This window comes from Papio anubis, chromosome 12 (genome assembly GCF_008728515.1).
Source record: "Papio anubis isolate 15944 chromosome 12, Panubis1.0, whole genome shotgun sequence".
Lineage (NCBI taxonomy): Eukaryota > Metazoa > Chordata > Mammalia > Primates > Cercopithecidae > Papio > Papio anubis.
Genome location: NC_044987.1, coordinates 119,548,070 through 119,618,852, shown reverse-complemented (window position 1 = coordinate 119,618,852; position 70,783 = coordinate 119,548,070). Strand labels below are relative to the sequence as shown.

At 51.7% G+C, this 70,783-nt stretch overlaps 1 protein-coding gene across 7 annotated transcripts; it reads right to left on the bottom strand.

Moving 5' to 3' along the window:
* Positions 1-28,317: 28,317 nt before the first annotated feature.
* CTTN (cortactin) lies at positions 28,318-67,380 on the bottom strand. Of its 7 annotated transcripts, XM_031653793.1 has the most exons (20): positions 66,513-66,568; positions 65,451-65,625; positions 61,998-62,161; positions 59,668-59,764; positions 57,656-57,742; positions 57,449-57,522; positions 55,112-55,241; positions 50,566-50,676; positions 49,485-49,539; positions 48,126-48,236; positions 45,404-45,514; positions 44,757-44,867; positions 43,580-43,690; positions 42,166-42,221; positions 39,763-39,832; positions 36,339-36,487; positions 33,778-33,867; positions 31,642-31,819; positions 31,200-31,271; positions 28,318-29,895 (listed from the first exon to the last, which is right to left on the bottom strand). In XM_031653793.1, exons 5-20 carry the CDS (start codon positions 57,740-57,742, stop codon positions 29,759-29,761), a joined length of 1,653 nt encoding a protein of 550 aa, XP_031509653.1. In that variant the 5' UTR covers positions 59,668-59,764; positions 61,998-62,161; positions 65,451-65,625; positions 66,513-66,568; the 3' UTR covers positions 28,318-29,758. The 7 variants fall into 7 exon arrangements, with proteins under 7 accessions (XP_031509653.1, XP_031509652.1, XP_031509654.1 ...); XM_031653792.1 differs by lacking the exon at positions 61,998-62,161; XM_031653794.1 differs by lacking the exons at positions 61,998-62,161; positions 65,451-65,625; positions 66,513-66,568 and adding an exon at positions 67,058-67,380.
* Between the last annotated feature and the right edge of the window lie 3,403 nt (positions 67,381-70,783).

The window sequence follows — 70,783 nt, the reverse complement described above, 5'->3', positions numbered from 1 at the left end:
CACCTCATCACCGCCTCCCTGTGGGGTCCCCGTACCTACATGGCTTCCCAGATCACCTGATTTAGAACGGGACTCACTGCAGTCAACCGCTTCCACATCCCCACGGCACTTACTGCCACCTTCGCTGTTATTGCTTTACTTACTTGCTCACTGATTAGTGCCCATTGCCCCGCCCCACCCCACCCACACATGCCTCTGGAAGACAATCCCCGTTGGGGAGGCACGGCCTGTTTCATGCACGGCTGTAGCCCTGGCTCAGGCAATGTCTGCAGGGACAGCCCCTCCTAGAGGCCCCCTCACAGCCTCAGCCCACTGCAGCTGTGCCCATGCTACAGCCACTCCCACTCCTGCAGCTTCCATCTGGTCCTCAGACACCTGGTAAGGAAGAGGGGCTTCCCCAAGGGCTCAGACTCCTCCGGAGCACGGCCTGCCCCTCCACGGGCCCTCCTAGTCCCCTGCCTGGAAAATGCCTGGGAGTCCTCCATCTGCCCTGCTCCCCCAAGCCACCAGACCCACGGACTTCGCCCGTCCTGTCCCAGGGTGCGGAAAGGAACACTTCGCTAGTCCTCTCGGCGGCCGCAGAATCAGACTGTGTCCTGGGCAGACGCTTGGGCTGAAACCCCCAAACCCCACGAGTCTGTTTTCCGGCACACAGGGCTGGGCTCCACAGGGGAACGATGTCTGTGCAGCCTGGGCCCGTTTCAGTGAGTGCAAAGTCCCGCAGCTCCTCGGGGTACCAAGGGGATGCTGGGAGGGTGCGGGACTCCCGTGCCCCGAGACCCACAGTGGAAGGGCTGAGTGCAGCCATTCTCCCCAAATCAGGTGTTTGGGGTCGCGTACCCCAATCCCCAGCTTCCGGAAGGAGACGGTGTCTGCCCTGGGCTCACCTGAGCGGAGCTTCACAGACCGCAAAGGCGCCCCTGAGTGAGGACCAAGATTGCAGCCTTGGCCCGACTCCAGCCGGGCGCCTCAGAGCCCTCACCTGGACCAGGCTTACCCTCGGCCTATGGAAACCACAGCCTCTCAAACCCCACGACTCCGCCCGCCCCTCCCGTTATTAAAAGACTTCAACCAACACTAATGGCTCCAGGCCGCCGCCCCGGGAGGTCCCCAGCCCCTCAAAGGCCCAACCCCGAGGAAGGGCAGGGCTGCCGGGGAACTGCAGCTCCCTCCGGCGCCCTCACGGCGGTGAGCCGGCACCCCAGTGATTCTGGCGTCGTGCACCTGGCGCCTCGCTCCAGGACCCGAGATCCGCCATAGCTCGGAGGGTTTGCAGAACTCAAACCGCCACACCTGCCAGCGCGTCCACACCCACACCCACGGGGCACGCTCCACTTGTGCCCCTACTCACCCTCATTCTCCTCTCAATACGCGACGGGCGCCTCGGCGCAGGCAGCTGAGCTCAGGTGGCGCCGGGCTTGCTCCCGTGTGCGCCGCCGTCCTCACTGAGCGACGCCTCGCCCTCCTCGTGGGCCCGCAGCCCCCGGCTCCCAGGCCAGGGATCTGGGTGAGGAGGGCGAGGGCCACAGGACGGGGCCCAGATTGGTCACGGGGGGCCCCCACTCTGGGAGGAGCCAAAGCCAGGGCCACCTTCCCCCCAACAACTCCCTCGCCACCTCAGCCAGGTCCCGGCCAGGGTGCAGCCGCCCGCGGCCGCCATCCCACCTTCCGGGCCTTGCCTGCACTCAACTTCCGCCTTTAAAAAAGGCGCGCAGAGGACTCTCGGCCTAATGGTCACATGCTTCACATTGACCAATCACTGACAAAGAATGGGGAGCCATGATTGGCTGAGCTGGAGTAGGCGGGGCATCCATCAGCCAATCCCTGGGACCAGGAGGCGGGGCCACAGACGAGGCAGGTGTCCTGTGAGGGAGCCGGGATACTGATGTCCTCTTAGATGCCTGCATCCTCTTGAGGGAGCAGTGAGAAGTCCCTCCTTCCCTGTGGGGGTGCACATGTTTGAGGTTTGTTTTTTTAAGTTACCACTTTGAATTTCAAAGCCATGTAACCACATTAGGCACACACTGGAAAATGGGGAATTGCCACAGCCTTACCACCAGGCTGAGTTCGCATCCAGGCTCCCAAGTCACCTCCAATCCTAATACCCACCTTCTCCCTGCGTTGAATCATGATGCCCCTACACCTCCACTCCTGCTTCTCTGGCTTCCCTTTAGCCCCCAAACTTTGCTTGCCTGGCCATCAGTCCCCAGACCTTCATGGAAATGGTGGTGTGAGATCCCATTGAGTGGTATGGTGTGATTCCTTGACAATGCCCTTTTAGTTGGCATTCGAGATAACGTCCACTTTTTGCTATTACAGTATCATCTTACATCCAGTCCTCTGAAGGTGTGGTGTTCACATCACTATGGTGCTGCTGCATACACTTCAACCCACAAGGCAGACCCTGGGCGGGGTCTGTGCAGAGCGGTAGGACAGATATAAAAAAGACATGTATTGAAACAGAGTCTGGGCTCCAGCCTCAAAGAACTCTTGTCCTCATCCAAGTTCTGGAGCTTGTTAGCTATGTGACCAGGGCATCTTAACAAAGACATGAACATTTTCACTCTGACCCCTGGAAGTAGATCAAACAATGGAAGTAAACAGTTGTGTCTGTTGATACCATGTTTGGCTGCAAATAACAGAAACTTCAATTAAAAGCAATTTAAACAAATAGTGGTTTATTCTTTTCATATTACACAAAATTGTAAGCTCCAGAAGGGCCTGGATTTGTCAGTCTTGTTCACTGCCCTAGTGCCTAGAATAGGATGTTCTTAGTAAGTATGTGCTGGAGAAGAGGTGGGTGGTTCCCGGCTTTGGTCTGACAGCTCAACAGTGTCAAGTCTCAGATTTCTTCAAACTTACCACCTCACAGCACCTAAAGGCTGCTGCCCCTCCACACACCACATTCTCTTCAAAGATAGGAAGAAGAGACAAGACTATGACAGCTGAGTCTGTCTCTTTTAACAGAAAAGGCAATGCTTTCCCAGAAATGTCTACCAACACATCAGCCACAATGGTGTCTGCAGCAAACTAGAAGCAAGGCAGACTGGCAGAGCAAGTGGTTAGCTTGGCACTGTGCTGCCAGGAACAAAATGGGGTGGGTGGGGTGGAGGACAAAATGTTAACAAAGCAGAAGGGGAATGTAGAATGGGTGGGCACGTGGCAGATGCTAGCAAGAATGTGTTCAGGTGGAGTGTCCTCACTGAGCATGTTTAAGTGTACAGTTCATTGGCATTAGATAAATTCAATGTTGTACAGTCATCACCACTACCTAGTTCCATCACCCTAAACAGAAATCCCATACTCAATAAGCAGGCCCTCCATGTTCACACCACCCCATCCCCAGCTGTGGGCAACCATAAATCCACTTAACATCACTATGGATTTTCCTATTCTGAGCATTTTGTATAAATAGAATCAGGAAATATTTGTCCTTGTGTAACTGGCTTATTTTACTTACTGTAAAATGTTTCAAGATTCATCCAAGTTGTGGCAGGTATCAGAACTCTGCTGTTTATTATGGCTGAATATTATTTCACTATGTGAGTAGATCATATTTTGTTTATTTACTTGTCAGTTGACGAATACTTGGGTTTTTTCTACCTTTTGGCTATCGTAGATAGGGCTGCTGTGAACATTTGTGCACGAGTTTTTGAACACCTATTTTCAATTTTGAGGGGGCGTATACTGAAAAGTGGAACTGCTGGGTCCTGTGGTATTTCAATGTTGAACTTGTTGAGGATCTGCCAAGCTGTTTTCTGCAATGGCGGCACCATTTGACATGCCCCCTGGAGTGCATGGGAGCTCCCATTTCTGTCTGCCGCACCTCTCCGGGGGAGTTATGTTTGAGCTGGGGAGGGGCCAAGTCCCAATCATCTCACTCCTGTGTGCAACACAGGCACTGAGGATGGATTTGAGAGTCAGAAACTCTGTCTCTCCCACATGCACCAGGCACTGCTGGCGAGGCCAGGTCTGCATCCCTGCATTCCACTTCCCTGAGCACAGCAGGGGGCATTTGTGAAAAGGGAGATGCCCAGGCCTCCTCTGGGAACTCAGATTCAGTAGGAAGCCTGGGAATCTGTTTTCAACAGCCTCCCAGGGGAGTCTGATGGGACGTTGGAGAAACTGCTCCACATAACCCCATCCTCAGTTGACTGGGGCAAAGGTTGGGTGACAGACACCAATGCTATAGCCACAGGCCCTCAGAGTGCAGGGTGCACGGAGACTTTAGTGGCAGGGCACCTTATATACCTACTGTCTGTGCAGTCCCCTGTGGCTCCATCAGCCCCTAGTTTAGAGTGAAGGAGGCTCTAAGGCAGAGGTTCTCAGGGTGTGGTCCCTGTACTGGCTGCAGCAGATCAGATCACTTGGGAACTGGTTAGAAATGCAAGTTCCCCTGACCCCCAACACACACACACACACACACACACACACACACACACACACAGATGCACATGTGCAATCAGAAACTCTGGGCGCAGCCCAGTGAGCTATGTGTTAGCAAGCCCTCCAGATGATCCCATGCCTGTTTAAGTCTGAGCACATAAAAACCTTCATTCCTGCAGTATAAAACTCCCCTAAACCTCCAGCTGTGGGACATTAGGGGACACGGTGGGACCACTGAAACCACTGTGGTGTCCCATATGGCCATGCAGCACTGAGCACCACCCTACAGTCCCAGAGGCAGTGACCACCTCATGAGGAAGGGGCCGCACAACAGCACTGCCCAAGCTCTGCCTGTGGACACCTGTGCAGCCGCTCATCTGGCCACCAAGAACACCAGAGAGAGCACACTGTGGCCTCCAATGCTGAGGAGCCAGTGGATTGGCCCAGGGTACCCCTCCCACTGAGCTCCTCTGTCCAGGGCAGGAAGAACCTCAGCTGGGAACCAGCCATCTGCGTTCCAAGACTGCATCAACCACTGACCAAGGAAGCAAGGATCGTGTCTGTGCCTCTGCCTTATCATCTGAAAGGCGCTGACAGTCGCTGGAACCCCAGGGCCTTTGTAGGGGCAAATGAGGTCCTGGGTAGGAAATTACCTGGCAAAGCAAAAGGAAATATATGATTAGAGGCTGAATTATTTTGTTTTTTCTCTTTTCTTTTCTTTTCTTTTTTTTTTTTTTTTTTTTTGAGATGAAGTCTCGCTCCATTGTCCAGGCTGGAGTGCAGTGGCACGATCTCGGCTCACTGCAACCTCTGCCTCCCAGGTTCAAGCAATTCTCCTGTCTCAGCCTCCCAAGTAGCTGGGACTACAGGTGCCTGCCACCACACCTGGCTAATTTTTGTATTTTTAGTAGAGATGGGGCTTCACCTTGTTGGTCAGACTGATCTCGAACTCCTGACCTCAGGTGATCCACCCACCTCGGCCTCCCAAAGTGCTGGGATTACAGGTGTGAGCCACTGCGCCCGGCCTGTTTTGCTTTTCCTGAAGAGACAGGGTCTCACTATGTTGCCCAGGCTGGCCACAACCACTTGGGCTCAAGTGATCCTCGTGCCTCAGTCTTCCAAGTAAGTGAGACTATAGGCATGTGCCACCACGCCCGGCTAGTTCAGATTATTTTTAATTAATAAGTAATAATACATGTGGTACAAAATTCAAAAGGCAGCAGGAAAAAGCATGTATCCCCTCTGAATCAGCTCCCCAGCCCCCTGGACCCTTCCCCAAAGTTTGGGCCTACTAAGAATCCCTTGCAATGGTTTCCAAGGCTGGTGCTGACATCTACAAGCATAGATGTAGGAATTATTTAAAAAACCCAAACAGAGCTCATTCTATGCGTTTCTCTGCAGTAGTCTTGTCCTTTTTAAAATTATTATGAAATGTATTAGGCATACCAAAAGGATGGAGAATAACAAACAGCCATGCCCACCACCCAGCTTCAGACATCAAACATGACAGGTGCAATACAAGTCCTTCATACCATCCAGATTCCACCCTCTTTCCTCCCACCGTAGAAGTAACCACTGCCCTGAACTTGGCATTCATCATTTCTGTGCCTGTTTTTATTCGTTTATTGCATATGTATGCTTCTATAAACAATATGTAGTATTATTGTGCTCATTTTAAAACCTTATATAAATGGCCTCTAGCTCATGCATAATAAATTAGCAATCCTTATGAAGAGAACCATGCCCAGCACATAGTCATCACTCAATTAAATGTTGGCCACAATTATCACTGATATTATAGCTATTGGCAATCACGAATCCTTCTGCAGCTGGCTTATTTTGTTCAATAGTATTTTGAGATCCATCCAAGATGACAGATGTAGTCTAAATCATTTATATTCACAGTTGAGCAGTATTTTATTCTGTGAATATATCAAAATTATTTAGCTATTCATCTGTCAATGGATTTTCAGATTATTTCCAATTTTTCACTATTAAAAACAATGCTATTTTGAGGGGGAGGGATGGCTAGGTGGAGCACAGAGGATTTTTAGGGCAGTGAAACTATCTTGCATGATACGTGTCATTATTCATTTGTCCAAACCCATAGAACGCACACCACCAACAGTGCACCTTAACATAAACTATGGGCAGGTGGGTGATGGCGATGTTTCCACGTAGGTTCACTGATTGTAAGAAATGGACCACTCTGGTGGGGAACGTTGACATTGGAGAGGCTGCTGTGTGCCGGGCCAGGAATAAATGGGATATCTATGTACCTTCTACTCAGGTTTACTGTGAACTTAAAACTGCTAAAAAAAAAAATTAGTCTTGGCCAGCGCAGTGGCTCATGCCTGTAATCCCAGCATCTTGGGAAGCCAAGACAGGAGGATCACTTGAGGTCAGGAGTTTGAGACCAGCCTGGCCAACATGACAAAACCCTGTCTCTACTAAAAATACAACAATTAGCTGGGCATGGTGGCGCACGGCTGTAGTCCCAGCTACTTAGGAGGTTGAGGCAAGAGGATGGCTTGAACCTGGGAGGCGGAGCTTGCAGTGAACCGAGATCCTGCCACTGCCCTCCAGCCTGGGTGACAGAGCGAGACTCTGCCTCAAAAAAAAAAAAAAACTCTAATAAAAATTTGAAAACATTTATTTTCTACATTATGCTAAATGAAAGAATCCAGTCACAAACACACACATATTATATGATTCCATTTACATGAAATATCCAGAACAAGCAAATCCACAGAGACAGAAAGTAGACGAGTGGTTGCCAGGAGTTTGGGTGGCGAGAGGAGGATGGGAGGGACTGCTAATGGGTAGGGGATTTCCTCAGGGGTGATGAAAATTTTCTGGAATTAAATAGTGATGATATTTCCACAATTCTGTCAATACGCTAAAAACCATTGGATTGTACAATGTAAATAGGTAAATTATATGGTATGCAAATTATCTCAATAAATCTATTTTTTGAGAAAAAGAAAACCAAAATCAATGCTTTTCTAAATGTAATGTGGGATCCTAGATTGGATCCGGAAACAGAAAAAGGACATTCATGGAAAAATTGATGAAACCCAAATAAAATCTGTCATTTAATTAATAACATTCTACCAGTGTTCATTTCTTGGTTTGCATAAATGTATCACAATTAAGATGTTAACTGTAGGAGAAAACTGAACGGGGCAGTATACAATAATTCTCTGTATCAGATTTGCAACTTCTCTGTAAATCTGGAATTATTCCAAAATTAAAAATTTATTTATTTATTTATTTATTTATTTATTTTAATTTTTTTTTTTTTTTTGAGACGGAGTCTCGCTCTGTCGCCCAGGCTGGAGTGCAGTGGCCGGATCTCAGCTCACTGCAAGCTCCGCCTCCCGGGTTTACGCCATTCTCCTGCCTCAGCCTCCCGAGTAGCTGGGACTACAGGCGCCCGCCACCTCGCCTGGCTAGATTTTTGTATTTATTAAAAATTTATTTTAAAAGCAAACGCTGTGATGAGCGCCCACGTGCACGGCTAACAGGGCAACTCTGAGGTGCTCGCACAGGAGTGGAACTGCTGAGTCATCTCCGACTCTGTGGAAATTACTGAACTGTTCCCTGCAGGGCCTGTGCCTTTGTTAGTCAACGGTGTAGCCTGGCGATGGTTCCCAGGTATCATTGTTCTTTATAGGCTGTCCAGTTCCTTTGTGCGGATGTTCATTAGTGTATGAAACCAGCCCCTGTGGATGGGCAGCTAAGTTGTCTCCTTTATGAACATGCTCCTGTAGCGAAGATAAATCCTTAGAAGCTGAACTGTGAGCTGAAGGACATGTTTAATGAGTGCCCGCCCACCCCCACCGCCCCAGATGATATCAGGGCACACATATCAGCATGGCAACATTTTCCATGCACAAACTCATGCCCATTTTTTGCTGGATCCAAATAAGAAATGCAAACATCTCTGATAGTTACCATTGCTGCTGAAGGAGTGAAGGACACACCATCCCCCAGTATGCCAGATTAGTATATTGATTATGTGAAAGCAAAAGAAAAACTCGGGACCCCAATCCACTCTGCCCAAAGGAAAGAACTAAACTGAGAGCTGAGTCGTGCAAGAAGCTGCTTTTCCTTTTGTTCCCAAGCAGAGAGTGATGGATAAAAGGCGAAACATCGCTCTGTGTTCACTGGACCTTGTGTAACGAATATGTAACTGACGATTCCCCTACTACCCCTTTTCTCTTGCATCACGGGAATTCCACAGGGTGGCCATGCCCTCCCGCCTTCCCCTCCAGCCTGCTTTTCCCTTTAAATACTGAAGCCCTCAAAACTACCTTTGGAGAAAGGCACAGGCCTGTCTCCTGGGCACGCATCCTTAACCTTGGCAAAATCAACTTCTAAATGGATTGAGACCTGTCTTAGACACTTTTTGGTTTACAATTATTTCATGTTGAAAACTGGAGGAACTGAAAACTGGAGAAATGATGCCTGGGAACCATCACCAGTAGTTTCAGAAAGGGTGAGGTGACCTGTCACTTCCTGCATGCCGGGAGCCATAAGGATGCCTCTGGGAGGGGTCCCCTCTCCGAACCAGGGCAAGAAAGCAGCCCTTATCACCAGAGACTGGACATCAGGGGCTGCAATGGGCCTGAATAAACATAGATAACGCAGTCGCCCTCATCTTCCACCTGCTTTACATGCCCCCATACGTCTCCAAGTGACTCCCCGAGAAAACTGATTGCCCCAGCCAGATTTTCTTTGTCCTATCGTTTCTTCTCAAATTTATCACTCTTTGCCAAAAAAACATAAAAGCATCTTTGTATTCTTGAGTGGGTCTGAAAAGAAAAAGAAAGAAAGAAAAAGGAGGCTGGGCACGGTGGCTCAGGCCTGTAATCCCAGCACTTTCAGAGGCTGAGGCGGGTGGAACACCTGAGGTCACGAGTTCGAGACCAGCCTGGCCAACATGGTGAATCCCTGTCTCCACTACAAAAACACACAAAAAAGTAGGCCGGGCGTGGTGGCTCAAGCCTGTAATCCCAGCACTTTGGGAGGCTGAGACGGGCGGATCACGAGGTCAAGAGATTGAGACCATCCTGGGTAACACGGTGAAACCCTGTCTCTACTGAAAAATATAAAAAACCAGCCGGGCGAGGTGGCGGGCACCTGTAGTCCCAGCTACTCGGGAGGCTGAGGCAGGAGAATGGCGTAAACCCGGGAGGCGGAGCTTGCAGTGAGCTGAGATCTGGCCACTGCACTCCAGCCTGGGCAAAAGAGTGAGACTCCGTCTCAAAAAAAAAAAAAAAAAAAAAAAAAGTTAGCCAGATGTGGTGGCACACACCTGTAATCCCAGCTACTCAGGAGGCTGAGGCAAGAGAATCACTTGAACCTGGGAGGTGGAGGTTGCAGGGAGCCAAGATCACACCACTGCACTCCAGCCTGGGTGATAGAGTGAGATTCTGTCTCAAAAATAAATAAAAATTAAAATTAAAATAAAATAAAATAGTAAAAGCATCTCGCTTGGGCTACGTCTCCAGACTCCCCTCCTTGGTAAAGATCCCCACTAGCATGTGAAACTCATAAAGCGTGTGTGCTTTTCTCCTGCTCATCTGCCTGGTGTTGATTTAGTTTCTAGAGCTGGCTGAAGAGCCCACTAACAGCTAAAGGGGGGCAGGAGGTGACCTCTGGCTCCCCTACAGTGCTTTCTAAACTATGCCAAAAGGTAGTAGCCTAAAACAGTCCTAAATGTATATTATTTTCTGCTGTTTCTGAGGGTCAGGAAGTGGGGAGAAGCTTACCTGGGTGGTTTCGGCTTATGGTCTCATGAGGTTTCAGCTGAGATGAGAAACAGAAAGTCACAATTCATGAGAGTGAGCCTGGCTGACTTTCTCGTGAGAGAGGACATGGAGGGGATGGAGGAGATTGCTGGGGATGGAAGATTTGTTTCCAAAGCGGCTTGCTCACCAGGATACTGGCAGGGGGCCTCAGTTCCTCTCCACGCTGACCTCTCCATACGGCTGCTTGAGTGTCCTCATGACAGGTCGCTGGCTTCTCGAGGAGCTAATGATCTAAACCAACAAGGCGGGCCAGGCGCGGTGGTTCAAGCCTGTGATCCCAGCACTTTGGGGGGCCGAGATGGGCAAATCACTTGAGCCCAGGAGTTTGAGACCAGCCGAGGCAACACAGCGAAACCTCATTTCTACAAAAAATACAAAAATTAGCCAGGCATGATGGCACACACCTGTGGTCCCAGCTACTTGGGAGGCTGAGGCAGGAGAATCACTTGAGCTCAGGAGGTGGAGGTTGCACTGAGCTGAGATTATGCCATTGCATTCCATCCGGGGTGACAGAGTGAGAACCTGTCTCAAAAAAAAAAAGAAAGAAAGAAAGAAAAAGAAAAAGAAAAGCATCTACCAAAAAACCCCACAGGTAACATATACGTAAGGGTGAAAGATTGCATGCTTTCTTCCTAAGAATGAGAACAAATGTGTTCACTCTCACCACTCTTATTCAACACAGGGTTAGGGCTCTAGCCACTGGAATAAGGCAAGAAAAGAAATAAAAGATCAGAAAGATACATATCGAAAAGGAAGAACTGAAACCACCTGTCTGCAGATGATATGATTGTCTATGTAGAAAATCCCAAGGAATCTACTAAAAAACTTTCTAGAAAACTTGCTACAGGCCAGGCGCGGTGGCTCAAGCCTGTAATCCCAGCACTTTGGGAGGCCGAGACGGGTGGATCACGAGGTCAGGAGATCGAGACCATCCTGGCTAACACGGTGAAACCCCGTCTCTACTAAAAAATACAAAAAACTAGCCGGGCGATGTGGCGGACGCCTGTAGTCCCAGCTACTCAGGAGGCTGAGGCAGGAGAATGGCGTGAACCCGGGAGGCGGAGCTTGCAGTGAGCTGAGATCCGGCCACTGCACTCCAGCCTGGGCGACAGAGCGAGACTCCGTCTCAAAAAAAAAAAAAAAAAAAAAGAAGAAGAAGGCCAGACCAGGGGGCTCACACCAGTAATCCCAGCACTTTGGGAGACCAAGAAGGGAGGATCACCTGAGTCCAGGAGTTTGAGACCAGCCTGGGCAACATGGGGAGACCCCCATCTCTATACAATTTTATTTTTATTCTATGTTTTTAAATTATTATTATTTTGAGACAGAGTCTTACTCTGTCACCCAGGCTGGAGTACAGTGGTGTGATCTCAGCACACTGCAACCTCTGCCTCCCAGGTTCAAGCAATTCTCCTGCCTCAGCCTCCCAAGTAGCTGGGACTATAGGTGTGCAACACTACACTCAGCTAATTTTTGTATTTTTAGTAGAGATGGGGTTTCACCATGTTGGCCAGGCTGGTCTTAAACTCCTGACCTCAGGTGATCTGCCCACCTTGGCCTCCCAACATGCTGAGATTACAGGCGTGAGCCACTGCACCTGGCCCCCAGATTTTATTTTTTTAATTAGCCAGGTCTGGTGGCTCACACCTGTAGTCCCAGCTACTTGAGAAGTTGAAGTGGGAGGATCATGTCAGCCTAGGAGGTCAAGGCTGCAGCAAGCTGTGATTGTACCACTGCATTTTAGCTTAGGTGACAGAGCAAGACCCTGTCTCAAAAAAAAAAAAAAAAACTAAAAATGACACACACCAAAGGTGTTGAATGAGAAAAAAACAAAAGTAAATATAAATAAATAAATAAATAAATAAAAATGATACTAAAATCTCAGTCCCTAGAAGAGCACAGTGGGCAGACCCTCCATCCTTCCCTCCATCCTTGTGGGCTCTTCGTTGGCACCACACGGGCTTCCCGCACACAGCCCTGCCTCGTCAGTGTTGCACTCCAGATGAGCTGGACTAGTGCAGGGACACGGAGCAGGCAGGAGGCCAGTACTCGCTGCCAGGGTGGGGGTCTCCAAGTGCTGGGAGTCAGGAGCTCGCTGGGCAGTCCTCAGCCCCAGAACCCACAGGGAGTTCCCACAGGACCTCAGTGCTGTACTTCTCGGGAGCAAAGTCCTTAAAGATGAATATCATCAATAAAACTAAATGTTTAGAATTTAATCCTTTGTATTTCAAGGGTTACTACCCATTCACTTTATGTATGCTATAAAAAAAAAAAGGGGGTCCTCATATTTCATTTACTGAAAGCAAAAAAAAGAACAAAAACACCCACAGGCTGGTGCAGTGGCTCATGTCTGTAATCCCAGCACTTTGGGAGGCCGAGGCAGGCAGATCACGAGGTCAGGAGTTCGAGACCATCCCGGTTAACACAGTGAAACCCCGTATCTACTAAAATACAAAAAAACTAGCCGGGTGTGGTGGCAGGCTCCTGTAGTCCCAACTACTTGGGAGGCTGAGGCAGGAGAATGGCATGAACCCAGGGGGCGGAGCTTGTAGTGAGCCAAGATTGTGCCACTGCACCCCAGCCTGGGTGACAGAGCGAGACTCTGTCTCAAAAAAAAAAAAAAAAAGAGGCTGAGGCAGGAGAATCACTTGAACCCAGGAGGCAGCGGTTGCAGTGAGCCAAGTTCGTACCACTGCACACCAGCCTGGGCGACAGAGTGAGACCCTGCCTAAAAAAAAAAAATATATATATATATATATGCATCAGTTTCTTTTTTCTTTTTCTTTTCTTTCTTTCTTTCTTTCTTTCTTTCTTTTTTTTTTTTAAGAAACAGGGTCTCTTAAGTGATCCTCTCCCCTAAGCCTCCCAAATAGCTGGGACTACAGGTGCACCCCACCACACCCAGCTATTTGTTTTATTTTTTGTAGAGACAAGGTCTTGCTATGTTGCCCAGACTGGTCTTGAACTCTAGGCCTCAAGCAATCCTCCTGTGTTGGCCTCCCAAGGTGCTGGGAGAACAGATATGAGCCACTGTGCCCAGCCACTATTTCTAAAAAAGCATTTCTCAGTTGGTGAGAGTGTGGGACGGAAGTGGATGCAGGTCCTGGTCATGGCGAAGTTCTGACCTTTACTTTGTCACAAAGCATATGAATGCTTGGATAGCCACAGCCAGCCACATGTGAAGCAACTCCAAAGGATAATGAAATTATAACAAACAGGACCGCCCAGGGCAAGGGAGAGGGCCCTGGTGCTTTGCCTGCCTGTCAGGTATCTCCCCTCTGCTAAGACTACCTCGGCTTTCCTTTGTGGGAGCCCTCTCCCACACTCAGCCCCCAGTGCTAGGGGTGGCCCACGTGACCTGGCCTGGCTAGTATCTTCCATCCCTGGCTATAGGGATTGGTTCAGGAACGGGTGCATGACCAAAGTCAAATCTGAAGATCTGCACTGGAACAACTGGGCTGGAGAAGGACTCTCGCTGATGGGGTGCTGTGCTACACACCACTAGGCATTTCCCGTCCCTTCATGAGGAGACTCTGCCTTAGAATGAAGTGACACAGGGCAAAACAGGCCCAGGAAATAGAGAGACCAAGGCCCGAGAACACAGCAGAGATCCTGGATCCAACCCTACCTGAAAGTAGATGTACTTCTGGCCTTCCAATACATAAGCCAGCAAATTCCCTTCTTTGCCTCAGCCAGTTTGATTGCAACTTTTATCATTCATTTTCCATCTGATACAGGAAGTTAAGCCTTCTCTGGTATGGGTCAGCCTGAGGCTCCCAAGATGTTCACAGAAAAGGTACAGTGAATTCAACGAGAGACAGAATGCTATCACGGCTGGCCCTCATAACCATGAGGCCTCTGAGAGACCCAGCTTAGCTGCTGCTTGTTTAGATGACACAGACATCCATTTTTAGGGTTGTATTGCAGCACCGGTCTTGGTTATTCCCCTGAATATGCAGATCCCCACTTACCCCTGGAAGGCTAAAAAAGTCACACGTGCTCTTCACCCCCACTCCCTCACCTTGCCGAGTCCTGAGTCCTGGTTAGATCAGAAAAATCACACGGCCATACAAATTAATGCCACTATAAATATATAATCTATTCCTGAAACTAATAAGCAATTATACCAAGGTTGCAGGACACAAAGTTAATGTACGAAAGCCATTTGCTTTCCCAAATACCAGCAATGAACAAGTATAGACTGAAATTTCTGGCTGGGCACGGTGGCTCACGCCTGTAATCCCAGCACTTTGGGAGGCCGAGGCAGGCGGATCACAAGGTCAGGAGATCGAGACCATCCTGGCTAACACAGTGAAACCCCGTCTCTACTAAAAATACAAAAAAATTAGCCAGGTGTGGTGGCAGGCACTGGTAGTCCCAGCTACTCAGGAGGCTGAGGCAGGAGAACGGCATGAACCTGGGAGGCAGAGCTTGCAGTGAGCCGAGATCACACCACTGCACTCCAACCTGGGCAACAGGGTGAGACTCCATCTCAAAAAAAAAAAAAAGAAAAAAGAAAAAAACAAATTACAGTAAGTTTTAACATAACACAGTCTATAGGTTCCTGGAAACTAACTTTAAGTGAAATAATGGTCTGTATAACAAAACCAATTTACCACAGACTAATTCATATAAACAAGAGTTCTTACAGCATACAATAAGTCATTTTGCTTAAAGTCATAGTTTCCAAGAAGCTATCAAGGATATTAAGTGAGGATTTATTTTATAAATGCATCTCAAACAGCAGCGTGGCCCCCACATTTCTAGTATAATATCCCCTCAGATCCTGCAGAAGCCCCTGAATAGGGCTGCTACCAGTTTTTGTGTCCTCTAAATCTTTGTCCACATCAGTACCAGAATGATCCTTCAAAAATACAGATTGGGTCACTTCTGTGCTTAAAATTCAGTAACTCCTCACTGCATTTAAAATGAAATCCAATTGTCTTGCGATGACCTATGAATCTTTCTGATCTGCCCCTGCCTGTGTCTCTATTCTCCACATGCGCCAGATGCTTCAGCTGCTTCAAAGCCCTTGATCACACACACGTCTCAGCCTTGCCTCTCCTGCTACTCAGACTTCCCTGTTTCTCTTGGTTTACTTGAACATGTTCTTTCAGACTCAGCTCACTCCCGACGTCCTCCCAGAATCTTCCCCTGAATCTGCCCTCCTTCCTCTGAGTAACCGTGGTCTCTTTACCTTTCATGTAATATCAAAATTGTCTGTTTTTCACTATATCACAGACTTCAAGACTGAATCATTCTCTATTTGCTTTTAAAAAAATTAACCATTTTAAGTGTACAATTCAGCAGCATTTCATACATTTACAGTGTGTGCAACCACCCCCTCTATTTAGTTTCAGAACATTTATATCACCCTCAAAAGGAAACCCTGTACCCATTAGCAGTCATTCCCCACTCCCTTCTTCTCCCAGCCCCTGACAACCACAAGTTTGATTTCTGTCTCTGGATTTACTGAGATTGTCTCTTTTATGCTCCCATCACCAATTATTAAGCAAAGAGGCGGGAGTGGGAAATCCAGTTTGCACAGAGGGCAACCAAGCTGTCCTGAGTTAATGGCTCCATCTAGTGGCTAGTATAGGAAATGTCACTCAATCTCTTCCCCATCTCTGGTCGCTCCAGCCCCACAGGGGGTCCTGGTTCAGAAAGCCCTCTGTATTTCCTTTCACCAGTCATTAATCTCCTTTAAGCAAAATCTTGGTCAAATATCACACAACTTCTTTTTCTCCAGCCAGATCAGATGACTAGACAAATTATGTCAATATCACTCTTTGACCACAGACAGGTATTTCACTCTCCCACCCTTTCCCTGAGGTCATATCCCTTTCAGGACCAAGCCTTATTCAGGTACTATTTCCAAATGCGCACTCCTGACCCAAACGTCTGTTAAACCCCAAGGCTCAAAGTTCTAGTATACTGTCACTGTTTGATATCCAGAAAAATGCCTGGATGACTTCAGGGCTGGCCTTTCATTCCGTGTTCTTGCTTCGTCTTTTCTTTGTCCCCCTGAAGATTTTCTTGATCTTTTTGCAAGCTCAACTTTACATTTAAAAGATACCTATTACAATTTATCTACCATTTTTGGTGCTGTATGGCAAGAGTTTTCATAATGTCTAGCTAAAAATACTTCCAGAACTGAAAGTCCTTGTTTGAATTGTCACCATGAGCATGTAATGAATCACTTGTGTATTTGTAAGAAAGGAAGTAAACAGAAAATAAAAAGAGAGGAGGAGGGAAAGAGAAGCCCATTTGTTAGAAGGAGAATTAAAGATAAAGTAACAAATATGATACACATTTTGACTTCTTAGATTGGCAGAGGTTTTTCTTTTTTGAGACGGGGTCTTGCTCTGTCACCCAGGCTGGAGTGCAGTGGCACAATCATGGCTGACTGCAGCCTTGACCACCTGGACCCAAGTGAGTCTCCCACCTTCACCTACCAAGTAGCTGGGACCACAGGCACACAACATTATGCCCAGTTAATTTATTACTATTATTATTATTCATAGAGATGGGGTCATACTACATTGCCCAGGCTGGTCTTGAATCCCTGGGCTCAAGCAATCCTCCCATCTTGGTCTCTCAAATACTGGGATTACAGGTGTGAACCAACAGGCTCAGCCTGACATTGTTATCCCTGAATTCTGCAAAAATAAGAAGAAACATGCTCTCGCATGTAAATGAGCGCCAAACATGCTAGAGGGAAATGTACTCATTGACTCAGTTGATCAGTTGGGATTTGTATTTGGACTCATGGTAGAGACTAGAAATAATAATGGTTTAGATAAAATAGAAGTTTACTTCTCCGTCTCATTTTCTAAAAAGGTCCTAAAACAAGTTGGGTGCGATTGCTCACGTCTGTAATCCCAGCACTTTGGGAGGCCAAAGTGGGAGGATCCCTTGAACCCAGTTCAAGACCAGCCTGACCAACATAGCAAGCCCAATCTCTGCAAATAATAATGAAAAAAAAAATTAGCCGGGCATTGTGGCACACACCTGTGGTCCCATCTACTCGAGAAGCTGAGGTGGGAGAATGGCTTGAGCCCTTGCCACTGCATTCCAGGTTTGGTGACAGAATAAGACCGTGTCTCAAAGGAAAAAAAAAGTCCTAAAGCAGGCAAGACTAGTGGGGTAACTCCATGATGCAAACATGGATCCAAAGTCTTTCAGGATGCCTCGTGGTTGAAAATGGCTGGGAGAGCTCAAGGTGCCTCGTGGTTAAAAATGGCTGGCAGAGCTCCAGCCATCAGCCATCACACCCACATTCCAAAGAATAGAAAGGAGAAATGGAAAGAGTGGTGAGATCAAAGGATACTCCAGCTGTCTGTCCTTCTAATGACCAGTCCCAGAAATCCTCCACAATTGAGCTTTGCTTCCAGAACAGTCACAGAGCTAAATCAGATGACAAGTGACAGACATTTGTAGTCTTTCAACTGCATTGTAATGCTGAAGAAACTTGGAAACTTGGCACCATAACAAAGAAGAAAGCAGGGAAGGCATATGGGGTATCAGTGTCACACTGGGCAATCCCACTGCTGAATATTCACCCTCCAGACTCAGATGCACAAGTGTGCATTGAGACTCAGGACAGCACTGCAATAACAGAAAGATGCAGAAAGCCAGTAAATGTCTTTTGATGGGGTTGACCTGACATTCACACACAAATGAAATTCTCTGCAGAGGGTACCAAAAGAATGAGGTAGAGAAAGATGGGCAAGCCAGGCGTGGTGGCTCACGCCCGTAATGCCAGCACTTTGGGAGGCCCAGACAGGTGGATCGCCTGAGGTCAGGAGTTCAAGGCCAGGCTGGCCAACATAGTGAAACCCCGTCTCTACTAAAAATACAAAAAATTAGCTGGGCATGGTGGCAAGCACCTGTAATCCCAGCTACTCAGGAGGCTGAGGCAGGAGAATTGTTTGAACCCGGGAGGCAGAGGTTGCAGTGAGCCGAGATCGCGCCATTGCACTCCAGCCTGGGCAACAAGAGAGAAACTCCATCTATTACATTGAAAAAGCAGGTTGTAGAAGGTAAAGTACAGTATGATCCCTTTGTACATAAAAAGGGATTTCTGTACTATACAGGCATGCTCCTATATGCAGAGAAATTTTCTGTAAAATCACCCATAAATTATTGACAAAGCCACTTCTAGGAAGGGAGAAAAAGGAGAAAAAAGAGGGAGGCTTTATTTTTTCACATTATGCTGATCTGTACTGTCTGGATTGCTTTGGAACTTTTTTTTTTTCTTCTTCGAGATGGAGTTTTGCTCTTGTTCCCCAGGCTGGAGTGCAATGGCGCAATCTCGGCTCACCACAACCTCTGCCTCCCGGGTTCAAGCAACTCTCCAGCCTCAGCCTCCCGAGTAGCTGGGATTACAGGTGTCCACCACCACACCTGGCTAGTTTTGTATTTTTAGTAGAGATGGGGTTTCTCCACGTTGATCAGGCTGGTCTCAAACTCCCAACCTTGGGTGATCCGCCCACCTCGGCCTCCCAAAGTGCTGGGATTACAGGCGCTAGCCACCACGCCGGGCTTGCACTCATATTTTTATATTAAATATGTTCGTTCAGAAAAGTAACAGTAAAATAAATAAAAAGGTCTGACAATTGTTTAGAGGCCTCCCTCAGACTGTGCCACATCCTCCTGCTGCCCCATCCTAGGCTCTGAAGTTACAACACTCAAGAGAAATGCAGCTTCTGAACTACTTTCTTTGGTTGTAATTGTTGGGGCTGGAATGACGGCTTTAAGAAATATTCTTGCATTCCTTTAGGGCTAGTGTGCCTCCCATTTTCCCTGGGGCTTGCTACCACCGGTGTTTCCCTCCCTCTGCTGCTCCAGCCTCCTGCTCAAGGTCCCCGTGACCCCCATGCTGAAGCAGGGGTCAGATCTATCTTCATCTCCCCTGTGTCCACCACAGCCTCTGACACTGTGGCCGCACTTCCTCTTTGGGATGTCCTGGCCACCATCTCCCAGGACCCCATCATCCTATCACTGCCTGTTGTTTCTGGGTCTTCTTTGGGGGTCTATTCTCTTCTCCCTGACCTCTAAATCCTGGGGTGCCCCAGGTTTCACCCTTGGCCATCTTCCCGGTCGGCAAACACCACATCTAGGGGTCTAATCCAATCCACGGTTCTAGTTCTAACTCAAGCTTACAATTCTAACACTTACATTCCCAGTTGGGTCTCATCCCTGAACCCCACACAGAATTCCAGCAGGTGCTTGGATGTCTAACGGGCAGTCAAGGAACCTCCCTCAGTCCTTCCCGTTTCAATAAAAGGCAACTCCATACTTGCTGTTGCAGGCACCAAAAACCTTGGAATCATTCTGACTCCTTTCTTTTCTTTTGCCGTGTCTAATCTGCTAGCAGTTCCCACTGGGTCTGTCGTGAAAGCACAGCCAAACGCTGAGCCCCGCGTCTCCTGCTCCGCTGATGCCGCGCCTGTCTACGCCTCCACACCTCTTGCCTGGGTTACTGAACTGACCTCTTAACTGGGGTTCCTTCCTCCTCCTGTGCCCCCCTAAAGATCTTCTGAACACAAATTCATCTCCCTGCTTGGCTGTGAACCCTGGAGTGGCTCCCATTTCACTCAGGGTCAGACTGAAGCCCACACCGCACAGTGTACAGTGTCTGCATTAGACAATGAATGACATCCATTTCAGTGAGCTGGTCTGGAAACCAAACCATTACTTAGGCTGTTGTTTCTATGGGCAGATGAATTCTGAGCCGTGCACTGCGGATTAATTAAACCACATCAAAATTCTAAAATTCTGCAGGAAAAAAATCCTACTGTAAACAAAGTAAGAGACAAATGGAAAAATAGGGGAGAAAGGTAGGCAAATACTGTAAACAAACAGCACATAGAGAAAAACAAATATTTTCTAAACAAATGTAAAGCTGCTACCCTCTCATAGCGAGAGGTGCATTAAACCCACAGTTGAGACCACCTCAACCTATTGGCAAAGCTTTTTTTTTTTTTTTGAGACAGAATCTCGCTCTATCGCCCAGGCTAGAGTGCAGTGGCCGGATCTCAGCTCACTGCAAGCTCCGCCTCCCGGGTTCACGCCATTCTCCTGCCTCAGCCTCCCGAGTAGCTGGACTACAGGCGCCCGCCACCTCGCCCGGCTAATTTTTTGTATTTTTAGTAGAGATGGGGTTTCACCGTGTTAGCCAGGATGGTCTCGATCTCCTGACCTCGTGATCCGCCCGCCTTGGCCTCCCACAGTGCTGGGATTACAGGTGTCAGCCACCGCGCCCGGCCTATTGGCAAAGCTTTTTTTAACCTGCTAATGAGCAGCGCCCGCCACGGCACAGAAGGCGAGCAAGCTGGTTCTCCCCACGGCAGGCAGCTGTTAGTTTCCACCCAAATGTACAAGAACGAAGAACTGAATCACATGCCCAGGGTGACAAGGAAGGAAGTGTGGGGCCAGGATTTGAACCCAGGCTGACTCCTGGGCTGAGTCTCCTGGTCGTCTTTCCGGAAACCAAACCCTATTCATGGCTCTCTGCTCTGGCAAGCTGTTGGGTACAAGACCCACCACAACGGGGAGAGAAGGGCAGGGATCCCGGCTCTCAGAGTTGCTCAACCGAGGGTCACAGAGCTTTCATTTGAAAAGCAACACGTGGCCGGGCACAGTGGCTCACGCCTGTAATCCCAGCACTTTGGGAGGCCAAGGCCGGTGGATCATGAGATCAGGAGATCGAGACCATCCTGGCTAACCTGGTGAAACCCTGTCTCTACCAAAAACACAAAAAATTAGCCGGGCGTTGTGGCGGGGCAGGAGAATGGAGTGAACCCGGGAGGCGGAGGTTGCAGTGAGTCGAGATCGCACCACTGCATTCCAGCCTGGGGGACAGATATAGGCTCCGTCTCAGAAAAAAAAAAGAAAAGCAACACATATCACACTAATGCCTCCAGCTGACGTGGCTCACTCGTTTTTTTGCTCAATCAGCTGCAGATCACTCATCAAGCACCTTCTGGGCTCCCGGGACTGACCTTGCAGGGGAGGGGAAGAGAAAATAAGGACCCTGTGCAGAATGCCCAGGCAGACGTCACAGCACACGGACCTCGTGGGGGCGGTGGCCTGGGCTCCTGCAGCTGCCGGCACAGACGACCAGGCTCGGTGGCCTCAAACAACACAAACATCTCCCCTTACAGAGCTGCAGGCCGGAAGTCTGACCAGGTCTGCTGGGCTGAAGTTAGGGTGTCCACGGGGCTTCCTTCCTGCTCGAGGCTCACGGGGGATCCACTTCCTTCCCCGGCCGGTTTCCAGAGGCCGTGGTGCTCCTTGGATCCTGGTCACTGCCTCTTCCTCCTGTAGGGACCCTTCAGATCGCACTGGGCTCACTCAGATGATTGAAAGGAATCTGCCTTAAAAAAAAAAAAAGTGGTAAAATATACAAAGCATAAAAATCACCATTTTAACCGTTTCTCCATGAACAGTTCACTGACTTGCAGCACGATCACACTGCTGCGCTGCCGTCGCCGCCATCCAGCTCCAGAACGCCCGCATCTTCCGCGAGGGTTCACGAGGGTTTGTCTGACTCCTCCAAACCTCACGTTGGAATTGATCCCACATATTGAAGGTGAGGCCTAAGGAAAGTGCTTGGGTCATGGGGGCGAATCCCTCATGAATAGATTAATGCCCTCCCCAGCGGCGGGAGGGAGCTGTTGGTTTTTGTGAGAGCTGGTTATTCAAGAACCTGCACCTGCCCCCCTTGCTTCCTCTTCCCCATGTGATCTGAGTGCACATGGGCTCCCCTTCCCCTCCCCCATGAGTGGAAGCAGCTGAGGCCTCCCCAGGAGTGGACACCGGCATCATGCTCCCTGTACAGCCTCGGCCGGGCGCCGAGACTCATGCCTATAATCCCAGCACTTTGGGAGGCCAAGGCGGGTGGATCACCTGAGGTCAGGAGTCCGAGACCAGCCTACATAGTAAGGCCAACATAGTGAAACCCCAGCTCTACAAAAAAATTAGCTGGGCGTGGCAGCAGGCGCCTGTAATCTCAGCTACTCAGGAGGCTGAGGCAGGAGAATCGCTTGAACCCAGGAGACGGAGGTTGCAGTGAGTCGAGATTGCACCACTGCACTCCAGCCTGGGCAACAAGAGCAAAACTCTGTCTCAAAAAAAAAAATGAAAATAAATGTAAAAAGAAAAGAAAAGAAAAGAAAAAAGAAATTACCCAGCCCCAGGTATTCCTTTATGGCAACACAAAGGGACTAAACCATATTCCCAAATGGAAACTCTGTGCCTATTAAACATTAGCTCCACCCCCGCCCCCCAGGCCCTGGCAGCCACCATTCTCCGTCTCTGTGAATTTGACTGCTCTAGGGACCTCACAAGTGGCATCATACTGCATTCGTCTTTTTGTAACTGGCTTCTTTCACTTAGCATAACGTCTTCAAGGTTCATCCGTGTCGTAGCATGTCAGGATTTCCTTTTTAAGAGACAGGGTCTCTCTGTTGCCCAGGCTGGAGTGCAGTGGCGGGACTATATAGCTCATTGTAACCTCAAACTCCTGGGCTCAAGATTTCCTCCAAGCTCAGCCTCCTGAATAGCTAGGACTATCCTTCCTTTCAAAGGCTGAATAATATTCCCCCGTCTGTATTTACCGCATTTGATTTACCCACTCACCCACAGATGGACGGTGAGCTGCTTCTACCTTTTGGCCAGAGAATAATGCTGCTGCTATGAATATGGGTGTAGAAATATCTCTCTGAGACCTTGTTTTCAACTATTTGGGGTATATACCCAGAAGAGGTATTGCTGCATCATATGGTACTTTTTTTTCTTTTTTTAAAGGATTTGCTATACTGTTCACAGCATCTGCCACATTTTACCTTCTCACCAACGGTGCAGGAGGGGCTCAATTTCCCCACATCCTCACCAACTCTTGTGACTGTGTTTCTTCACGGTAGTCACCCTCATGGGTGTGAGATGTTACTGCAATATCTTGGCTCTGTCCCCCATGCTGGAGTGAGGTGATGCAATCATAGCTCACGGCAGCCTTGACCTCCTGGGCTCCAGCAATCCTCCTGCCTCCTGAGTAGCTGGGACTACACGTGGGTCCCACCACACTCAGCTAATTTTTAATTTTTTGTAGAAACAAGGTATCCCTATGTTGCCCAGGCTGGTTTCAAACTTCTGGGCTCAAGTGATCCTCCTGCCTCAGCCTCCCAAACAGCTGGGATTACAGGCATGAGCCGCCGTGCCCAGCCTCCGTGTGGTTTTGATTTGCATTTCCCTAATGATAGGTGATGCTGGGAATCTTTCTCCTGCTCATTTTCCATCTGTGTATCTTCTTTGAGACATCTATTCAAATCCTTTGTCCGTTTTTAAATGATTTGCGTTTGTTGTTTAGCTGTAGTTCCTTACATATTCTGGACATTACCCCCCTTATCAGATGTATGACTTGCAAATATTTTTTCCCACTCTCTAGGTTGCCTTTTCATTGTTATGTCCTTCAATGCCATTTTTTAAATGACATCCAATTTACCTTTTTTTTTTTGAGATGGAGTCCTGCTCTGTCGCCCAGGCTGGAGTGCAGTGGAGTAATCTCGGCTCACTGCAACCTCTGCCTCCCAGGTTCAAGTGATTCTCGTGCCTCAGCCTCCCAAGTAGCTGAGATTACAGGTGCGTGCCACCACACCTGGCTAATTTTTGTATTTTTAGTAGAGACGGGGTTTCACCCTGTTGGCCAGGCTGGTCTCAAACTCCTGACCTCAAGTGATCCAGCCGCCTCGGCCTCCCAAAGTGTTGGGATTACAGGCGTGAACCACCATGCCTGGCCCAACTAAGCTATTTTTCCTTTTGTTGTCTGTGCTTTTGGTTCCATATCTAAGAAATCATTGTCAAATTAGGAATGTCATGAAAGCTTCGATGTCATGAAGCTTTCCCCATTTACTTCTAAGAGTTTTATAGATTTAGGTCTCGCGTTTAGGTCTTTAATCTATTTTCAGTTAATTTTTCTGTCTGGTGAAAGGTAAGGGACCAACATCACTCTTTTGCATGTGAATATTACTTTCCCAGTGTCATGTGCTGAAAAGATAATCTCCCTATTTGAAGGCCAGCTGATTAGTAACCTTAATTCCATCTGCTACCTAATTCTCCTTGGCCATGCGGGGTAACATCATTACAGGTTCTGGGGATTAAGATCTAGACATCTTTGGGAGGCCAGGATTCTGCCCACCAGGGGGTGATCAGGCCTGCAGGGACTCATGTGCATCTCATTCACACACCCTACTCAGGAGAACACAACTGACTTTTGAACAAGGGTGTGAACTGTGAACATCCACTTACACACATATTTTTTTCAACCAAGCACATAAAAAATACAGTATTCAGGCTGGGCATAGTGGCTTACACTTGTAATCTCAGCACTTTCGGAGGCTGAGGCAGGAGGATGGCTTGAGGCCAGGAGTTCAAGACCAGCCTGAGTAACATAGTGAGATACCGTCTCTACAAAGACCTAAAAAAAAAAAAAAAAAAAAAAAAAAATTAGCCAGGCATGGTGGGTGTGCACCTGTGGTCCCAGCTGCTCAGAAGGCTGAGGTTGGAAATTGCTTGAGGGAGGTTGAAGCTGCTGTGAGCTATGGTGGTGTCACTCCACTGCACTCCAGCCTGAGTGACAGAGATCCTGTCTCGAAAACAACAAAAAATAGAGTATTCACAGAAGGCAAAACCTGCACATGCAAGGCCAACTTTTCATAGATGTGGGTTCTGCAGGGCACTGGGGGACTTGATTATGTGCAGATTTGGGTACAGGAGGGAGGTCCTGGGCCCAATCCCCTGCAAATACCAAGGCACGGATCTCTTTCTATGTAATAGCAGGAGGTGTAATTCACAGACAATACTGACAAACATTACGGCGAGAGATGGCGTATGTTAGTGGGAAGTCTGAGAGCTCACAAATGACAATGGAGTGGTCTCAAAACAGTTTTAATAGAAGGAGCACTATTATGACGACAGTAGGTAGAACAAAAGCACCTTATTACACAACGTAGAATTCTTCAACTGAGTTGCGGTCTGTGTGCATTTTCACAATCATCATCGTCAAAAGCAGAGCGCGTCTTCCCAAGGGAGGTCAAACAGGTCAGAAGAAATAACCGGAGGGAAAATGGGGGAAAAGAAACAACAGAATTCAAAACACAGGACTGAGGGGCCGGGCGCCGTGGCTCACACCTGTAATCCCAGCCCTTCGGGAGGCCGAGGCAGGTAGATCACACGAGGTCAGGAGTTCGAGATCAGCCTGGCCAACATGGTGATACCCCATCTCTACTAAAATACAAAAATTAGCCAGGCATGGTGGCGGGCACCTGTAATCCCAGCTACTCGGGAGGCTGAGGCAGGAGAATCGCTTGAACTTGGGAGGTGGAGGCTTCAGTGAGCTGAGATGGTGCCACTGCACCACTGCACCACTGCACCACTGCACCACTGCACTCCAGCCTGGGCAACAGAGCGAGACAACGTCTCAAAAAAAAAAAAAAAAAAAAAAAAAAAAACACACACAAACCAAAAACCAAAAAACATGGGACTGAGATAAGAAAAGGAGAGAATCCTAATGTTTCAGGCAAAATAAGTAAAAATTATTAAAATGTATTGTTACCTTTTGTTGTTAACAAAAATTCAGTGTGTTCCATCAGACTGTGGAGGTGTATCCTGGCAATACATCTCAAATGCAAGCAGGCAAATGAATCTAGCAGCCATCTGACTAGAAAGAGGGGTTCTTTTATCCTCACTTTCAGATGAAGAAATCGGAGCTGAAAGTCAGCAAGGCAGGTATCAAAAACCGTGCCCACTCCATGAGGCCCCGGTGTGGAGGGACACAACAGGGAGAGCTTAAGGGGAGGCCCCTGGCCAGTCCCGAGCTGTGTTCTCAGACCTCCTTGTTCTCCTTTCGGAATTTCCTCTTCTCCTTGGTTAGAATTAAACATAGCGGTGGGGGCCGGGCGCAATGGCTCACGCCTGTAATTCCAACACTTTGGGAGGCTGAGGCGGGCAGATCACCTGAGGTCAGGAGTTTGAGACCAGCCTGGCCAACCTGGCGAAACTGTCTCTACTAAAAATACAAAAATTAGCCAGGCATGGTGGTGCACACCTGTAGTCCCAGCTACTCGGGAGGCTGAGGCAGAACTGCTTGAATCTGGGAGGTGGAGGTTGCAGTGGGTGGAAATTGCGCCATTGCACTCCAGCCTGGGCAACAGAGCAAGACTCCATCTCAGAAAGAATAAATTGATTTAAAAAATAAACATAAACGCAGTGGTGGAATCTCTGATTTCTTGGGTCAGCTTCCCCAGGGCTGAGCCATCTCTCTTATTCAACATTCCCCCGTTTCCCCTCCAAGGCCCAGCACACAGTATGTGCACAGTTAATACCATGTCAGTCGCTCTCTGAGCATCTTGGGTTGAAGCAGCATTTGCCAGCAGATCTTTCAGGAGCACAGTGAGCATTTTCACCGGACAAAGCACTCTCCATGCTGTGCCCACGTCTGAGCGCCCAGAGTGGCCAGCAGTGGCTCCGGTGGTTCTGGGAGGTGCCTGCGTGCCGATGGCTCCCTACATGCCACAAAACATTTTCCATGTCTGGGCCTCAAGAGGGAAAAGCATGTCCACGTCCTGCCCTCCCTCCTCCAGCGGGCTCAGAGCAAGTTGCTGCTGGGCAAGCCGGGCCTGGGCTGCTCCTCAGGCCAGAGGGGACCTGGGGAGTGAATCCAACTTTGAGACAGAAGGTAAAGTGAGCTGACATTAAAATGACCACATCTAGGCTGGGCGCAGTGGCTCATGCCTGTAATCCCAGCATTTTGGGGGGCCGAGATGGGAGGATCACTTGAGGTCAGAAGTTCTAGACCAGCCTGGGCAACATGGTGAAATCACATCCCTACTAAAAATACAAAAAGTAGCCAGGTGTGGTGGTGCACACCTGTAGTCCCAGCTACTTGGGAGGCTGAGGTGGGAGGATCGCTTGAGCCTTCAGTGCACAGGTTGCAGGAGCGGAGATCGCGCCACTGCACTCCAGCCTGGGCAACAAAGCAAGATCCTTTCTCAAAAGACAGAAACAAAAAACCCCAACCACATGTAAAAGGAAAGTGGCTAAGATTCAGGTGGTTGGCTCCAGGTGCACAAGCTGCCAGGCAACGCTTGGCCACCAACAGAACAGAAACACAGACCCGCTCAAGATGTGTCCCGTTCCCGTTGAACCCCTGCCATGCTCATCCGCAGGCGGCACAGGTAGAGCCAGACTGGGCAGACAGTGGGCCAGCAGGGCCGCCTCCCTTCGTCGCACCGTCCTCCAGCCCCCTGACCCCGTCTGCCCACCCGTGCTGGGACTTTGCCCTCGTTCCCAAGCCTCCATGCCTCATTTCTTCAGGACCCAGCTCCCTGCAGGTGGCTGCCATCTCACCCGGCAGACAGGCCCTCTGTGGGACAGGGCTCGCCATTAGGGCTCTGACCCTGTCATGCAGAACGCACGGCAGCCCGGTAGTGGAGGAGGGCGAGGGCACTCTCACGTTTGGCTCCTGTGGGCAGAGCTGGCACAGGCGCTGTTTACTAAGCCAGAGGCAGGTGTAGGACAGTCGAAGGGAGGCAGTGCTCCGTCGCCACCCAGGCTGGAAGGGGTAGCAGGTATGTTGTGCAGCCGAAAGCTCCCTGGGAGCACCTGATGGGCAGGAAGTGTGAGCCGGAACTCAGCTCCCCAGCACCCCCGGCTCCCGAGGGCACACCTGCTCCCTCAGTGCCACTGTTCCCCTTAGCCTTTAACTTCCGGTGCCCCTGAGCAAAACGAGACTGGGAGAAAAATCCCCCTCAGGATTTGAGAATTGTAATTCAGACATGACTTTTAAGCACAGAAAGTTTGACTTTGCTTGGAACCTGTGCAAAAAACTAGATGATCTGCGAGAGTAAACACATTTGAGTTGGTGAGCAGCACCTCTGAAGAACACGGAAAAGGGAACGCGCGCTTCAGTCTAAGGCCAGAACAGAACACGTGAGACGCACAGGACGGCAGGGGGGCCTCCGCCAGCCCAGGTCCGGGGCGCAGGATGCCCAGAGTGTCGACGCAGCTTCCACTGCAGAACGGAGTGACCACAGACCAAAGCGAATCACACAAGTGGATCAAAAAAAGTTTATTCTGAATTCTTTAATTTAAAAAAATCATACCTATGAGGTGTGCTACAGGAATTCAGATACAATAAGTTGCATATAAAACCCGACCTCATTGCTCATTGTGGTAAAGCAAGGATGAGAAACGCACCTCAGAAGCAAAAACACGCGCTTCACGGGTGCTCCGGGACCCAAGTCCCGAGACATTTCCACAGGACCTTCTGGAACGACACGCCGCCCACCTGACTGCATGACGGGACTGGTCCAGCCTCCCGGCTCCTCAGGAAGGAGGTGAGTTTCCTACAAAGTCAGTGGCCACAAATGCCAGGACAGCGGCGTCCTGGAGCTGTGCGGGGCCTTGGGGAGGAACACGCACTCATCTGCACTTCACACTTCTAGCCTTCAGCTCATCAAACTACTGTAATTGAACATGATATTTTGGCAAAAAGACTACACCCCACTGATGGGAGGAGGCTCCTGGTGGCTCACAGCAGAGCAGGCACTGACTTCCTTCCCAAGGCTGAGAGGCCATGCTGTGACACGGCACATATACCGCCCCAGGCTGCCCGGTGGCCCACGGACCACCTGGGTGACGGTCAAGACATCAGCCTGTGTGAAAAGAAAAGCCCAATGCAGACCTCAACTGCACTGTGCCAATCCAGAGACCTGCGGGGCAGGGGAAGATTTCAAGGACTTGGTGACGCTGCCCGGCAGGGGCAGAAGAGGCTCCCAGCAGCCCTCCCAGCGACCTGGGTAAGGGATGAGTAGAGATGAGGACGAGCCGGGGTGGGCACAGGAAAAAATCCAGGGTCTCTGCTAGAAAGCACCTGATCCCGCGGGCTGTCACGGTATGACACAGGCAGATTTCCCATCTGACGTGGCAGCTCCTGTGTTCTGGGTGACTTAGCTCCGTGTTAACCTCCAGCAGGCCCGCCCCTCTCCCCCCAAACACTGAGACTCTAGAGGGAGCCCTCGTCTGGGACAGTCCTTCCTGCCTACCCGCCACAGGGCCTGGGACAGTCCTTCCTGCCTACCCGCCACAGGGCCCACCTGAGGCCTCGTGCTTGTCGTGGGAGGCCCCGACTGCACTTGATGAGCACGAGGGCAACACGCACTCAAGACAATGCGAGCTCCCTGAAGCTGCCGCGTGTGACAGTCAATTTGGCAAAAAATAAAACAAAAAAAACCCCATCAATCCATCAATGCATAAAACCAATTACCAAAGTCCTCCTAAGGAATGTGATTACAATATATTAGCAAATTCTGTGGCATAAACATTTTCAAAAGCATCAGCAAAAGTATTAAATATAAAAGCAATGTGTATATTCTCCTCCCCACCTTCAAAAAAAAACAAAAAAAACAAAAAAACCCAAAACCCAAGAACCAAAGAAGGCCTGATCTGTAGTGTGAGGGTCCGGGGCGCAGCTCCGGGGGCGGGGGCTGGGGGCCCTACTGCCGCAGGTCCACGTAGTTGGCTGGGAAGAGCCCGTACCGGCCCTTGCACACCCCACGCCACCAGCCATCGTCAATCATTTCGATGTTGGTGATGATGTCATCGGGGTCAAATGAGATCTCATCATCACCCGCTGGGGAAGAGAACACAGAGAAAGGTGCTAAGTGCGAGCGTTTCCTGGTCTGCTAGGAAAGAACAGTGCAACCCAGAGCAAACTCCCAGGCAGCCTGCTCCGAGGAGATGCCCCCTGCAGAGATGCACTGCGGAGGCTCCTGCTGCCTCTCTCTTGCCACCAAGGCCAGGATTTGTGAAGAACATGAGCCGAGTGACTACAGAGATGCCCAGAGCCCCTCACATAAAACACCAACCCCACCCGGACCCCTTCCTCAGGAGCAGGTATCCACCACATAACTCCTGCCCTGCCCGCCCTCCCTTTCCCTCTCTCCCTGGCAGACGTATCTGTGGAGGGGGTGGGGAGATGGGCTGCCCAAGGCCATGGGGGTGTGGAGGCCACAGTAGAGGGACGGCTGGGGAACACCCGGAGAGAAGCCCGAGGTGATGGCTTAAATGGGCCTGGAGGGCAAAAGCCACGGTGATGAGAATCCACACACAGGTGCCGAGATGCCACAGACATATCCACACGCGTGCATGTAAACGCACGTGTGCAAAGGGACTGAACGGGGACAGCCAGCGCTCACTTATGGTAGCATGCCAACTTCCGCACTGATGGAAAATTGCAAACGGGAAGCACTCAGAGGCAGCGGCCGGGGATTCGGAAAGGAATCCCACGCCACCCGTAAGATGCTTGTCAACTGCAGAGGGGTGGCAGTGGCTTTGTGGACCAGATGGTGGCTGAGACAGAGGGACAGGTGGACGCCACGCGGCCCAGCAGGAAGCCCCACCGCGTGGTCTCCACGACCTCACTGCCACCAGAGCACGGCTCAGCCTGGCCCTGAGGGAACACGGGGCAGGCGGCTGAGGCCAGCCCAGGAGCTGAGGCTGCTCTTAAACTGCCAAGGCCGCAAAGGGAACTCAGGGGGACACGCCGGCCACATGGGAGCTGGTGGCCAGGACAGGACAGGCAGGAATGGGGCATCTGTGTGGCCCCCTCACCTGGAGGGTGGGGCATCCCTGAGGGACAGCGTCCTTGACCTTGGGAAACACGCTGGAGTCTTTGGGGCTGGCAGCACCCTTGCAGCTCTCCAAGGGTTCAGAGAATACTAAAGATAAAGGGGTGGGTGCGTGTGTGTGCGGAGATGGAATCTGGGTAGGGAACATGGGAGTTCTTGGCACTATACCTGCAACTTTTCTATACCTCTGAAATTATCTCAACATAAATTATTTCTACAACGCTGGAGAAGTCAATTCTCAGGAAACAAGCACAGGCGGGTGCAGCCGCCCGGGTCTCCCCTCTGAACACTTTTGCGGGCTGCTCACCAGCCTGGTAGTCGTACAGGGCGACGGCTGTGATCCCCAGGTCGTTCTCGTACTCGTCGTAGGTGCTGTCCTCTAAAAGAAAGCCAGGACAGAGCTGAGCAACACAAAGTCCCACACAGGTTCCCAGCCTTCTCAAGTTTTAGACGATACTTCCTAAGATTCTGTCCCAAAGACACAGGACGGCAGCTGAAGCCCTCCCTTCCTCTGCCCTGCCCGCCCGTCCCCAGCACGACGCGGATCTTCCCGGGAAGCAGCTCAGGAGCCGCTGCCCCAAATGTGTCTAGAGCACTTCCCTCAAGGGACAGAAAGACCCTGCAGCAAGCAGGCGAAGGCGGGTCAGCGGGAAACCCACCCACGCTCCTCGCAAGGACACCACAGGTCGAGCAGGATGTCTTGGGAGCTCCCCGCCCTGGGAAGGGCGCTGCAGCGTGGGGCCCAGTACCTGTGGGATAGTGGCCTGGGGCCTCTGCGCTTTCGTAGACAGCCTCTGTGGCGTAGGCCAGGCCCTGCTGGCTGCCGGCCTCTCGATAGTCAGCGGCCTCCACGCTGTACAAGGGCTCCGGCTCTGTCTCACTCACAGGGCCTCTGTAGCTCAGCTCTGCCTTGAAGGAAGCCGCGTCCTGGGGAAGGGTCACACGCACATGGCACGGGGCCCATGTTGGCTTCCAGAGAGCAGCAGCTGCACTGCCACAGCCAGCAGAAACCCACAGGCCATCTAATTCTCAGTCCCAGCCAGGACTGAGAAAACAGATGTGGCATAGCAAGGCCAGGCCTGCTGGCATGTTCACCATGGTGGTGAGTGCAGGGAGGCCCACATGCCATTTCCTTCCCGATGACTGGGTCCTCACCCCCGGAACACCCCAGTCCTGCAGTAGCCACGCCCACACGGCAGCTTAGGAGCCACGCCCCTGCCTGCGCTGTTGCCTGGGGGTAGAGCCCATCTTTGTTGGGTTAATTTGGCTGATTTCGAGGCACAAGGCACCCTGGGGCCGAGTGGCCACCCTCCTGCCCTGTGCTGCTCGACCCTGGCCCTGCCTGACAGCAGCTTCACCACATGGCTGCAGAGCGGCCGAGCCTGCAGACCGGGCTCTGCCCTAAACAAATCCTCTCTGCAGAGGGCAGTAAGGGCATCGCCGAAGAATCACATTCAACTACAAAGGTGCCAGCGGAACACCTCGTTATTTATAACCACCGCAGCTTCGGAGCCCCACCGAAAATCCTGAGCTGCTTATCACCGACGCTGGCTTTAATCAGTGTTTCTGAGCAGGGTCCACCTGATGTCACCGGCAGTGAGAGAAAAGCAATGCCAGCAGCTCAGAAACGCGCAGCCAGGAGATCCGGGAAGAACTGGTGGTGGAGCACTGCTCGCCAGGGAGAGTGAGCGGGCAGGGAGAGCGACTCCACCCTCAGCGCAGGCGCCGGGAGCCACGCAAGGGCCGAGCTGCACAGGAGGGGCAGGGTCGGAGCTTCCTTGCGGCAGACGGCGCTGACTGCCAAGGGGAGGGACGAGAGGGGGAGGCTAGTTCCCGATGAGCTGCAAGGCCTCACTTACCACATCCCCCCAGGGCCTGGCAGGGTAAAGGCAGCAGCACAGCCCAGGACGGACAGTCGGGTGGTGACGAGGCCATGGCCAGTGAGGCCCAGGCCCCAGACCCTGCCTGTCTCCAGGGCGCTCTGGGCTCCTGAACTACCGTGGTCTGGAGTGTGCTCCCCGTAACTACCGTGGTCTGTGGTCTGGAGTGTGCCCCCCGTAACTACCGTGGTCCGTGGTCTGGAGTGTGCCCCCCGTAACTACCGTGGTCTGTGGTCTGGAGTGTGCCCCCCGTAACTCACTGACTGGCTCCTGGGCGAGGAGAGATGAATGCATAGACCAGGATGATGGCGGTGGGATGGAGAAGGGGCAGGGCTGGGGCCAGGAGAGGTGGTTATAGGTGGAGGGTGTGGTTAGCGCAGGGATGGCAGGGAGCAGGAGACACAAAGTCAGGGATGGGCGGGCCGTCGGCAGACGGCTCGGTAACTCTGGGATGGGGACGGGTAACTCTGGGATGGGGACGGAACACTGGGGGACCCACAAGAGGGGGTCAGCAGCACAGGGAGGGGCTGGACAGCATGTCTGCAGCACACTCATGAGAGGCTGCAAGGCCGGAGAGCTGAACGGGGCAGGCACAGAAGGCAGATCGCGCAGGAGGTGGGGGCTCAGTGATGAGGGAGGGCGGCATTGCCAGAAGGGAGTGTGGCGGCGTCCCGCACAGCAGACAGCAAGTGGGGGGAAGACCCCCACATCTGATTATCTGACAGCAGGTGACCCCAGCAGGGACTGCAGTGAAAGTGGCCAGACTACAACAGGCTGTAGAGGGGTGAGAAGATGGCACGTGGGCCTGCACAGCTGTCCCCTGACAGCACTGAGGCATGTCACCCACCCCCAGGGCGCTCCCGGCCCACCCCTCTCCGGGCGTGGAATGTAGCGATGCCCTCTGCACCCACACCACGCTGCCTGCCTGCAAGGGCTTCCTCCGCTCCACAGAGGACCTGGGCTCTGGCAGGAAGTCACGCTCATTCAAACACCAAAGACACCAACCTCATAGACGGGGCTCGAGGGCAGCCTCTCCTCGGTTGGCTGAGGTGCAGGCGACGCAGGGGGCGTTTGCGTTTTGGCTCTGGCTTGCTCCTGTGATTGAAAACAAACAGCATTCAGAATGCTGCCATGACACTCTGCACTGTCACGCCTGCCGTGTTTCAGAAGATTGCGCCCAAGCTCTAGGCATGCTCTGGGGGAAGGAGCGGAAAACATCCACACCAAGGTTGAGCTGGAGCACTAAGCCTCGGATCCCACCAGCACCCAGGCAGGATCTGAGGGGCAGGTGAGCTGAAGCACCAAGCTTCAGATCCCATCAGCTCCCAGGCAGGATCCGAGGGGCAGGTGAGCTCTGAGCTGAGATCACACAGCCAGTGATGCGACAGTGCTGGGACTGGGCCACAGCTCATGTCCCGCCCACACACGATTAGATGGTTTAGCCACAGATTTGGGAGTCTCAGTTGATGCTGCAAAGGGTTGAGACTTTGGGGGCCTTCATATGGGCTGAGTGCGTTTGCGCATGAGACGGACATGAAGCTTTAGGGGCCAAAGGATGAACTAGGGTAGGATAATGGCCCCTCAAAGCTGCTGACATCGCAGTCCCCAGACCCCATGCGGAGGGACTGTGTGTGTGATGAAACTAAGGGTTCTGTGATGGGAACTCTGGACTGTCTGGGTGGACCCAATGTAATCACGAGGTCCTGAGAGAAGGGAGGCAGGAGTGTGAGGGACAGAGGAGGGGCGGTGACAACGAAAGCAGAGGCTGGAGATGGGAAGATGGGGCCGCAGGGCCGCCAGGAGGAACACAGCTCTGCTGACATCTTTGAGGACTTCTGACCTCCAGGGCTGTAAGACACTAGCTGTGTGCTGTGTGTGGTGGTGACTACAGCAGCAACGGGAAACTCACTGACAGCCTGCGGGCTCCAGTGCCAGACGCTGAGTCTGAGGGCGAGGTGTGCAGGCACACGGGCCAGGGAGCCACCCAGGCAGGATCTGAACCCCAGGCGTCCGCTCCAAACCCTGCCTCCTCTACACCAGGACCCACAGGAGCCCCGGGGCGTCACGGCTCAAACTCCCTCCCTCCTGAACCCCAGCCAAACCCCTCTCCCAGGGGCCCCTGAACCCCAGGCATCCATTCCTCCCTGTCCACTCCATTCCCCTCCCCCCCTGTTCCTTCCCTCCCCCCTGTCCATCCACCCCCGCTCCATCCCCTCCCCCCCCTGAACCCATCCAGCCCCCTGGGACCCTGAACCCGTCCATCCCAAACCCCTCCCTCCCCTCCCCCTGGGACCTGAACCCCGGGCGTCCGCTCCAAACCCCTCCCTCCCTCCCTGCAGGCCACCAGACCCCGGGCGTCCATTCCAAGCCCCCCTCCCTCTCTCCCCCTGCCCGTTTACCAGACCGGGCATCCGCTCCAAACCCCCTCCCTCCTCTCCCTCTGCAGGACCTGGACCCCGGGAGTCTGCTCCAAACCCTCCCTCCCCTCCCCCTGCAGGACCTGAACCCCGGTGTCCATCCAAACCCTCCTCTCTCCCTCTGCAGCCTGCCTTGCTCTGTTAGGAACACCCCGGCGTCCGATCCAAACCCTCCCTCCTCTCCCCCTGCAGGCTGCCTCGCTATGTTAAGAACAATGGTAGTGCTGTCTTGTCTTGCTGAAGAGAAAACCACTCCTGGTCTTGAGACCCTAGCACGGTTCCTGGCATCTATGGTCTTGCCTGACCCCAACAGGACAGTTGTAAATTCCCACGTCACCTGGTGCCATCCACAGATTAAACACTCGAAGTACCATGTCCTGTGTGGCCCCGCAGGGGCAGGGCCTGGGGTGGGCAGGAGAAGCCCAGGCTTCCACACAGGCTGGGCCTGCCCCACACTGCAGACGCCCCAGCTGAGAGCCACACCTGGTAACTTCACACACACACATTTGTAGGCTCCAGGCTCTATTCACAGCCCCCCCAATCCCGCTGAGCACAAGGAAATTCCTTGTCAGCGGGACACCACCCAGGCTAGACCCAAAGCACCCAGATGCAGGCTCGTGCTCTGCCCCTGCCAGGGGTGCGCTCCTGGCATCTTTCTCTGGAGCGCTTCTCCACAGCCGGGGCTTGGGTGAGCGGGGCTGGGCGGGCCAAGCAGAAGCAGGCCCCAAGAGCAGGCTGCCTCTGCACAGAGGCCCCTCCAAACGCCAAACTTTCACCCGGAAAAGGAGGGGCTTCCAGAGGGGGAGGGGTGAGAAGAGACTCAGGCTGACATTTGGACAAGAGCTCCGTGGAGGACGAAGCCGACAGGACTCTGCTGTCAGCTCAGGGACAGAGGGCAGGGCAGGTTGCTGGGTCCTGGGGCTGGACCGGCAAGACCAGGATGGCGCTAGCCAGCTGCCTGGAGCATTGTGGCCAGAGACTCAGCCTATGTGTGGCTTCATGTGACAAGTGCCTTAAAGCACAGCCTTAAAGGAGAGTTAAACATGCCTTCCAAGGAAAGAATAAGCCCCGCCCAGGCCCCAGAGCTGCCAATCCCCTCGCACAGGTCCGAGAGGGAGAGCGCGCTGCAGCCCACTCCTTGCCGCTCACCTCCAGCTTCCTCCTGGCCTCTTCCTGCTCCTGCCGCTCCTTCGCCATCCGCTGGGCTCTCTCTGCCTCCGCCTTCCGCCTGTCCTCCTGCTCCTTCTCCTTAGCGAGGTTTTCAAAGTTAGCTCTGATGTTACTTGTTTTGCTGGTCACTATAGAGAAAGGAGGGAGGACGTGTGGCTTGAGCACAGCAAAAACACTGCTCCTGGACAACAGCCCCACAGAGGGTGACCACCCCAGGAACCGGTCATCCCCCCACCCCCGAGGAGGGAAAGGTTCTTGCAGCTGCCAGCTCACACTGGTCCGGAGCCAGCACTGGGCGCCGGCCGCAGGGCACTGCACACCTGGTGGGACTGGCGATCCCCCTAAGCTTGGCATCAGGAAGATCTTTAAACAAGACAGAATCTTCACCACCACACTCACAATTTTAAATAAAAACAGCCAATTTCTCTTAAAGGCATCTGTCCTTGATAAAGCAGTTAAGGTACTGATGTATACTGTAATCGACATATACTGAATACAGTGAATCTCAGCCGCTGAGTATACATTTTTTTATATTGTGTGTGACAAAAATGGAAAAGAGGGCAGTGGCTCATGCCTGTAATTCCCAGCACTTTGGGAGGTTGAAATGGGAGGACTGTCTGAGATCAGGAGTTTGAGACCAGCCTCAGAAAGATAGTGAGACCCCATGTCTATTAAGAAAAAACGATAAAAATGTAAGTCAAAGGTGGGGAACAAGGCCGGGTGCGGTGGCTCACGCCTGTAATCGCAGCATGTTGGGAGGCTAAGGCGGGTGGATCACGAGGTCAAGGGATTGAGACCATCCTGGCCAACATGGTGAAACCCTGTATCTACTAAAAATGCAAGAATTAGCTGGGCGTGGTGGTGCACGCCTGTAATCCCAGCTACTCGGAGGCTGAGGCAAGGAGAACTGCTTGAACCCAGGGGCAGGGGTTGCAGTGAGCCAAGATGGCGCCACTGCACTCCAGCCTCGCAACAGAACGAGATTCTGTCTCAAAAAAGTGGGAAGACACGTGAGCCTTCCCTGCTGTGTCCGGGACTGTGGCGGTGGCTGTCTCTGTCTCAAGGAACATGAATGGAACCATGAGAGCTGCAAGTTGATTGTTTTTTCATGGAACAACGTTCTTCCCTGAAATAACAACTGACAGACAAACTATGGTTATGCAAAGCTGGGTATCTGGCATCAGTTTTCTCCCAAGTGAATGAACTAAGCCTATTGTGTCAAGAAAAATTACTGTAGTATTTGTCGCCAACGGGAAAATTCCAGCTTTCAAGTAAAAGACAGAATTCTGAAAAATGTGAGGCTGCCACATGAACACGACAATTTCCACTTAGCCTCTGCAGATGACATTGACGATGACAGCAAATATGATTTTTTTTGGTCCTGTATAATGAGAAGTGTCCGCAAGTGGAAGACGGGCATAATTCAGAGGTCCAACATTTTCCAAATAACCAACACAGGGTGCCACCCGAGCATACTGGGGAGCGAGCCACTCAGGGCCAGAGGAGCCGGCCCGCAGGACCACCCCCACCTGGCACGCTTGCATGGCATCGCGGAAGGACACCCACACTGCCCTCAAGGTTACAAACACTCCTCCCTTTCCCAACCGCCTACCCAGGTGATTCCACATGTTCTTCCTAAACAACGTAACATCGACAGACTGCAGAGGCAGATAGGTGTGAGAATGCAGCCATCTTCTATTAAAGAGATTTACAAAATAAAACAATGCCACTCCGTGCATGGCCAGTTATATTATTATTTTTATTTTTTGCGATGGAGGTTAGCTCTTGTCGCCCAGGCTGGAGTGCAGTGGCGCAATCAAGGCTCACTGCAACCTCCGCCTCTAGATTCAAACAATTCTCCTGCCTCCGTCTCCTGAGTAGTTGGGATTACAGGCGTGGGCCACCATGCCCAGCTACTTTTTGTATCTTTAGTAGAGACAGGGTTTCACCATGTTGGCCAGGCTGGTCTCAAACTCCTGACCTCAGGTGATCCACCTGCCTCGGCCTCCCAGAGTGCTGCGGCTACAGGCGTGAGCCAGCATACCCAACCTAGTTTTGTTCTTTTTAAGTGAACCCATTTATAACTTTCCAGTGGCTGTGGTGGCTCATGCCTGTAATCCCAGCACTCTGAGAGGCTGAGGCAGGTGGATCACTTGAGCTCAGGAATTCAAGACCAACTTGGGCAACACAATGAGACCTCGTCTCTACTAAAAATAAAAAAATTTAACTGGGCATGGTGGCATGCGCTTATAGTTCCAGCTTCTCAGAGGCTGAGGCAAGAGGACTGCTTGAGCCCCGGAGACTGAGGCTGCAGTCCTGCCTGGATGACACAGCAAGACCCGGTCTCAAAATAAATAAATAAACAAATAAAACAGTCCTCTGATTTCTTTTTTTTTTTTTTGAGATGGAGTCTCGCTCTGTCGCCCAGGCTGGAGTGCAGTGGTGCAATCTCAGCTCACTGTAAGGTCCGCCTCCTGGATTCAGGCCATTCTGCTGCCTCAGCCTCCTGAGTAGCTGGGACTACAGGCGCCCGCCACCATGCCTGGCTAATTTATTTTTTATTTTTTATTTTTAGTAGAGACAGGGTTTCACTGTGTTAGCCAGGATGGTCTTGATCTCCTGACCTTGTAACCCACCGGCCTCAGCCTCCCAAAGTGCTGGGATTACAGGCGTGAGCCACCACGCCGGGCCACATTCCTCTAATTTCTAATATAGTCAATGTCATCAAATACATCAACGTCTTGGGGGGTTCTCACTAGTGGTCAAAGTGTCAAAGCGTCCTGGGCCCTCCAACTCTGAGAACTGTGGATCCACGGCTCCCCTAGTAAGCAGTGGTAGCTCTCCGCATCCTGTGTTAAATTTAGCACTTGCTTTCATGTACGATATTTTCCCCAAGTACCTGACTCTCCGGGGCATGGGCCACCTCTGACTCAATCGTGTGTCCAGCACAGAAAAGGACAGGTTTCGAGCTCCCTGGTCAAGGGCCCAAGAACAAGCAGCAGAGAGAATGTCTGCCGTCGCCTGCACACAGACATCAAGACGTCTTCCTCCTGCCACAGCTGTGACCCAGTGGCTCAGCGAGCCGGGCAGGCCCCAGCTGCTCCCAGGAGCTGGTCACTGGCAGTGTGGAGGGACCCTCGTGAACGTGCACATAACCCCTTTGCTTTGGGAAGAGGCCCTCGAAACAGGCCCCACTGAAACAGCTGCACCATGCTGCGTTTGAAAGGTGACTCTAAACCTCTGCAGGAGAAACGGGATCTTCATCAAAAGGATCATTTTCTTTCCCAAAAATACGCAGCAACAACCACGCTTTCAACTAGTGGTGCGTCTGCTCCTGGCTGTGTTTCACCTCAGTGTTTTCCTGGGAAACCACACGGTGCTCCCGGTATCAGCCAGGACTCACCAGCTTCAACAGGTACTGTCTTCTGGTAGGCAGAGGACACCTGGGTGACATCCTCAAAGGTGGACGCGTTCTGTGGAGATAGGAATTGGGCGTCAGAAAAGCACTTTTCTCTTTTCTCCATGCCCTGTGGCAGCTCCTACCAGATGCAAATGCCTTCCTCAGATCTTCCTAAAGGCCCAGCCACACAGCCCAGAGCACTCTTCATGGCCTCTCAGTTTTGCAAACTAACTGAGGCATGAGAACGATTACCCACCACATTTGCAGGCAACCGTGAGTCAGCATGAGCATAAGAAATACATGTATCTCCATCTGCTCTATCATACACCAATTCTGGGATCCGCCTCACGCCTTCCCCACCCTCCCTCGCCACCCAGAGGTGTGAGCATTGACAGGAAGCAAAAGACGCTGGGGACACATGCAAGCCTCTGGTGGCCCGTCCTCCACACCACACCACGCAGTGGTGCAGTCACATCTTTCTGCATTGCGGGGGACTCAACTCCGGCCTGACCAAGTAGCAGCAATGATTCTCACATAGGACTCAGGTGGAGACTGGCAGGGCTCGTGGAGACCAGCGGCCGTCCCCAGTCTCACTGTGGGTTTCACTACCTCTGATGAGAACACCTGAGGCTCAGAAGCCACCAGAGCCCCCACACCATGGCCCCTTTCTGCCCAGCACCTCCTGCTTGCCCCCTTCCTGGCCTGCCTGTCCTTCCTCGGACCCTGCTCCCTCCTCCTGTCAGTCAGCTCCAGCGTCTACTCCATGTCCCTTGAGCCGCTTGCACCTGTTCAAAGGCAAGGCCATCAGCCTTACTGGGTCCCATCACCCACTGGGCCCTCTGCAGACATCACCTCGCCCTCAGGGGATGACCTCACCTCCCAGCCTGGGTTGTAGCCCCATCCCCACAATGTACGGGGACTCAGGCAGTTACAGCACCCTCTCTAAGCCTTGGACTTCATCACACAGCAAACCAAAGGAGAGAAGCTCCACCCCGTCCTGGATGAAGGACAACGACACCAAAGGCCACACCCCTACACTGCCTCCCCACGTGCTCACAAGCTCAGCGGTCACTGCCAACACCAGCAATGCTGACCACAGACACCCACAGCACAGCAGTCCCTCAGGTTCCGGCCCCAAAGCCACAACCTCTGACTCACCCAGAGGGGAGCTCCTTCCCTCCACCCGTCCCAGTGCCTCGCAAGGCCCCCGCTACCTCACCGGTTTCCCCTGCCCAGTGTCCTCTGACCGCGTGCCTACTCCCCTCCCCACTCTGCACGCCACCCGGGCCTGGCCCCAGCCCTACCCCAGCTTCCTCTCACTGACACCCACATCCGCTACTCCCAGTTCTTCAGCTCACTGTCGGCCCCACGTCCACCCCACACCCACCCAACTGCTCCCTCCCCTGCGTCCCTTGGCGCCAAACACCATGCCCTGCTTCTCTACCACCTGAGCCCCTCCAGTTCTCCTCAGGACCACACCCCCCTGCCCAGGCCACTCCCCACAACCCAGACTCCACGCTGAGGCTGGCGGATTCTCAAAGCAGACCCCCAAAGTGTCCCCTACCTGCTAACCCTTCTGGGGCCATGCATGTCACCTAATGACGTGCAGAACGCCCTGTGGTGTGTGGGGCTCTCCAGGGCTGGCTCTGTCCCCGCTCCCCGCCCTCCCTCTGCAGCTAGGCTCCTCGAGAACCTGCTGTGACTCCTGTCCCACCCAGCCCCGCACCTCGTCCCTCCGTGGTCTCCTGAGCCTTCTCTCCTGAACTCCCGCCTGCCCTCAGAAATGAGCCCAGGCTACGGCTCCCTGGCGAGCCCAGCCCGAACACCTGCTCTGCCCGCCCACGCCCCCAGAGCCCACATCAGGAGCCCCTGGATGGTGCTGTGTGTGGTCAGCTTCGAGGCAAGGACTGACCCTGCCACCCCTGACCGCAGGCCATGCACAGCAGCAGGCAGTGTGGAGCCCGCGTCTCTGTGAGGCTGAAGATGGGAGACATGGCTCATCATGGCACAGGCAGCGCCGGCCACCAGCGGGGTGGCCCCACACGCGGTCTAACACTCGGTTCCAATCTCATTTACTGTTAAGAATTTAAGTTCAAATGGACATGAGCCCTCGAGGCTCTCACCTCTCATGTTAAACGTCTGGGTTCCTGTGGCAGCCCAGCCGTCCACTGCTGTGCCACAGCCAGGTGCTGAACCTGCCTGGCCTGGGGCCCCCAACTAGAGGGGGGCCAGGGCCAGCGCCCATCCCACAGCACGGCCATGAGAAGCACAGGACACATCATGTCCACCGTGATGGAAACCACCTGTGCCCCACCCCAGTGCGTAGGTGCCACCCGCACCGCGAGCCACGCCCACCAAGAGTCCCTGCAGGCAGACGACACTAAGCTCCGGGTCTGGAATATTTACCTTATCCATCCGATCCTTCTGCACCCCATACTTCCCGCCGAATCCTTTGGAGTAGTCTGAAATGTGGCAAAACACAACACTTACTGTGCGGCGGAGGCGAGCGTGGGGTGGCCGCGGGTGCATGCAGACAGATCCGGAAACAGCCCAAGAAGGTGCACCACAGCGGGAAGAAACGAGAATGGCCAAGCGAGGCTTCACTTGCAAGGCAAGTTTTGCTTCCACCCATGGTCGTGAGACCCAGGCAGTGAGAAGCAGGGCACAGGCCAGGGGCGGGCTTCAGCATTCCCTGAGGGGCAGGAGGGGCGGCAGGCGGCAGGCAGGAGCTAAGCGAGGAGAGGGCACGGACAGGCCTTTGCAACGCGCCACTTCAATAGCACAGTCTTCCGCACCAGCACGGGCTTATTCTCAGCTGCTTCCTGTGCGCCTGCTCTACTGAGCGCTAAAAAGAGGCTCAATCGCAGTTTGTTCTCTTGCTTTTTAAGAGAAAAAAAAAATCCATGTGGAAATTCTACCAGCCAAATCCTTCTGCTGCAGCAACACAGATCCACATGAAAGTCACACTGTCATGCAGGAGTGATGCCTCGGAGAGCCACTGCCATCTCCATGCAGTCTGCGGGACCACCCCAGGTGTGTCTACCTGCCCACACCTGAACACTGCTGTGTTTCTAACGCTGCAGGTGGAAAGTCTAGAGTCTGCCCTGCAAGGTTAGGGAATTACTATTTTCCCAATTATGTGTTCAGGTTCTAATAACCAAGTCCAAATTTTGAAGGTAACATAACTGCTCTAAGGAAGGATGCAGAGCTGGTCTGCGTACATACTGTGTGGCTCTGTGTGGAGATGTTACACACATACGGTGTCATCAAATGAAACAAACAAAAAACCTCCCAACCCCGGCCAAAAACACCACCACAAATGAGACACAGACACCACACAGAACACGCCTGTCTCCTGGCCCTTGCAGCTACGAAGCCCCTGGTCAAACGGCCAGTGGTTTGGTTGAACCGAACACCTCTCTCCTCATCTGGAAGGCCTGACTCAACGGCTCACAGCAGCCACCATTACCAGCAGAACAGCCTCGGGCAGAATGCTGCTGGAGAGCGGAGATGCCCCGGTCCAGAGACTGGAAGGGTCACAGGGTTCGAAAGACAGCACCCACACACTAACTGGTACATCCTGCCATACGCAGATCACAGGTTCACAGGGAAGAAAGTGAAGCGGGGAAGAGAAGGGAACCATTCAAAACCAGTGTCGCTCTAACAGAAATGGGTTTCAAGTGCCCAACAGGCTGACAGCTGACAACTGGTGACACAGGAGGACTGTGCTGCAGGCGCGGACGGTGAGCCCTGAAGTCTGTGCTAGAAGTGGCTGCATGGGACGGGGAGGGTGGGGGTAAGAGGCTGGTGGCAACTGTGCCTTGCTGGGACTCGTGCTTGGCCAACTTCTCCTTGTAATCAAACCCCACAGCAGCGGAGTCCTGCCTCTCCGACTGAATACCGAATTTGCCTCCGAAACCAGTCTTATAATCTGAAAATCCACAAGCAACGGTGGGGAAAACAACCAAGAGAGGAAACACAGTTGGGTTAGAATTGCACGAGCATGCGCAAAAATCAAACACAGTTTCCAGAAAGCAAGGACTCTCCTGAGCTTACGGCCTTTGAGATCCTACTCCCAGGCTCAGCACCAGAAGGTGGCTCCAAAGGTCAACGTTAAAGAATGAACTTAAAATCTGAACACTCGGCCAAGATGTGGAAACAGGCTAAGAACTGTACTTCAAATAATTCAGTAAAGGCACTCCAGGCTGTGCAGTTCATTCCTAGGGTCCTACCCACACTGCAGACGCGTGCTCGTATCTGTGTACACGGGAGGAGAGACCCTGCAGATGTGGAGGGCGCAGCCCCATCAGCCCCGCTCCTGCTTATCTCAGGGCTGGGTCATACTCAAAGCGTTTCAGCCCCTTAGGTTCCTTTCCCCAGGGAAAAGGGACCCGTTCGGACAAGAGAACACTTTCGGTTCAAAAGTAAGTATCTCCTGCCAGACACCGTGGCCCACTTTATAGACAAGAAGCCTGGACGAGGAGCACTGCTGCTCCTGCACCTCCTGAAGGCAGAAAACAAGCGGCATCCCAGGAGTGCTGCAGGTCCGGCCCATGTGCCCACTCCCGGGTAAACCCAGCCCCCTGCTGCAGGCTTGGCCCATGTGCCCACTCTCGGGTAAACCCAGCCCCCTGCTGCAGGCTTGGCCCGTGCACCCCCACTCCCAGGTAAACCCAGCCCCCTGCTGCAGGTCTGGCCCATGTCCCCACTCCCGGGTAAACCCAGCCCCCTGCTGCAGGCTTGGCCCGTGCACCCCCACTCCCAGGTAAACCCAGCTCTCTGGGGCACCAGCCCCGTGTCAGCAGGGAGGGGTCATGACTACACTAGCTGGAGGGTTTCTGGAACTGGGAGACTGTGGGGGGCGCACAGGACAACTTCAAACAGTGAAAACAGAACAACGTGCAGCAGGCACACGCAGACACAACACACACCAACTGACCCACAAGAACACAGACAAACTCCCAAAACCATCTCGCGGACAGGCAGAGGGAATGTACCTTTTTGGGATTCATGCAGCTGCAATTTCTCCTGGTGATCCCAGCCAAGGGCACATTTGTCTTGTCTGTCTGTCTGCACACCAAACTTTCCTCCAAACCCTTTCACATAGTCTACATGCACAATGAAAGGCCAGAACCCATCATCAGCAGGTAGTGCGGGCCACAGGTAGAAAGTATGTTTTCAATACAGTTAAACACACTCGAGTCACTCAATCTGCCCTTCTCTTCTGGATCTTTGGTAATACCTTAGATAATATCCACGAAGAGGCCCTCCTTGGAGAGTGGCAGGAAATAACCTAGTCTACGACCTCAGCATTGTGATTAAGCCAGACAGGACCCCATGGAAGCTCCCAGGTACGCGGCTTCCACCCGCACCACGAGGCAGCACAGGCTCACACGGGCAACACGGACGTGCGGGGCGCGGCCGCCACGATAAGCAACGCCGCTGGGGCTGGAGCGCCAAAACATGCAAGCTCCGAGTTCTTATTTAGCAGCGTGTTTCTAGATGTGCCGTTTTCAAGTTGGGGATTTAATGAAAACGAGACATCCACATTAAGGGCTGTCAATAACGCTTTCCTTTTCCGGAGTGGCTACCACCTGCCACATCACTAGCTGCTGGCTGGAGGGTAAGATAAAACGGAAGACACCTTTCTGGGACTCGTGCTTCTCCGTTTTGCCTTGATACTCAAAGCCAACGGCGCTCTTATCCACTTTGTCCTTGTCGATGCCGTATTTGCCACCGAAACCTTTGGAGTAATCTAAACACAAACAAAAAAAGGACTGCTTTAAAGGGAGCAATGAAATCAGTGAACACGCAAGGGTCTTAGCAGTCCTTAAGAAAGGCTTTTATCGTTTGATTAAAAAAACACAAAAATCTTTCGGGTCCACTGTAGGGCCACTGAGTAATACAGACAATATTTAAAGGTGCTATTTATGTGTAATAACAGAAACATAAACAGTGGTTAGCAGAGGTGGGGGCATGTGCCTGCAACCCAGCTACTCAGGAGGCTGAGAAGGGAGGACTGCTTGAGCCCAAGAGGCTGAGTGCAGCCTGAGCAACATAGCAAGACCCCATCTCTAAGTTAAATCATTAACGAATTTTTTAAAAATTAAAAAAACAGGCCGGGGGTGGGGGCTCACACCTGTAATCACACCACTTTGGGAAGTTGAGGCGGGAGGATCACCTGAGGACAGGGGTTTAAGGCCAGCCTGACCAATATGATGAATCCCCATCTCTACTAAAAATACAAAATTAGCTGGGCGTGGTGGCCCACACCTGTAATCCCAGCTACCCGGGAGGCTGAGGCAGAAGAATCACTGGAACCCAGGAGGTGGAGGTTGCAGTGAGCCGAGATTGCACCACTGCACTCCAGCCTGAGCAACAAGAGCGAAACTCCATCTCAAAGAAAAAAAAAAAATTATTATTATTTTTTTAAGTACAGCAGAGGCTGGACACGGCAGCTCACACCTGTAATCTCAGCACTTTGGGAGGCTGAGGTGGGCGGATCACGAGGTGAAGAGATCGAGACCATCCTGGGCAACATGGTGAAACCCTGTCTCTACTAAAAATACAAAAAATTAGCTGGGCGTGGTGGCGCATGCTTGTAATCCCAGCTACTCAGGAGGCTGAGGCAGGAGAGTCTCCTGAACCCAGAAGGCAGAGGCTACAGTGAGCTGAGATCGTGCCACTGCACTCCAGCCTGGCGACAGAGCAAGAGACTGTCTCAAAAAAGGAAGTACAGCAGACGAATTCCTGTAACATCATCCATTGCATCCAGAAGCTAGCAGGAGATGAGAGTTTATGATAAGGCTCTAAGGGGAGGAGGTGGCACAGGGGCAAGACTTTCAAAGGCCACTCTTCACAAACTGAAGCCAACAGGGGGATACCAGGAAACAGGACACACACAGCATCTTCCAGAAACACCAGTTCTACTCAGAATGAAGCCATTTAGCATGTCACTGTGATACCAAAACATGAATCTCTCATGAACCCACTAAAAGTAAAAATGCAGAGGATCAAGGCCTGGGAGAGAAGGCCTGAGGCATCTGAGGAGGCTTGAGTCTGCCCAGGTGCTCGGCCCATGCTCCCAGGCTCACTGGAGTCACACACTCAGCGGCTTCACGGAGCATGCACTGCTCACAACTGTGCGGTATGGGAAGAGGAGGAATGGACTGTTCCCAGGAAAGAGGCAGAGAGCAGAGGCAAGCAGCCCTGTGCAGTAGGCAGGGCCTGACCGGCAGGAAGGCCAGGCCAGGCCAGTCTGCGACAAACTGCAGGCCAAGCTGCCCTTCACGCCACTGGCACTTTCCTCAGGGAAATGCCAAGCCAGAGTGGTCGGATCTTCCAGTGGTGTTTCTTGGTCTGGGTTTTTTTTTTTTTTTAGAAATCTGAGTTTTTAAATAGTCAAGCTCTCAGTTTTCAAATGTTGGCAAATATTTTTAAAACTTTAAATGTGCAGGCCAAACAAAAGAGGCGCAGAGACACGGGCAGGCCACAGCCTCTGCAGCCCTGGGAAACCCTCTGAGTGCTGGTGTACAGGTTACGCTGTGGGGAAGGAGGAACTCAGCACAGCCTCCAAGGACAACTTGGCAGTATCTATGGAAATTCTACATTCAACAGACTTCGACCCAGCAATTCCACATCTAGGAGTGATTCTTTTGAATAATCATTCGTGAACAAAACACAGGTACAAGAATGTTCCCTGCAGTCAATTTTCAGTCGGGTGCGGTGGCTCACACTTGTAATCCCAGCACTTTGACAGGCCGAGGCGGGCCAATCACCTGAGGTCAGGAATTCAAGACCAGCCTGGACAACATGGCAGAATTCCGTCTCTATTAAAAATACAAAAATTAGATGGGCGTGGCAGCATGTGCCTGTAATCCCAGCTACCCGGGAGGTTGAGGCATGAGAATTGCTTGAACCAGGGAGGTGGAGGTTGCAGTGAGCAGAGATCACGCCACTACACTCCCTCTAAAAGAAAAAAAAAAAAAAATTTACAGGTCACACCTGTAATCCCAGCACTTAAGGAAACCAAGGTGGTGGAGGATTGCTTGAGACCAAGGAGTTCAAGACCAGTCCGGGCAACATGGCAAGACCTCATCTCTACCAAAAAAAAAAAAAAAAAAAAAAAAAGAAACAACCTAAATTCCACATTCAAAAAAGGAATGGTTACAAGGACTATGGAATCCTCCTATGATGGGGAACTGTGCAGCCATTCGAATTAGGAAAAGCCCACATACACTGGTACTAAAAGAACACCAAACATTTTAAGTTAAAAAATCTACAACAATCATCTGTGAGGAGAGAAAATGCCCTCGTGGGTGCTTCTGGAGCAAACGCATGATTCCAGACCATGGGGTCCGCCCCACCTCTCTGTGACTCATGCTTCTCCGTTTTGCCCTGGTAGTCGAAGCCCACTGCGCTCTTGTCTACTCGGTCAGCCTGCACGCCGTACTTGCCGCCAAAACCACTGGAGTAGTCTAAAGAGACAGGGCAGCAGTTAGCACGTGGGCCTGAGGACAAACTAAACTGTCCCTTTTGTTAAACTAAGCAGAAGTGTGTAGTGGTTACAACTCACAAACAGATCAAGCACACGTTTTACAATGTACAACAAGCCACCCACTGCTCCATACAGGTGACGCTGGACCCGCTTCGTAACAGGTACATGGTGGGGTTCCGGGCCCTGTCAGCTGTTACAGGGCAGTTGCTTTGTGTGGTCAGAAATGAAGCTGCATGCCCACTTTGAAAATCAACTGCTCAGGTAAAAGTTGGAAAGCTTCATACAAAGAACCAGCACTTTGGGAGGCTGAGGCAGGCGGATCACTTGAGGTCAGGAGTTTGAGACCAGCCTGGCCAACATAGCAAAATCCCATCTGTACTAAAAAATAGAAAAATTAGCCAGGGGTGGAGGTGCACATCAGTAATCCCAGCTACTTGGGAGGCTGAGGCAGGAGAATCGTTTGAACCTAGGAGGCGGAGCTTGCAGTGAGCCAAGATTGCGCCACTGAACTCCAGCCTGGGCAACAGAGCGAGACTCTGTCTCAAAACAAACAAACAAACAAACAAAATGAAAAAAATGGAAAGAGAAAGCCTCGTATGAAGAAAGCCACACAGCTGAACACGGGAAACAAGACCCTGATCCTCCCTCTGCCTGCCCACACCACAGCTACCTCCACCTGGACTGCACCGAGACTGCTTAAGGACTGAGAGCTTGTTCCCCCGGATGATGCAATGACACTAAAAGAGGAAGAACTAAATAAGCTTGCAAAAAATAAACTGAAAACTTTAAGGTAGCGATATGCTTTGGTCTTTCAAAAAGAGATGGTATGATGTAATAAAGATTAATCACCAGCAGTTAAGACCGTATGTGTATAATGAAAACAAGAATTTAACAACTCTGGTTTCTATCCTTAGAGGGGGAAGTTAGCTTTTTGCTGATAAAGCTGAGAGCTCTCTTCTCCAGGAGGAGCACTGCCCAGATGAAGGGAGGGCAGCTTCCGCTAAAGCGGGAGGCTCCACAATGACAGCAGATGCCAGGGCTCCAAGGAGGCTGTGTAACGGGGAATGCATCCGTCATGCGGCATCCGGATGATCCAGAAACATGAAGAGGAGGGCAGAGTCCTCCTTGTGGCAACAGAAACCGCTCGGGAAACGGCTTCAGGTGGCCGTGACTCTCCCCATCAGGGCCCCTGGAGCGCCGGCCTCTTTCCGCGCCTTTCGTGTCTTACCTTTCTGGGAGGCGTGCTTCTCAGTCTTCCCCTGGTATTCAAAGCCTACGGCAGACTGTGATGACCAAAAACACATTAAAGAGTGGAGAGAAATACATTTTTTCAATGTCCCTGAAACAATCTCTCTGAATTAATTACATGAAATTTTTAAAAACATGAAACATGTTATGTTGTGACCTCTGGGTTCCTAAGCCAGGTGCAGGTGGCAGTAACGCAAGAGCTCTGGCATCCTAAACGGACAGGACAACAAACGTTCTGCAAGGCCCAGTGGACGGCGCGGGCCAAGCTGTATCCATGGCGACCTGCCCTCCCTAGCATGTGGCGGCAGGGCGTCCTCAGCCGATTCATTCCACGGGTTTCACGAAAACTCGCTTCTCAAATATGTCATGCTGAGAACATTAATATTAATAACAGGAATAGCAGTGGTCACCAGGGGTGCACTCCAACCAGCCAGGCACTGCGATGGGCATCTGAGCACACCCGTGAGAGAGGTGTGATCATCCCCCTCATTTCACAGACACATAAATTCAGAACCGTGGCTAATATGTCACAAAGCCACAATCTGCCACCAGCATCAGCTTCCTGCTCCCTCCAGGCTCCTGATCGCTCCTCTATTAAACAAAAGAGCCGCCAGCTCCAAGCTGAAGAGAATCAGAGAAGAGGCTCGGGCCCAGGATGACTACAACAACATCCTGACGCAAAGCCTGAGTCCTGGACGCAACAAGCGCATCCCGCTCCCCGGAACATGCTCTGAGGCCACTCTGTCACAGTAGCACACACGTGAGAAACACGGGCAGCAATGGTCCCTGCTGGCACATTTGGACAGACACAGGGCCGTCCAGTACTGGGGCACGTAGTGAAGAGCGACCGCAGGGACTGCTGTAGCAAGCCCTCCGCATCCCGCTTCCTCTCCCTGGGCTGAGGCTCTCAGAGCATCCTGGGAGCGGGATGCCCCTCTCTGCAGTCCCACAGAGCTGGAGGGCACCTGCCTGCCACTACAAGTGTCCCAATATGGCTCAGATCTACGGGGAACGCTCCCCCTTGCCCCAACCCCCACCAGCCCCAGCACCACATCACTCACCTGATCAACTCTGTCCATCTGGACACCAAACTTGCCTCCAAAGCCGCGGACCGAGTCTACCTGTGAGCAGTGCTTGGAAAGTTTCGACTGATATTCGTGGCCGACAGCTGACTGGAACAGGGTTCAAACACAAAGCATTAGACACTGACGACACTGCGGCACTTCACTTCCTCCCAGAGCAGGGCTGGGGAGGCCACCTCCTGCTCAGTGCAGGGAAACCTTACATGAACACACCCATCTGGGGAGCCAAGGAGGGGGCCCGACTCCTGGGAGGTCCAGGTCCTTGGTGCAGGCTTTCATGGCCCACCCCAGCCCTTGGGCTCCTGGAAGCTGCACACGACCCCTGGCCACAGGTTGGAGCCACCAGTGGGGATGTCTGACACCACTGGGCATGAAGAAGGGACACAGAGCCGGCGGCCTGTGGCAGGATCTGTGAGACCCGCCGGTGTGGAGGCTGCTGGCGTTTACTGAAGTGGGACCTCTGCGAATCACATGACCCAAGAATCAGCACAAAAAATAGTCTGCAAAACACAGGCTCATATTCGATTTCCGCTGAGCAGCACCCCATTCAGGCAGGAGCCAGGTGCCGGCCCCAACGCCAGCTCGCTTCAGCATCATTAATGTCGTCAGCCCCCGTCAGCGCACACAGGTTTGGGGACCTTCTGTTCGCCAAAGCCAGCAGGTAAAGCCGAGGGTTCCCCTGGGCTTTCCAGACCCGGTGTCCAGTTCTTCTGTAAATAGCGCCTCTGGGACAGCCACATCCATCCACAGGTGTGCTGTCCACAGCTGCTTTTGTGATTCCGCAACTCCGTCCAGCAGTTTCAACGAGACCCTCTGGTCCACAAAGCAGACAAGATCTCCCACCTCAAAGCACCGGCCCTGCTCCAGCCCTGACAGTCCCACGCTCGGGCACACCGAGGCCCCAGGGTTCTGACGCTCCCTGCTGACAGCAGAGCCGGGTCAAGGCCTCCTTCACGGACAGTGCAGGCACGTGGCCCAGCAGACGGCGTGGAGAACGCCCACGGCACACCGGGACCCGTCTTCTCACTCCCTCTAGTATGTGGAGCTGCTCATACTAACCTGAGCAGCATCCCACACCGGTGCTGACACAGCAGGCAACTCAGAGCGCGTCCACTCTTTCCCCGAATGAAAAGCAGGCTTTGCCCTAAGCCTCGGGCCTGTGCTGCGCCCTCTTCTTCCCACATTTGTTCTGAGGTCGGCAGCTGACTCCTCATCCACACGAGCTGTCACCTCCAAACCCTCTGTGGCACAGACTGCCCATCCGTGTCCTCTGGGGTCCCACCCAGAAAACAGAGATGAAGGAGTGGCAGAGGCAGACGTGCCAAACAGATTCCCCAGCATGAGTTTTCATCAGAAGGAAGTTATAGGAAAACGGATCTAAAGACATGCCCAGAATGACAACTAGGCAAAGTTTCCAACTTTTTGATGGAAAGAGATTCATCTCCAAAATTGCATTTGATTTTACACTGACGAAATCACATGTTATTAAACAGTCATGCTGGGGAGATTGTATCTTGAAGCCTGAATGTGTAGACTCAGGGCTACGGGATGCAAGGAGACACGGGAGCAGGAAGGAAGCCTGCCCCGCGTGATGGATGTAGCCACCGCCGGTCGCAAGGGAAAGGTGCAGCGTGCTCAGGCCCCAGCGTAAACAGAATCCGGACAGCCCGTCCAGGCTCCTCTCACGTGTGCTTGTCCTCCATGTGTTCTTTTTTTCTGGAAGTCTCTAGCACATATTCCTCAACTCTTAATGCAGAGATTTCAATTTTTTATTTTTTTCAATTTCTGAAGTGGGCAAGTTACAAATAACTTAAGCCATTTCCCCTTCAGTTTGGAATCTGAGTTCAATCTATTTATCTCCTGAGACGGGGTCTCTCTCTGTCGCCTAGGCTGGACTGTAATGGTGCGATCATAGGACACTGCAGCCTCCACCTCCCGGGCTCAAGTGATCCTCCCTGCTTAGCCTCCCAAGCAGCTGGGACTGCAGGTGTGCACCATGTTCAGTTAATTATGTTTTTGTAGAGACGGGGTCTCGCTATGTTGCCCAGGCTGGTCTTAAACTCCTGGGCTCATCAGATCCTCCTGCCTCGGCCTCCCAAAATGCTATGATTACAGATGTGAGTCCCGTACCTGGCCCTGAGTTATTTTTGACAACATATTTGTCCCATGGTGCTGACCCGAGCTGAGAGCTAACCTGGCCCAGATGCCAGCCGGGACTGAGCAGCTGCAGCACCCCTTGCTGGACTCGCCCTGCCAGGATAGCTCTCCAGCTTGCCCGCTAAGAGGTGACAGCAAGGCTCCACAAGCCTCCTGGGCTCCAGGAGCGCACTGGCCTAAGAGGTGGGGCTCATGGCATAGGGCCAGGCACGAGGAGAGGATGACAAGTCCCGACCCTTGAAAAGCCCAGCCCAGAGGGGAGTCTCCCTGGGAAGGACGGCAGGATGAGGCAAGGACAGGTGACGAGGGAAGCAGAGGCTGCCATGGAGACAGCACAGGAGAGAGGGAAGCGAGGGCTCTTCCAGGGAGCCTGGCGCTCCAGAAGGCCTAAGTGGCAGGTTCCAAGGTGAGCGAGATTCGGGCTGAAAAAAGGTGCAGTCCAAGCAGCAGCAGAGAAGCCACAACAGCTTCCCTACCAGGCTTTCCCTGACACTCTGCCTTTCTTTTCCCCAATATGCCATTTTCCCAACCCAGAGCAGGGAGCCCCATTTTTAGAATAAATTTCTCTCTGCACTAACTCCCCACAAGCCCTGTAAGCACAGGGCTTGCCTCAGTCTGGGGTGGGAAAGGCTTCTACCGACTTGCTTCACTCACTGCACTGAACACAAGAATTCCGTCTGTCCGTCTGCACATGCTTTGCTCACTGCACTGAACACAAGGATTCCGTCTGTCCGTCTGCACATGCTTTGCTTACTGCACTGAACACAAGGATTCCGTCTGTCCGTCTGCACACGCTTTGCTCACTGCACTGAACACATGGATTCCGTCTGTCCGTCTGCACATGCTTTGCTCACTGCACTGAACACAAGGATTCTGTCTGTCCATCTGCACATGCTTCGCTCACTGCACTGAACACAAGGATTCTGTCTGTCCATCTGCACACGCTTCACTCACTGCACTGAACACATGGATTCCATCTGTCCGTCTGCACATGCTTCGTTCACTGCACTGAACATAGGGGTCCGTCTGTCCGTCTGCACATGCTTCGCTCACTGCACTGAACACAAGGATTCCGTCTGTCCGTCTGCACATGCTTCATTCTCTGCACTGAATACATGGATTCTGTCTGTCCGTCTGCACACGCTTCGCTCACTGCACTGAACACAGGGTCCGTCTGCCGTTGACACTCCGAAAAGCCAGCGGACTTTTTTTACACTCCAGAGATGATGATTCTGCACACCCCGCTCTCCTCAGTGTCAGCGCATCTCTGTGGTAGTGACACAGCAACATCCATGTCTCCTTCCTGCAGATGGTCCCTCACCCCACTCCTTCCCCAGGCTATTTATGATGGTGGTTTGGGGTGCCCTGCCAGCCCACCACATCATCTACTGTGTAGGGGACAGAGCAAGGTGCGGCTCACTGTGACACGGCAACATCAGCCCGTGCCCAGCTCAAATGTTCACCGGCTGGTGCATGAGGTGGGAGAGGTATGGAATTACCGCCTGGAATCCGACACCAGCCGAAACACTTCTTTCCACGGGGTAAAGGCAAGCATCTGTCAGGTCAGAACAAGCTTATGTTGCTCAGACTCAAAAGTTCACCTCCAGGATGTCTGTTTTACTGAAGAAACATGCAAACGCACCACGATCTCTTCCATCCTCTCTCCACGAAGGAAAAGGCAGCCCTCCTGAGCTAACGGGGCTCCCTTTCTTAGGGTAGAGAGGACCTAAAGTACGGGTGGAGCTGGAGGCATTTGGCCAACGTCCTCAATCAACGTCTGCATGGCAGTTTGCATCCCATCAATGATGGCTCCCGGGAGGCTCTCCCAGACCTCTCAAACAGAGCGAGCACTGTCCCCAGCCTGGTGGGCGCCCCATTTAGACAAGGGACAGACTGCTCTGACAGTCACTGACCGCATGAAGCATGTTAGCCAGGCCTTTGGCTGAATTTCCGTGTGTGCTGTGAACCACGGGGGCCTACAGATTTGACTCTGGTCTGCGGACTGGCGTGACTTAGGCTGCAAGCTGGAACCGGAGGCATTGACAAGGATGACACCTGGAGCCACGATGCTTCCGGACTTCTGTCCTGATCACAAGGCTGCCTCTGAGGGCCAGTCTCCCGCTCTGGGCCTTCCCATGTACCACCTGTGCTCCAGCACCTCTGAGGGTTCCCAGCGAGCTTTGAAGAAAGCTAGAGTAGTACTTCGTGAGCAAGTCCGATCAACAGGGGTCTACTCTGGGCAAATCTCAGCCTCAGCAGATTGACTCAGAACTGCTGATCTAAGGAAAGTCTGAGGGACGACTCTGCCACTCAGTCGAGTGGTCCAAGCGCACCAGGAGCCTGGCACAGGCAGCCGCGGGCCACTCACCTTATCCATTCGGTCTTGTTCCACACCAAATTTCCCTCCATAGCCGTGGGAGGCTTTGGGTCCTGTTTCAAGTTCCTTCTCCTTAAGAGTCTGATGTTCTTGAAAGACGTTCTCCCTCAGCTTGTGGATGCTTGAAGGAGATGGAAATAGGAACAGATCAATAAACAGATGTGCAACTTTGCCTCCCGGTGTCATAAATAAGAACAGGTGACATTATCTTTGTAAATCTGCCTATCTGATGTCCACCAATTCTCTCCCTGCACTGTCCCTTCCTGACTATTCTGCCAGCTGGTACACCCACTTCAGCAGTCTGCAGCGTCAGACGCATGCTCCGTGGGAGACAGAACGTGAATCTGAAGGCAGACAGTGGGGTCATCCCAAATCCCCGCTAAAGATGGCTCTACCCAAACCCGGCCTTTATTCACATGCAGAGAACAGGAAAGCCAGTCTGTAATCATCCAGAGGTAGAGGGGAACACGAGGCTACGCCCCCTTTCCCAGTCACTGGCAGAAGTCCAGTGGTGCTGCACATGTAGACGGCTCGTCCGTACTTGAAGTACTCCAGCTTTTTTATACATTCAAAGATGTGAGGAAAGCGTTTCAGAATTTAACATCTAAACGCCACTGAAAATTTTTAATATAGCAGATGATGAAACAGATGACAAGGTGTGCTCAAATCTGGCAGGCAGGACACAGCTGTCATTGAGAGACCCCAGCGTGGTATGAAGGCCACTCTGGCATTCACACTTTCTGCCCAGGAGACACCAGGCCGCCACCTTCGACATCTGGACAGCAATGCTAGAATTGAGGATGAAATACGAACCAGGCTCGGAAACCGCCCAATACCCTGATGGGCAGGGAAAGACGCCACTCCTAAAACCTGGGAAGGCCCCAGAGCGTGAAGAATGGGCTCATTCCCCACGTGCTCCCCTCTGAATTCTAAGCCGCCCGAGGCTTTTGTACTGGAGAGTTGTTTTTTCTCCAAGCCACTCTCCAAGACATGTTTTGAAGCTACAGGGAACAGAAGAGATGAGAAGAGGTACGATGACTCAACGAATTCAGGAGTCTGCTTAACACCATAGCAAATCCCCAAGGCTACAGCGGACTCCTAAGTCAGCCCCATTCCAGTCTCTTGTCCTGGGCAGCCGCACGGCCACTGGAGTTCCGAAGTTGCTTCTGTGGAAGGGAGTGTGCTGAGCAAGCCAGACAGGGACTAAAACTTGGGTATAAAAAGCCACTGTGGGCCAGGTGCGGCGGCGCACACCTGTGATCCCAGCACTTCGGGAGGCTGAGGCAGGAGAATCACCTGAGCCCAGGAGTTCAAGACCAGCCTGAGCAAAAGCAAGACCCCATCTTTAAAAGAAATAAAAGAACTTAGCTGGCCATGGTGGTGTGCACCCACGGTTCCAGCTACTCAGGACGCTGAGGCGAGAACCCAGGAAGTCAAGGCTGCAGTGAGCTATGATTGCACCACTGCACTCCAGCCTGGGTGACAGAGTGAGACCCTGTCTCAAAATAAATAAATAAATAAATCTTTAAAAACAAAATAAAAAGCCACTGGGCAGACTGTGCCTTCTTTTCTGGATGATGGACTGAATCTTTCTCAGTTGAAGGGACCGTGGCCAAGCAGGACAGTCTCGCCAGGATACTGAGGTGGTCACCGGGTCAGTGGTGCTGCCTTCACAGCCAGGGAAAGGAGGATCCACTCTGAACCCAGTGTGGCCTAAAATAAAAGTCTGAGCACATTTTAAAAGTTCCTTTTATCTGCACTTCCTGAGGAAAAAAAAAAAAAAAAAACTGCCCCAAGAGCTGGCATTTTAGATAGTGCCAAGTGAGAAACAATGACAGGGCTCACTCAGTTCCCTCCGCTGGGCTTCTGATAAGAACACAAAGCTCACAGTACCCCACGACTAACACATAATCATTTCCAGATAATAAAAACAGGGACAGGGCATTTAAGGTCTCAGTTATTCAGACATCTCATACTTTAGAAACCTCTCGTGTGTAAGGTAGAGCTCAGGGAAAAGTGTTCCCTGATAAAAGCTAGAATACTGAGAAGCAGACACTCTAAAATTATAAATATGGAAATTGTTTGCAATGGGAATTTAAAAATTACTGAGCACATAAGTATCTAAATATACACATATAAACACACACATTACATATACACACATATATGTGTGTGTGTCTTATATTCATTTACTGCATGGGTATCAGGTCAAGAAGATAAAAGCAGTTTCCACACAGGCCGTCCCTCCACAGACGACCATGAGCCCTGTTGCACCTGGGGCTCCACCCACAGAGGGGCACTCGGGAGGGTGGTGGCGATGCCTCTTACTTGATATGCTCCTGGTGCCCGGAGCCCTGCACGGTCTTGGCACCCCATCTTTGCTCCTTCTCACTCACATCATTCTGAAAAGAAAACCAACCAGTAAATCTCACAGCCTGGATTGCGACACCGACAAACCACCACCCCATCAAAGAAAAACCCAGGAGAGCCACTTTCACTTCATGAAAACGGAAAGCAAAGGCTGGCGGCTCCTACCACAAAATCGGGGTCGGTCTCCCAGTCATCGGCCCCCACGTCATCCTGGGTGATGGACACAGCGTGGCCTGCTGAAGCTTTCCACATCTGAAAGAGCGGCCGGGGAGGGTTACGGAGGCCTCAGGGTGCCATCCACAGAGGCCAGCAGATGAGCCCTTTGGTCAAAACTACCGAGATTCTAGGCAACCCAGGAGGCTGCAGGACCAGCCAATCCTTCATGATCCCTAACCCTGAATGACAACCACAGGAGTGAAAGAAGCTTCCCCTCGGGGTTCTAATACTGCTGTCCCCTGGCGTCAGAAATATATTGCAAATACTCTTTGGCTTCAACTCAAGTGAGAAAATTCTGTAGAAAATAAAAAAGTCGGGTGTGCACTTACTGCATTCATTAAGAACATATTCCTGTTCTGCCCAATCATATGATAGTTTCTAACCAAAAATAAATGCACCATGTGTGTTATATATTATAAATACACTAAACGTTACCAATGGTAGATCTCACGGTACGTGTATTTTATCACAATTTCTTAAAAAGTGCACCCATTTTGATTTCAAGTGTTTACTGAAACGATAACAACAATTTTCCTAATTCAGACTTACAATTTAATAAACGTTTCAGGTAATTCATCGGAGAATTGCTTTACTCTCTACTTGGGAGAAAACAGACTATAAAACGCCACCTTTTCCTCTATCAGGCAGCTCTGTAAGTGGGCAGCCACCTTCTTCCTCAGCCCGTGAAGACTGAAAGGTTTTCTGTTATAGAGAACAATAGCACACCTGTACACCCTAACAAGACAATTCTTCTTGTAACTGCAGTGGTAACATAAAACTTTTAAGGGTTTTTTTTTTTTTTTAACTACGTATAAAAAGAACTGATTCCTTTTCCACAGAAATAGTAATAAAATTTCACACAGGCCATAGAGCCACCGAGAGATTATTTTAAATCAAACAGCCAGAAGCTGTGCCCAGGGGTCTGAACTGAGGACACCCCATTCACTTTTCCTCAGGCGCCGTGTTGGGACTCTAGCGCCCTGAATCTGCACGGGACAAAAGCCCTTGGCAGCTTGAGAATGTCCCATCTGGCTCCTCCCCGTCCAGCCTGGCTGGGTCTCAAGTCCAAATCCAATGTGACAGGGAGGGACCAATCAGAGCACCATGCTCTCAAATTTCTAGATGCGACTTTGTCTCTCGGGGAAGAACTGTCTGCCAAGGGGTGTAGCAGGACCAACAATGCCCCTGGAACCTCGAGTCAATGCCCAAAGCATGGCAAGAAATTTCCAGAGTTATCTGCTTTTGCCAGGATTTTAGAGAACAGATGAACTAGAATCTTAGAACTGAAAGGCACAACCAGTCCGTCTTGTCCCAGTGCGCCCATTTATAAATGAAGCAACGGCTGCAGGAAAGAGAAACGGGATGCTCGGTCTCCGGCTGCCCCATGGCACCATGCTGCCCTGGCGAGGGGGCTGCCCGCCTGCGGACTTCAGCTGCCTAGGGTTCCCACCACTGAGGAAGTGGCTGCAAGAAAGGACGGGAGTCCCTGCGGAGCTGGCGAGGTCAACCTTCAACCCCAAGTCAAAGGTGAAAGAAGGCAGGTGTCTGCCTGGTACTTTCTCAGGCTCATCAGGGAAAGATTAGGAGAGAACAGTCTCCACTCACCTTCCTGGAGGCAGCTTCACCAGGGGGCGGGGTAGGCACCTGCAAGCTTCACAGTCCTGCGCCTGGGGCCCCACCCACTTTCATGGTGTGGGGAAGGGGCCAGATTTCCCCCTCAGGGAGGACAGGAATGAGTTCCCTTCCTCAATTCCAGAGTTTTCTGCAACTGTCTCCTCTAAGTCATACACAACAGAAATCTGACTTCATCTTTTAAACAATGAAATTTCCTCCCAGAAAATTATCATCTCTCTCCCAGTAAATCCACAGAAATAGCAACCTCCCCCGCTTCCTGTTAAAGGGATTTCTGCCCTTTCCATCCGCAGGAAAAGAATGTTAGGATGTTCACAACGCACAAGTACCTTTCGTTCCGCTTGGAGATAAAAGGCTGTTCACAAAACTCTGTTTAAAACACAGTAATCCAATGAGGAATTTCCAGGCATTGGGGAATGATTCCGTCTGTAAAAAGATTAAGAGTAAAAGCTCAGAAGGATGTCTGTTGAGCAGCTCCCTGGGCAAACCCTTCTGTGTGGAGATCTTTTTAGAAAACTTCAGAAATCCTCCCAAATATAACAAGGTTTTGTAATGAAACCTGAAATGAGGATGGAAGATTTGCATTTTACTAATAAGAAAGTTCAACATAGAGAAACTAAAGAAATAAGTTTTAAAAGATTTCTAACTACATGATGATTCTTTGTTTGTTTGTTTTTTGAGATGGAGTTTTGCTTTTGTTGTCCAGGCTGGAGTGCAGTGGCACAAATGCGGCTCACTGCAACCTCCACCTCCCGGGTTCAAGCGATTCTCCTGCCTCAGCCCCCCGAGTAGCTGGGACTACAGGCATGAGCCACCACGCCTGGCTAATTTTGTATTTTTAGTAGAGATGGGTTTTCTCCATGTTGGTCAGGCTGGTCTCAAACTCCCGACCTCAGGTGATCCGCCTGCCTTGGCCTCCCAGAGTGCTGGGATTACAGTCATGAGCCACCATGCCCGGCCTACATCATGTTTCTTAATGAATGCAAACAGAAATTACTGCCTTAATTGCTAGCATGCATTTACTGTTTGCTATAATTCTGAGAGATTTTCACTTTTTATTCATTCTAATTAATAGCATTATAAAATAAAATTGTTACTGTGAGCTTTTTAAAACAATAATATAAGAAAAACACTCCTTGAGAGGATCGTGATATGGCCGGGAGAAAACACAGGTACGGTGACTGTCTCAAGACGTGACAGCAGCAGCTGGAGAGCCGAAGAGGAGGCGGCTGCATTCCCAATGGACGTATACGGTTACCGCGCAGGGAGCAAGACTCCAGTTCCCCAGAGGGTGGCCAAGCACATGGCCCCTTCCCGAGGACCACACATCAGCCTCAACTGGACACCATACTGCTAAACATCACTCATCGACGAATGAAATCCCCTCGTCCCTAGGAACAAGCTGGCCACAGGCAGAGTGGTTTCTCATGCATTAGGTACTAGGGGATGGTGCCTGGCTGGCCCTGCTGGCAATTAAGTTCCTATCTGGTTCCTGAACCAACTATTTGCTCCATCTCTCTCCCCAATTCCCTTTGGCAATTCTAACTTCTACAGATTGCTTGGTACATTCTGGTTACTACGGTTATTAGTGTAATCAGCAGGCATCTATACAATTCCGCCTAAACCATTAGCCAGACATGGTCGTGTACACCTGTAGTCCCAGCCACCCAGGAGGCTGAGGTGGGGGAACTGCTTGAGCCCAGGAGCTCAAGGGTGCAGTGAGCCATGATCACACCACTGCACTCCAGCCTGGGAGACAGAGACCCTGTCTCATACATAAATCAATCATAAAGTAAAAAATAAAAATCTCATGAGCAGCTAAGGATAGGCTCAAATCCACAATTTTATACTCTCAATATTTGAAATTTTAAAAAAATCACAAAAATAACTAATAGAAAATAGGCTTGATTATTTTGTGGATCCAAAGATAAAGCCTCTAGACCCCTACCTCAAAACCATACAGAAAAATTAACTCAAAAATGAACTAAAATCCTAAAAAGGTGTAAATTTTTGTGACTTTGAATTTGGCAATAGTTTCTTAGATACAACACCACAACACAAGAGGAAAAAAATAAATTGTACAAAATTAAAAATTTTGTGCTTCATCAAGAAGGTGACAAGACGATCCCAAAAGAAAACTATTTTGAACCGTATATCCAGAATATATATAAAGAACTCTTGGCTGGGCACGGTGGCTTACGCCTGTAATCCCAGCACTTTGGGAGGCCAAGGCAGGCAGATTAACAGGTCAAGAGATCGAGACCATCCTGGCCAACATGGTGAAACCCTGTCTGTACCAAAAATACAAAAATTAGCTGGGCATGGTGACGTGTGCCTGTAGTCCCAGCTACTCGGGAGGCTGAGGCAGGAGAATTGCTTGAACCTGGGAGGCAGAGGTTGCAGTGAGCCGAGATTGTGCCACTGCACTCCAGCCTGGGCGACAGAGTGAGACTCCATCTCAAAAAGAAAAAAAAAGGAACTTTTATAATTCAATAATAAAAAGGACAAATAACCCCATTTAAAAATAGGTGAAGGACCTGAAGAGACATTTCTTCAGAGGAGATATACAAATGGCCAATAAGCTCAGGAAAAGTTTGTTCAATGTCATTAACCATCAGGGAAACGCAAATCAAAACCACAATGAGAATCCACCTCATACCCACTAGGATGACTAAAATAAAAGACGATGACAAGTCTCAGCAACGGTGTGGAGAAACCGGAAGCCTCATAGACTGCTGATAGGAATGTTAAATGGAAAAGGTGTGGCAGTTCCTCAGAAGTTAAACTCAGGTACTGTACGACTCAGCAACTCCACTCCTAGGTCTGTGCCCAAGAGAAATAAAGTATAAGCACACAAAAACTTATGCATGAGTGTTCAGAACAGTACGATTCATAGCAGCCACAAAACGGAAACACTCCAAATGTCCATCAACTGATAGATACATAGCATGTGGTCTACCTAACACAAACACATTATTTCCGCCACAAAGAGGATCCAGCAGTGACACCTGCTGCAGTGTGGAGGGACCTCAAATCTATTACGCAAAGGAAAACCATGCACAAAAGACCACGTATTATACGATTCAATGTCTAGGAAATGTCTGGAGTTGACAAATCTACAGAGACAAAAGATACATTACTGGTTGCCCAGGGCTGGGCGGATGGTGGTGGTGGGGATCGGGAAGTCATGGCTAAAAGGTACAAGGGCTTCTTTTTGAGGTGACAAAATTATTCTGAAATTGATTGTGGTGATAGTTGTACAACTGCATGAAGATCCTAAACACCAGTGGACAGCACACATTAAACAGACGCATTGTATGGCGCGTGAATTTTATCTCAATAAAGCTGTTACAATACGGTTCAAAAGAAGATGACTCTGTCCAACCTCAACATTAAACCTTCCTTGCAAATGTCAGTGTACAAATCAGATTGCACAAACGTGAAGTAATCTTGCTGTCTAGACAGAGTGAAAAATTCCTCTATACAAGAATTTTTTTTTTTTTTTCCAGAGTCTTGCTCTGTTGCCCAGGCTGGAGTGCAACTGTGCCATCTTGGCTCACTGCAACCTCCGTCTCCCAGGTTCAAGTGATTTTCCTGCCTCAGCTTCCTGAGTAGCTGGGATTACAGGCATGTACCACCGCACTCAGCTAATTTTTTATGTTTTTAGTAGAGATGTGGTTTCATTATGTTGCTACAGGCTGATCTCCAACTCCTGGCCTCAAGTGATTTGCCAGCCTCAGTCTCTCAAAGCGCTGGGATTACAGGCATGAGCCACCACGCCTAACTGCCCCCCACCAGCCTTTTTTTTGAGTCAGGGTCTTGCACTGTGGCCCAGGCTAGAGTGCAGAGGCACAATCTCAGCTCACTGCAACCTCTGCATCCTAGGCTCAGGCAATCCTTCCACCTCAGCCTCCCGAGTAGCTGAGACTATAGGAATGCACCACCACACCCGGCTAATTTTTCTTTTCTTTTTTTTCTTTTTTGATACGGAGTCTCACTCTTTTGCCCAGGCTGGAGTGCAATAGCGTGATCTTGGCTCACTGCAACCTCCACCTCCTGGGTTCAAGCGATTCTCCTGCCTCAACCTCCTGAGTAGCTGGGACTTCAGGCGCCCGTCACCACGCCTGGCTAATTTTTCGTATTTTTTTTAGTAGAGACGGGGTTTCACTGTTAGCCAGGATGGTCTCGATCTCCTGACCTCATGATCTGCCCACCTCAGCCTCCCAAAATGCTGGGATTACAGGTGTGAGCCACCGTGCCTGGCTAATTTTTCTATTTTTCATAGAGATGGGGTTTCTCCATGTTGCCTAGGCTGATCTCGAAATTTCTGGGCTCAAGCAATCCACCTGCCCTCGGCCTCCCAAAGTGCTGAGATTACAGGTGTGAGCCACTGAGCCCGGCTGAAGAATGTTTTAAATGACGGGACGGAAACATCCGTCCAGCATCAACTTTCCATTAGCCTCAGCATCTATGGCAGAGCAGGAGGAGAAAGGAAACAGACATTTGCTTAGCCAAAATCACCATCACAGGCCCACTCCCTACACCACACTTACTCAAGGGAAACCCTGCCCCCAACATTTACTCTGTTTACTCAAAGCAGTGCGTGAGCAGATGGGGTGGGCTTGGGCCACAAAGAAAGCCAAGCCTGCTCCTGGAGCACAGTCCCCTGCTCTTGGCTGGCCCAGGCCATGGGAATACTGTAACACAAGGCAGCAACCAGCGCTCACAGCAATTCACACTCTCAGGACACCTTTTTCAGAGCACCTACTGCATTGGCACAGACTGAATATCTGAATTGCCAATTATGTGCACTGTCATTTTAAGTGTTTTAAAAACAGGTCCATCAAAATGCTACAATTAAAAGTTAGCTTTAGCTGGGCCTGCAGTCCCAGCTACTTGGGAGGTTGAGGTGGGAGGATCGCTTAAGGCCAGCAGTTCAAGGTTGCAGTGTGCTAGATGGCACCTGTGAAGAGCTGCTGCACTCCAGCCTGGGTGACAGGGTCTCGCTCTGTCACCCAGGCTGGAGTACACTGGTGCGATCGAGCTCACTGCAGCCTTCAACTCCTGGGCTCGAGATCCTTTGCCTCAGCGTCCCGAGTACTGGGACAACAGGTGCACGCCAGCATGCCCAGCGAATTTCTTTTTTTCTTTCTTTTTTTTTTTTTTTGTAGATACAAGGTCTCCCTATGTTACCCAGGCTAGTCTGGAACTCCTGGCCTCAAACGATCCTCTCACCTTGGTCTCCCAAAGTGCAGCGATTACAGGTGGGAGCCACCGCACCCCTGCCCCAGGCCAAAAGATCTTTCTTTTTTTTTTTTTTTTTTTTTTGAGACGGAGTCTTGCTCTGTCACCCAGGCTGGAGTGCAGTGGCCGGATCTCAGCTCACTGCAAGCTCCGCTTCCCGGGTTTACGCCATTCTCCTGCCTCAGCCTCCCGAGTAGCTGGGACTACAGGCGCCCGCCACCTCGCCCGGCTAAGTTTTTGTATTTTTAGTAGAGACGGGGTTTCACTGTGTTAGCCAGGATGGTCTCGATCTCCTGACCTCGTGATCCGCCCGTCTCGGCCTCCCAAAGTGCTGGGATTACAGGCTTGAGCCACCGCGCCCGGCCAAGATCTTTCTTTTCAGTAAGATTTAGCAGAGGGTTAGCTTCCAGTTCTAGGGGACCTAATATCAAAACAACCCTGCCTCCCCAACTTTTTATTGAGTCCCACTTAAAAGACTCTTCCTTGTTCCTTGAGTATCTGGTGAATACTTCTCTAACCAGAGGAGAAATAGGACTGACTCAGGGCTCTGGAGCCAGTGACTCACCCACACGGTCAAACACGGGAATGAAGACGGGGGCAGGCGGCCAGCCCCTCCTGCACCACGGCCTTGGGCCCGGCCGGGTTCCAGGGCTGGATCATGCCTTAAGGACCTTGTGGGTGAAGTCCCCCCGATACCCCGATAGAGCCTGTGCAGCTAAGTCAACACTGAGCCCAAAGGGAGCGCATGGGATTGCAGGGAGAGCTCATCGGATGCCTCCGGAGCTTCCCTCAGCAGAAAATGAATTCCTCCCCAAGGGGCCCGACACGTCCACAGATTCCAGCGGGAGGAAGCCCTGTCCCTTCTCACCCGAGGCCTTCCAGCGCCGAGGATCAGGCATCCGTTAGACTATCCAGGTGATGGAAACGTAACAGAAAGCCCCAAAGCACGGTTCTGGTGATTTGAAACACACCCCGAAGGAGGGACGGTTCCAAATTTAGAGCCTCACGACTAGCTGCAGCCGCGCCTCGCTGCCTCCATTGACCTGATTGCAAAACCTTCGCTCAGGTACAGGCCGGGTGGGTCTCCAGCTGCTCCGCCACGTCCCACGTCCCACAGCGAGCCCCTCAAACCGCGGACCCCAGGCGCCTTGACCCCGCGGACCCCATCTCTTTCCCCTGCACACGGATCCCTTCCCTTGGAGCCCAAATCCCCTCCCCTCGGACCCTATCCCTTTTCTCTGCGCCCCGACCCTTTCCCCTCGAGCTCCAATTCCCTTCCCTCGGACCCCATCCCTGTAGCCCTGCGCCTGGACCCCTTCCCGTCAGACCCCAATCCCCTCCCCTCGGATCTCATCCCTTTCCCTCTGCGCCCGGACCCCTCCTTCTAAAACCCCTCGCCCTTTCCTTGAGACCCCCCACACCCACCTTCCACGGCTCCTCGAACCCCGGCCCCCTCCGCTCGGACCTCCGAACCCCACAGGCCCAGCCCCTCCCCCTCGGGCCCCAATCCCTTCTCCCTCGGAGCCCATCCCCCTCTCCTATTCCCTCGGACCCACGACCCCTCCCAGCCTGGCCCCTCTCCGGCCCTGGGGCCCCCCAGGGTCCAGGGACCCTCCCCGCAGAGCTGAGACCCCCCATTTGGCCCCTCTCCAACCTTCCTCCGCGGACCCCAGCCCCGAGCCTTCGGTGCCCCCTTGTCCCCTGGGGCCCAGACCCGTCCTCGTGGCCCTCGCGGACCCCCGGCCCTCGCCCGGCCCCGCCCCAGGCCGGGAAAGCCTCGCCACTCTGCCCCGGCCCCCGAAACCGCGAGCGGAAGAGCGGTGAGACCGCTGCGGCCGCCGCTTCCTTCCCCTTTCGCGGCCCGGCGATGCCACAGGAGGGAAGAAGCAGAGCCGGGCCTGCATCTCGGGCGGACGCCGCGCTCGCTCACCGCCGCCTGGGGTCAGTCCGGCCCGGGTCGGCCCTGGATCCCGCCGCGCCCGCCGCTCCCAGGCGCCAGGCTCTACTTCCGGTTCCGCGGGCGGGGGCGGGGCTGCATCCGGGTCCCCGCGCGGCCCCGCCCCCGACCCCTCCCCCTTCTGCGTCCCGACCCCCAAGAGCTCCGGGGGTCGGCCAGCAGCTGGCGAAAAGCGAGCCCGGCCAGTGGCGAGTTTGCAGAGCGCGCTCGAAAGTAGCGTTGCGCGCGCAGACGAGGGGCGCTGAGAAGCACACAGCCCACGGCAGGGTCTCAGGATCCGCGGCGCTTCCCGGGGCCGAGGGAAGGAAGCCAGCCCAGGCGATGCGCATGCCTTGAGCCCGGGAGCGGGGAGCCTCTTCCATCTTTCCATCTTCTCTTCGCGCGCTCCCAGCCGTCCTCGTCCGCTCACCATGCACCCCTCCAGAAAGGGCCACATGCGTGCCAGGGACGCGAGCCCCGGCCACAGGGACCTAGCAGCCTAGAAGGTGAGTCAAGCGTTAAACCACGTGGGTACTCACCTGGGAAATGAGATAAATGCCAAGAAGAAGTGAGAGTTTCATGACATCGTACTGGAGAGACGGTAGGACCTGAACCCCTGGGAGACCAGAGGTTTCTTTGGGCGATTCACATGTTAGCCAAGATGTGAAGGCCCCATAGGAGTAAACAAGGTAAGGAGGGAAGAATTTTCCAGGCAGGCCAACAGCAGGTTCAGAGGCCCCGAGGCAGGAAAGATCTTGCAGCAGGGGAACTGAAGGAGGCTCAGCTCAGCATGGCAGAGGGCTGGTGGTGCAGCGGAGCTGTGGTGTGAGAGGGGCCAGGTCATGCAGAGGCCGAAAGAGCACAGCGAGGACCTCGGTCTTTATTCTGGGAGACATGGGAAGTCCTTGGAGGAAGTTAAGCAGATAAGAGACATCATGAAGTTTGGGCCAGGCGCAGTGGCCCACGCCTGTAATCCTAGCCTTTTGGGAGGCTGACATGGGAGGATCGCCTGAGGCCAGGAGTTCGAGACCAGCCTGGTCAGCATAGTGAGACCCTCCCCGCCGGCCGCCCGCCATCACTGAATAAATAAATAAGACATCATGAAGTTTGAATTGTAATGAGATCATTCTGGCTGCTGTGCGGAGAATGGATGGGAGAAGGGCCAGGTAGAGCCTAATGTAGCCAATTCAGGCAGACCACTGGTGGCAGGTAAGATGGGGAGAAGTGGATAGATGCAAGAGGCATTTAGAAAGCTAAACTGTTAGATGTGAGGATGAATTGGGAGTGCGGGTGGCAGAAGGAAATGTCAGGTGTTGATCATTTTTTAGAGGTAAAATCATTACTTCCATACACGTATAAAATAAACACGTCCCATATTTTATTTAACTCAATAATGAATACATCATAAGTGGTCCTCCTGCACTGGGATTACATATGTGAGCCCCTTGCTCCAGGAAAAAAAGTAAAAATTATGTTTTATAATCATGTTACTGTAAGGAAAAATATATTGCTATATATATACATTTTTTTTTTTTTCAAGACAGAGTCTCACTCTCTCATCCAGGCTGGAGTATAGTGGCTGTGGACCACGAAGGCAAAAAAAAAATCAGAACTCAGCCTTCCTCACAGGCAATCCAGATTTGAGAGGCAGATGATTGAAAGGGCCCTGGAGAGGGCTCCAAAAGGAGGCATCTTGACTGAGTGTAACAAATGTGGGTATTGGAGGCCAAATAGGGCATAAACGGGGCAGGCGCACCCGGAAACGGGGGCCTCACATTCGAAGAGCTACCACGATGGGATTTTTCAGGCAGGGTATTCCATTTTTTCCTCAAAACAGCTTTACAAGCTGGAAATCATTTTTGTAAGACCAGCTTTATTGACATATAATTCACATACAATTCAGTACAAACAGTCAGTGTTTTGGGGGTTTTTTGTAGCATAATCACAGGGTTGTACAACCGTCTCCACAGCCTAATTTTAGAACATTTACCCTCCCCCAGAAAGAAACCCTACTCATCAACTGCCAGTCCCCTTTCGTCCCCTCTCCATCAGCCTGAGCAGCCAGTCCCCCTTCGTCCCCTGTCCGCCAGCCCGAGCAGCCAGTCCCCCTTCGTCTGCTGGCCGCCAGCCCGAGCAGCCAGTCCCCCTCTGTCCCCTGTCCACCAGCCCGAGCAGCCAGTCCCCCTGCGTCCCCTGTCCGCCAGCCCGAGCAGCCAGTCCCCCTTCGTCCCCTGTCCCCCAGCCCGAGCAGCCATGAGTCTACTTTCTGCCAATAAGGTGGATATCGTTGCTTCCATTTGACAGAGAAGGAAAGCCAAAGCTCACTGCAGACTTTGCAGCAGGAGGGCAGTGTTCGTGGCTTAGAAAGACCAGTCTGTTGCCGGTGAAGAGCGGGCTGCTTCAGAGTGGCTCCCAGGGAGAAAGGGGCAGCGCGCTCTTCCACATGCCCATTGTGCTCCGCAGGACAATGTGTGGCAGAGACTGAGGCTGGCCACAGAGGAATTACACATACAGTGTAAAATTTGCAAAGCAATGAGTATAGCTGTGCTCAGAAATAGTTGGAGGCCGGGCGCGGTAGCTCATGCCTATAATCCTGGCACTTTGGGAGGCCGAGGCAGGCGGATCACTTGAGGTTAGGAATCTGAGACCAGCCTGGCCAGCATGGTGAAGCCCCGTCTCTACTAAAATTCAAACAAACAAACAAACAAAAACAAACAAAAAAACCTGGTGGCCAGGCGTGGTGGCTCACGCCTGTAATCCCAGCACTTTGGGAGGCTGAGGCAGGTGGATCACTTGAGGTCAGGAGTCCGAGACCATCCTGGCCAACCTGGTAAAACCCCATCTCTAATAAATATACAAAAATTAGCCAGGCATGGTGGCAGGCGCCTGTAATCCCAGCTACCTGGGAGGCTGAGGCAGGAGAATCGCTCAAACCCAGGAGGTGAAGGTTGCAGTGAGCTGAGATCGCGCCATTGCACTCCAGCCTGGGAGACAGAGCGGGACTCCATAAAAAAAAAAAAAAAAGATGATATCTCTGTGAGCCAGAAATGAAGAGGAATGCAAAGTGCTGAGTGGGCCTGCAGCTACCAACCTGCTGGGCTGGGTCACCCATGCTTGTAAAAGAAGCACACAGCCAGGGGCGTACCGGTGGTCCCAGCTACTTGGGGAGGCTGAGGTGGGAGGAATCACTAGAGCCCAGGAGTGCAAGACCAACTAGAGAAAAGGTCTGAATAGGGATCCTGAAGAGATGAGCTGACACCACTGTCAGGTCTTGAGGCCACAGAATGAATGAGGGCTTGGATCCTGGCAAATGAGGTTCTGGGAAGACGGGAGGAAGAGGTCTGGCTTGCAAACGGGGTCTTATTAGGTAGATGAAACCTCACAAGTAGTTGTCAGAGATGATAAATGGCTCTCTTCAGACCTTTCAAGGTGTTATTTCAGTTAATCTCTCGGGCCTGGGTGCAGTAATGGAGATTCTCCACAGATGCAAATTGCCCTGACAATGGACAGCTTTGCAGGGACCCTTCATCTTTTGGCCCTATAACAGCCATTTCAAAAAAATATCAAAAGTACAGTTTGGGGTAAATGTTTCTGTTGTGGTCGAGACAGAGTCTGGCTCTGCTCTGTCGCCCAGGCTGGAGCGCAGCAGTGCGATCACACAGCTTACTGCAACCTCCACCTCCCAGGCTCAAGCCATCTTTTCACCTCAGCCTCCTGAGCAGCTGCGGCTGCAGGCACACCCCACCACACCCAGCTAACTTTTGTACTGTTTGTAGAGACGGGGTTTTGCCATGTTGCCCAGGCTGGTCTCGAACCGATAAGCTCAAGCAATCTGCCCACCTTGGCCTCCCAAAGTGCTGGTATTACAGGTGTGAGCCACTGTGCCCGGCCTGGAGTAAAATCTCTTGATTTCCTTCAGTATCATTGCTTATAAGACACATCCTAATTTAAGATACCAAAATATGAAAAAATGTTCACAGCAGAATTGATGAAATATAGTGTGTGCGTGCTGGGTTGTGATATAAAATATTTCAGCTGTGGGCTGCAGTCAGAGTTTGAAACTGGGCAGAATTACCATAACGAAGTGAAGGGGTAAGCAGCAGTATTCTCAAACATCCAAAGATGAAGAGTTTATCACATAGAGGATCTGCCTGAGACCACTGTTAAAACTTTTTTGGATTTTTTTTGAGAAGGGTCTTGCTGTGTTGCCCAGTCTGTAGTACAGTGGCACAATCATAACTCACTACAGCCTTGACCTTCCAAGT

What these genes read in the sequence shown, in the direction of transcription:
- CTTN (XM_031653794.1), bottom strand. Translation starts at nt 57,742, where the DNA reads ATGTGGAAAGCTTCAGCAGGCCACGCTGTGTCCATCACCCAGGATGAC. An exon ending in GAAGCACGCCTCCCAGAAAG is followed by an intron (nt 48,237 to 49,484) that starts GTAAGACACGAA and finishes CTGTCTCTTTAG; the next exon opens with ACTACTCCAGTGGTTTTGGC. An exon ending in CCCAGGCCACTATCCCACAG is followed by an intron (nt 31,272 to 31,641) that starts GTACTGGGCCCC and finishes GCTTTCTTTTAG; the next exon opens with AGGACAGCACCTACGACGAG.